We start from the raw sequence: 66,949 nt of genomic DNA on the forward strand, positions 1-66,949 counted from the left end.
GCAAAGAAAGGGTTCTTGCCTGTGTTACAAGGTGTGAAGTTGAGTCAGACTCAATGCCTGACCACTTCAAAAGATAGAGAGAAAATGAAAGTCATTCCCTATGCTTCAGCCATCGGTTCTATCATGTATGCAATGCTGTGTACCAGACCTGATGTGTGCCTTGCTATTAGTTTAGCAGGGAGGTACCAAAGTAATCTAGGAGTGGATCACTAGACAGCGGTCAAGAACATCCTGAAATACCTGGAAAGGACTAAGGATATGTTTCTCGTTTATGGAGGTGCCAAAGAGCTCGGCGTAAATGGTTACGTCGATGCAAGCTTTGACACTGATCCGGATGACTCTAAGTCACAAACCGGATACGTATTTTCATTAAATGGAGGAGCTGTCGGTTGGTGCAGTTCCAAGCAGAGCGTCGTGGCGGGATCTACATGTGAAGTGGAGTACATGGCTGCTTCGGAAGCAGCAAATGAAGGAGTCTGGATGAAGGAGTTCATATCCGATCTAGGTGTCATACCAAGTGCGTCGGGTCCAATGAAAATCTTTTGTGACAACACTAGTGCAATTGACTTGGCAAAGGAATCCAGATTTCACAAGAGAACCAAGCACATCAAGAGATGCTTCAATTCCATCCGCGGTCAAGTCAAGGAGGGTGACATAGAGATTTGCAAAATACATACGGATCTGAATGTTGCAGACCAGTTGACTAAGCCTCTCTCACGAGCAAAACATGATCAACACCAAGACTCCATGGGTGTTAGAATCATTACAATGTAATCTAGATTATTGACTCTAGTGCAAGTGGGAGACTGAAGGAAATATGCCCTAGAGGCAATAATAAAGTTGTTATTTATATTTCCTTATATCATGATAAATGTTTATTATTCATGCTAGAATTGTATTAACCGGAAACTTAGTACATGTGTGAATACATAGACAAACAGAATGTCACTAGTATGCCTCTACTTGACTAGCTCGTTGAATCAATGATGGTTATGTTTCCTAACCATTGACATGAGTTGTCATTCAATTAACGGGATCACATTTATGAGAATGATGTGATTGACTTGACCCATCCGTTAGCTTAGCACGATGATCGTTTAGTTTGTTGCTATTGCTTTCTCTGTAACTTATACATGTTCCTATGCTATGAGATCATGCAACTCCCGAATACCAGAAGAACACTTAGTGTGCTATCAAACGTCACAACGTAACTGGGTGACTATAAAGATGCTCTACAGGTGTCTCCGATGGTGTTTGTTGAGTTGGCATAGATCGAGATTAGGATTTTTCACTCCGAGTATCGGAGAGGTATCTCTGGGCCCTCTCGGTAATGCACATCACTATAAGCCTTGCAAGCAATGTGACTAATGAGTTAGTTACGGGATGATGCATTATAGAACGAGTAAAGAGACTTGCCGATAACGAGATTGGACTAGGTATTGAGATATCGACGATCGAATCTCGGGCAAGTAACATACCGATGACAGAGGGAACAACGTATATCGTTATGCGGTTTGACCGATAAAGATCTTCGTAGAATATGTGGGAGCCAATATGAACATCCAGGTTCCGCTATTGTTTATTGACCGAAGACGTGTCTCGGTCATGTCTACATATTTCTCGAACCCATAGGGTCTACACGCTTAACGTTCGGTGATGATCGGTATTATGAATTTATGTGTTTTGATGTACCAAAGATAGTTCGGAGTCCCGGATATGATCACGGACATGACAAGGAGTCTCAAAATGATCGAGACATAAAGATTGATATATTGGATGACTATATTCGGACACCGGATGAGTTCCGGGGGTCACCGGATAATTATCGGAGTGCCGGGGGTTATCGGAACCCCCGGGGGAACTAATGGGCCACATGGGCCTTATTGGAGAGAGAGGACCGGCCAAGGCAGGGTCGCGCACCCCCTCCCCTCTAGTCCGAATTGGACTAGGGAAGGGGGCAGCGCCCTTCTTTTCCTTCTCTTCTCTCCCTCTCCTTCCTTCCGCCTTCCTCCTCCTAGTAGGACTAGGAAAGGGGAGTCCTACTCCTACTAGGAGGAGGACTCCTCCTCTCTTGGCACGCCCCAAGGGCCGGCTGGCCTCCCCCTTGCTCCTTTATATACAGGGGCACCCGAGAACACACAAGTTGATCATTGATCCCTTGGTCGTGTGCGGTGCCCCCCTCCACCATAATCCACCTCGGTCATATCATCGTAGTGCTTAGGCGAAGCCCTGCGATGGTAGCATCATCATCACCGTCATCACGCTGTCGTGCTGACGAAGCTCTCCCTCGACACTCAGCTAGATCAAGAGTTCGTGGGACGTCACCGAGCCGAACGTGTGCAGATCGCGGAGGTGTCGTACTTTCGGTACTAGGATCGGTCAGATCATGAAGATGTACGACTACATCAACCGTGTTGTCATAACGCTTCCGCTTATGGTCTACGAGGGTACGTGGACAACACTCTTCCCCTCTCGTTGCTATGCATCACCATGATAGATCTTGCGTGTGCGTAGGATTTTTTTTGAAATTACTGCGTTCCCCAACAAAACTTTGTATTTACCCACCTTTAGGATAATTGTAAATGGCATTTGGTTATTCATGTATACCACCAGTAGGACTCATGGGATTTATGGATTGTCAATAGCCCTCATCTGATTGCTTGATGTTCTTGTATCGCTTTCTTTTCAGTCTCCATTTCATTCGAGCGAGCGATGAGGGAAATAACTGGTTGTGGTGAAAGTCAGTTTAGTGCGTCAAGGATTGGAGGTTCTGGGATTTGCCAGAGGTGATGCAGGATGTTTAGTTACTTTGGCTCATGATATAGTACTGGAAGATGAGTACAAGCATAAGCTTATTCAAAATCTACAGTTCCTGACTGCACGAGACATATACTCCCTCTGTTCCTAAATATAAGTTTTTTTAGAGATTCCACTATAGAGACTAGATTCGGATGTATATAGACGCCTTTTAGAGTATATATGTTTGTTCATTTTGCTCCGTATGCAGTCTATTGTGAAATCCACAGAAGCGCCCAGTCATTGTCCGTTTTGAGGGTCTATTTGTCCGTGCATGCAATCATACTCCTCATTTTCTCCCTTATATATCCGATGACTTGCATGTGCTTGGTGGAGACGAAGAGAGAGAAAGAAAAGAAAGAAAAGGTAGTCTAGGGTGGGCCACATCCTACGTGGTGGGTCGACCGTGCGCGTCTATGAGCCTCGTATCCTCCCCATATTTGGTGTGAATATGAGAGCTTGCAGATAGCCTAGACTGGGTATGATATAAGGGGTCAAGTTGGGTTACTTTTTTCCTTCTCTCTCTTGTTCGGTCAGCGATCGGGCGTGTCCGTAGATTTGAGGGGACCGGCTATATGTCCTCTAAGATTATTGTGTTTGATAATATGGTGTGTGTTAGCCAACTATCGAAAAAAAGATGTGAGTTAGCTTAGACGACATTGTTCTCGATAATAGTAGCTCAGTGAGTAGTACCTTATCTTTTTTCTTTCAAAAGCCCGTGGCAACGCACGGGCGTTCTACTAGTAAACATAATTACGAACATGGAGATAAATAATAACATTTATAATTGCCCCTAAGGCATATTTCCTACTTACCCTGCCCTTTTGAGGCCATGGGCCTCGTCTTGCATTGATTTTTTCGCCAAAAATTCTGATGATTTCAATAAAAAATTCAGGGCATCCCGACTCTATGATTTTTTCACATAAAACTCCCAAAACAATAGAAAACATGAACTGACCTTTGACACTGGATTAATAGGTTAGTCCAAATAGAAATAATATAAATTCTTGCCAAAAATATGTAAAATTGGTATGATAATAGCTTGAAACAATAAAAAGCTAAAGATACGTCGGAGACGTATCACCGGAGCAGGCAGATGCGGCATACAGGACGCACTAGTGGAGCTCGAGGTCGTCATAGCGAAGGAGGCAGTGGAGCAGGTCATCCTCGAGTTCATCTAGTCTGAGACGGAATTGAAGTGTGAGCAGCTCTTCACGAACGAGGAGGACGTGTGGGAGTTTCGCCCGGCCACCAATGACCATGAGGCCGGCTGCTTCAGCAAGGACGTCATCAACATATCCGATGACGAGTAGATAGTTTCCTTGTTTTTAGCTATGTACATAGATGAATTTCACATTGCATACAGTAGTATGGATATGAGGATGAAGAAATGAGAACAATATTTGCAATGTCCATGAAATGAGGGGTGTCTATCACTGTCCCCGCACGTAAAGGGTCCGATTTTGTGAAGTCTAGTTTTTCTAAGGAAATACCATCATGGCTAGTTTTATTTCATCTCAAATAAAGATACATCATCCATCATAAGACTATGGATAAAAGAGGGAGGTTCGTCCGTCCACACACACAGAGGATCAACCCTAGCCCTTCTAGCTAGCTCATGAGCCACGCGATTCGACTGCACACGCAATGCTCAGTAACAACATGCCCAAGATTATTACAAGTATCAAAACAATCATTGAGGATAGGGGCTGCTACCGAGTTCACCGCTCCTTGATGAATCTCCTTAACCAATTCTGCACAAGCAAAGTGAACCAACATATCATTTTTTTGAAACTAGGCAAAAGATTTGCCATTTTCATTAATTAAGAAGAGAGTATTGTTACAGAAATGTCGTCAAACGGCAAAAGCCTAAACGGATTACTCTCGCGGCATTACATTGCTCAAGTTCTTAGCACCGGCAATAGCCCAAATAGACATTTCTTCTTTGATGATCCGTGTGACGATCGCAACCGGCGCCGCCTTGATTCTGAAGACGCGTGCATTCCGTTCCTTCCAAAGTTCCCACCGCACAAGAAGTAGTAGAGAAGATAAGGCCTTAACCGGTTGGGTGTTGTTCGAGAGTAGCTCATCCCACCAAGATTTAACTGTACCAAATTGGTGCCAAGTAACCGTGGGAATAGCAAGCCCGAGCCAGGAGAACACCTCATCCCAAACCCGGAGAGAGAACTTGCACTTGAAAAGGAGGTGGGCTGTTGATTCTTGCACTTGATTGCAAAGCAGGCACCGGTCACAGTTTGGCCATCCTCGGCGTTGCAGCCTATCCGCGGTCCAAATTCTATTTTGATTGACTAACCAGGCAAAGAATTTGCATTTAGGAGGAGCCCAAGCCTTCCAAACCGAGACCTGAAAGCTAGGGTGGGTGAGTCCAGCGAACTGCACCAAATATGCAGACTTAGTGGTGTAGTTGCCATCATTGGCGAGCTTCCACAAAATGCTATCTTTGATGCCCGGTTGGATGACAACACCCGCAAGCTTTTCCCATAGGGCCGAGAATTGATGAAGATGCTCAAGCGTGAGGCCGCTTTGGGTGTCAATTTGAGCTATCCAATGATGATCCCTCAAGGCCTGGGTAATCATTCCGCCTTTCTTGTGAGAAATCTCAAAGATCTTTGGTGCAATGTCCTTGGGTCTTATACCCTCTAGACAAGACGACTCCCAGAAAATCGCTTTATTCCCATCACCAATCATCACCTTGGTCGCAGCCACAAAAAGATCACGGTCCGCAGTTGTGCATGACGTCTCCTGACCGCACCACGCCCTTGAGGGTTCATCCCAGTCTAGCCAAAGCCACCGAAGTCGGAGGGCAATGGCAAACTTGCCGAGATTTAGAATGCCAAGACCTCCATATTCCTTTGGTTTACAAACTTGCTCCCAATTAACCTTGCATTTGCCACCAGTAACCTTGTCCGTACCGGCCCAAAGGTAGGCACGTCACAGCTTGTCAATTGCCTTTAGGACCTCCACTGTAAGGTCCGGCGGAGTGATGTGATAGATGGCCACCGCCATGAGAACTGCTTTGACCAAAGTCATGCAACCCGAGATAGCAACATGCTTGCCTTTCCAAGGCACCAATTTGCCAGCCATGTTGTCCTCTAGCAGTTGTAAGTGAATCCTCTTAAGTCTCTTGATCGCGAGAGGGAGACCAAGGTAGCGGATAGGCAAGGAGGAACGACAGGCCGGGAAGGATTGAAGAATACCATCGAGGTCCACATTGGCACATCTGATGGGCGCAACAATACTCTTGGCGCAGTTAGTGGACAAGCCCGTGGACTCACCAAATGAAGCTAGCATGGTGGACAAGAATTGGACATCCTCCTTCTAAGGGGCACAGAAAACAGCAGCATCATCGGCATACAGGGAGGCACGAATCCCCGCGTGCCTCCCAGGTAGGGGGTGAAGCTTCCCATGTGTGGTGGTTTTTTGAGGATATGGTGAAGCGGGTCGATCGCGAGGATGAAGAGCAAAGGGGAAAGCAGGTCACCCTGTCTGAGGCCACAACCATGCTTGATGGGGTCGCCAGCAATTCCGTTTAGTAAGACTCTTGAGGATGCCGAGGAGAGGAGGGCCGAAACCCAGTCTCGGAAGCGAGTAGGGAAACCATGATGGCTCAACATCTCCAGCAAGTAGTCCCACCTAAAAGAGTCGAATGCCTTCCTAATGTCAAACTTGAATAGAAGCATGGGTTTTTTTGTGCGGTGAAATCTTCTTGCCGAATTCCGCACATACATAAAGTTGTCATTTATACCTATTTTTTTATGAAAGCACTCTGGGTGATGGAGACGATGTCGTTCATGTGGGGAGCAAGCCTAGTGGAAAGAATCTTTGCAATGAGCTTGGCCACCGCATGGATATGGCTGATTGGTCGGAAGTCAGAAATCTACTCCGCTCCATCCTTCTTGGGAACGAGAGAAATATTCATCGAGTTGAGCCAGTGAAAATTTCTAGCTTGAAGATTGGAGAAGCTATTGATCACGATCAAGATGTCATCTTTAATGATCTCCCAACAACTTTTGAAGAATTTTCCTGTAAAACCATCCGGCCCCAGTGCTTTGTCACTAGGGAGAGCAAAGATTGCAGCCTTCACTTCCTCTTCTGTAATTGCATCTCCAAGCATGGATAGATCATGGTCAGCATGGGGAATGGCTGCCCAGTTGATGGTCTTTGGGCGCGAGGCACCCCTCTTCATGATCTCATAGAAATGCGAGTGGACAATATTCTTCTTGTGGTCATGATCTGTCACCCAGCCATTGCCCTGTTTGAGTCGGTGAATTAGATTTTTTCCGTCTCCGACCATTAATCCTAAGGTGGAAATACCGGGTATTCGCATACCAACATATCATGAATGCCCAAAGAATCTGCAAGTTGTAACCCCTTCTTCATCGCCAAAGCTTCTGCTGTATATGCATCTATTGTTGGCCTCAAGTAGCAGATCTCCGCTGTCATGAGATCTCCAGCATCATCTCTCAGAATTACGCCGGTGGAAGCCATATTCCCTTCGTATTCAAACGATGCATCAACATTCAATTTGACTGTACCCAATGGTGGTCTAGCCCACATCACTTCCTTTCCGGATGACCTACAGTAGCTGCCCGGTGAAAGTCCAATGCAAGAGCTTGTATTGATAAGGCAGAAAGATCAGGCTTCATGATCTTCTCTCCTTTTTCACATTGTCATCTTTCCCACCATAAAAATCAGCTAGCCATCGCTATCAAACATGGTACAGGGATTTGAGCAAGATATAATGGATCATCACTCCTACTACAAATCAATTCCTCTAGTACCGCAGAGCCAGACATATCAAAGTTGAGAGATTTTTCCACTTTCTCTCTAGTAAACATAGGTTCTCCAAAACTTTCTGTGCTGGACCACTGTCGGGGGTTGGGTGCGACATATGCCAAAGGATGGCTTATCATGGTGGGGGCGAGTAGAACGTCGTCGGTGCCTGGAAACGGGATAAGGTGAAGACATGCACGCCGGCGAATCTTACCCAGCTTCAGGGCTCTCCGGGGAGATAATACCCCTACTGCTGCTCTACGGGGTCTCCGCATGATCACTATGGCAAAGTATTTACACGGTTGCTCCTTGAGCTGTTTCCTGGAGGTAGGAGAAGGCAAGGCTAGCTCTCTCCTTCCTATATGATCTGGTCTAGTGCTAATGGATTCCAACCCTTTGCATGGATGCCCTGGGGGGTTTATATAGGCCTACCCCCTAGGGGTACAATGGTAATCCGGCTGGGCGCGGGCCCAGCCGTCAGTCTCTCTGGCCGCCGTCTTATCCGCCGACTCCTGGGGCCCGCCGACTGGTGGGCCCCGCCGACTGGCTTGGTGTCGAGCCGACAGGCCACGTCCGCCATGGGCGGGTCTTGCCGGCTGCAGATTACTGTAGCCGTGCCTCTAATGACGCAGGCTCGGTCATGAGGTCGTGGCGACAGCCCCGCCGTCTGGCGGGCGATCACTATGGCCACTACTTGTCGTGTCTGGTTAATGGCGCGTGGGGCCCGTGGGAGGGGCCGGCCGACTTCTGGTGGCCGACTCCCATCCGGGCCGACTGGTGGTGCTTTCGCCATCTTTCGTACACCCGCCGACTGGTGGGACCCATCATCCCTGGGTCGTACCAGCAGGCCGTCGTGGGCACAGGGCTTCGCCCCCTGGGGCTGATGTCAGGGCCGGCATGGCAACAGTGTCACGCCGCGCGGAGATCTCCACGGGTACGGCGTACTGTAGCCACGCCTGCCCTTGGAAAAGGGGTGGGAGTGGACCTTACTATGGCCACTCCCCGTCACGTCCCTCTTTATGAGGGCATGGGGGTTGTTGGCGTCGCGGGCCGACTCCCCAAGGTCGGCTTCTCTGGAAGTCACCAGTCAGGAGTCGGCTCATCCTGAAGTCGTTCCTAGGACTCGGCCGTGAGTGGGCAGCCGGCCGCCTCGCCGCCGACTCTCAGAAGGCGGCACTTCATCCTTGGGTCTCGAGGGGCGCAGTCTGCCCCAATGTCTTGAAAGGTTCTGGGACTGGGTTAGCCTACCCGTGGCCCATTACTCCGACAGTAGTCCCCGAAGCTGGTGAGGCTCCGAGGGCGACATGTCGTGGAGCCTCAATAGTTTCTTCTCTCTGGCGGTCGGATCTGGGCTTCGATAGCCGTCTTCTGTCAAGCCGACTAGATGGAGTCGGACTTGCTCAAGGCCGACTTGCCCCTAAAAAAGTTTGAACGTTGCGGCGGAGTTCAGGCAGCGTGCCTGATAAGCTTCCGGGTTGCCGCCCGTGGTTGACCCGTCGTGAGGCACCACGTGGCAGAGCTAGTTTGATCACCCACGCACGCGACAGGACAGGCCTATAGGCGGGGCCCTCCACTACCGCGCCTCGGCATGCGAACGGATCTGTTGCGGCAGCGCGACGGTTGGGGTTCCCGTGCGGTTATGGCGTGTGGTAACTTCATGTGGTAAATTATGGGGGTCGTGGGGTCCCGGGCGCAGTTAATCCCACGTCCGCCCCCTCGACTTCTCAGCCCACGAGCCTACAAGTAGGCGGGGGGAGGGGGCGGCGAAGCACGCGCGCCCATTCTCCCCACTTCCTTTCGCTCCTTCCTGCTTCTTCTTCTTCTTGCCGCTGCTGCTCCGAACCACGCCGTGCCCACAGCGATGAGCTCCTCCTCCGCCGTCGCGCCTCCTGCTGTTCGCTCCGGAGTGTGGGATGGCCCGAGGTTGACGACGACGACATCGAGATCCTCCGCCAGACACGGCGGCTGCCTGGCAGGGACTTAGTGCGGGTCCGCCTCGCGCCGGAGGGAGAGATATCACCGGCGCCGGAGGAGGGCGAGCGAGTCATATTCTGCTTGCACCTCATGCACGGCCTGGGACTGCCGGTGAGCGGCTTCTTCTGCTCCTTCTTGGAGTTCCACGGGCTCCAGCCGCACCACCTTACTCCGAACACGGTGGTGCTGCTGGCGGCCTTCGCCACCCTGTGCGAAGGCTTCCTCGGCATTCTCCCCACCATCGAGCTCTGGGTGAGTTCTTCCAATCCAAGCTCGGCACACACATCGCCGGCGTGCCGGCCCAGTGCGGTGCATTCATCGCGATGCGGAGATCAGTGGCCGACAATCCGTTTCCCACCATAGCACTGATTAAGTCGGTGAAGATGTGGCAGCGGTCATATTTTTATGTGAAGAACGTCGCCCCAGAAGGTGACTGGGTCAACCTGCTGGCTTACGATGCCGGCACACCGGCTGGAAGGCTCCCCAGCTGGTCACACCGAGCCAGGACACTGTCTCCCGCTGGTGCCGCCGCCGTCGCGCGACTCTGAGTGCTGACGCAGTCGGAGGGCCTGACCGGGCCGACTTGCTGGCCGCCTTCGTGGCGCGCCGAGTCCTCCCACTCCAAGGCCGATCTCACCTGATCTGCCAGATGAGCGGTCATCGGGACCCGAGTCGGATGAGCTCCAAGGACATGCCTCACGCGGAGGTGGCGAACACGGTGAACTACATCGTGAACTGTGGTCTCTCGGTGGACTGGCGGTTCGGCAAGGAGCCGTATTCGCGCGCCAACCCCCCACCTATTGTAAGTCGTCTTCCTTCTTCTTCTATTTCTTTTGCTGCCGAGTCCGACTTGTCAAGTCTGACCGTTTTTGTTTTGAATCAGAACCCTCTTGTCCCTCCCTCAGCCGGCACCCCGGGGCCGGCTGGTCAGTTTGTCCCCGATCGGGCGGAGAGCGACGTCGACGATCCTGACTTGGGGGCGGCAGCCATGGAAGCCGACGCCGAGGGAGGAGGAGGAGAAGCAGGCGGCTCCAGGCCTTCGGCCACTTTCGCCGACTGGCCTGACAACGAGGCCGAGGGAGAAGTCGCCCCGCGTCGCCAGCCAAAAGCCGGCCAGCCAAGCACGAGTTCCTCCGCCGGCTTGGACGCTCAAGGCGGTGCGAAGAAGCACCGGGCCGGACCGAGTGCGCTTGGTGGTCGGTCAAAGAAGTTCAAGAGAGCGGCCGCCGCGACCAAGCGGGAAGAGGCGGCCGCGAAAGCCAACCGCTTCCGCAAGGAAGTGAAGAAGCCGCCGCTGGTCTCTGCGTAAGCGCCTCCATCCCTTATCATTATTTTCTCTTTGTTGATCTTGTCTGAGTTTTTCATATGCTTTTCTCACCTCAGAGCTCCCCTCACTCTTGAGAGTGTTGCCGCCGCCTCCGTTATGGGGTCGGTGGAGACGTCTGCCACCACTCGGCGGATTGACCCCGCCGCCGACCTTCGGGAGGCGACGGAGCGGAACGCGCGGGAGAAACGCGAGGAGGACGAGGCCGCCCGCTGGGAGAAAGCGGAGGCCGAGAAGGCGGAGGCCTCCGCCCTGAAGAAGCTGGAGGCGGCCGAGGCCGCCGCTGCGGCAAAGCAGCCGGCTAAGGAAGTCGCACCCCGGCGGTCGGTGGTGTTCGTCACCCCTTTGAACTCCGCGCCGCCACCCCCGGAGTTCACGGGGCAGTCAGGGGAAGCCGGCGGCGAGTTCCCGATCGTGGAGAGAGGCGGCGGCGACACCCCCATGTCGGACGTGGTCGCGCCGCCACAGCCGCCCCCGCCGCCGTCTAGAAGTGCGCAAGGCAAACAGCTGGCGGATCCGCCCCTGCCATCGACTGAAGACGAGGCCGTGGCAAGGCTACTCCTTCAAGTCGGCTCGCCAACGCACCGCCGTCTTGAGAAGGCGACTTCGGCGCCACGCCCCTTGGAGACCGACACCGCCAGCTCGACGATTCCAGACGCTGAAGCCACGAGCGCCGCGCCCATTGGGTGGGTACGAGGAGGCGGCACGGGCCCACTGAACCAGGCGCTTCTGGATGTCTAGACGAAGCTGCGAGCTGAGAGCGATGCCATCCAGAACTGCACCAAGGCGCACCTAGCGTCGCGGGCAGCCATCCGGGTATGCTTTCTCCTTTGTCCCTGTTTTCTTGTTTCTCTCTGTGGGGGCGCGCCAGCGCACCCACTGGGTGTAGTCCCCGAGTTTTGGGCCGGCTGCTGAGCAGGCGGCCCGAAACTCCAATTGGTAAGTTCCGGGTACTAACCTTTGTTCTGAAATACTTGTTGCAGGACTATCACAACCTCCGTGTCACCGCCTTCAACCACAATGTTGAAGAGTTGGGCAAGCGGACTGCCGACTTGTCGGAGAGCCTGAGTGAGTCCTTTTTCTTCTTTGCGGGGGCGCGCTGGCGCACCCGCGGGCTGTAGTCCCCGAGATTCGGGCCGACTGCTGAGCAGTCGGGCCGGATCTCCCCGTCGACCTTCTTCGTTGATGACTTAACGCCTTCTTTCTTCTTTCTCTTCAGGGGCCAACACCGCTCTTCAACAGCAGCTGAGCGAAGCCAACTCCGCGTTGCGCGCCAAGGGGGAGGGGTGCAGCAAGCTCGCCGCAGAGCGCGATCTGCTGGCCGCACAATTGGCAGAGCAGAAGGAGCTGCTTACGAAGATGCGGAAGGAGGTGGAAGCCGCCCTTCTGGCCGAGTTCGCGAGCGAGCGCTCCTCCTGGACCGACAAGGAGGCAATGCTAGTCTCCGGCTTCCACGAGATCGAGGACCTCGTCGACGGTGAGCTTCTTTGCTTTCCTTCTTCGAGCCGCCGACTATATGTCGAGCCGACTCCTGGTTTTTTTTGACTTGTTCTTCATTTTTTCCGTCTTGGCAGACTTCTTCCCCGGCCACTCGCAGGCCGCCATTCAAGCTATCGAGGCCGACCGCGAGGAACGGAGGGCGGGTGGCGCAGAGATTGCCGCTGATGCCCCTTGGACTCTTGATGAGCACATTCTGAGCATTGGGGCTCGCCTGCGGCCGGCCCACCAGATGTTGCGCCGGCTTCAACGTGTCGGCGCCCAAGCGATCGCCGCCCTGTGGCCAGACATGCAGGCTCCGCGCACCCCCAGTCGGACTGCCGACTGGCTGGAGGTCGCGGCTGGCCGTCTTGAGGCCTGGAAGGGTTCCTCGGCCCGGGCCGGAGCGCGCCGAGCCTTGGAATTCGTCAAGGCGTGGTATCCGGGGCTGGACCTGGACCGGCTGGCCACACTCCGGTCAGAGGCCCAGCCGGAGCTGGCAGCCGCGGAAGATGCCCTTGTCAAGCGTGTGGCGGCGATCGCCGAGTACACCGACACCAGCATATTTGTCCCCGAGCGGGCTGAAGACGGCGAGGAGGTGCCGCCGGAGTGGTTTGGGCTGAACCCCGACTACGGCGAGGACTCAGCAGAGGTGATTGGCTCCAGCGCCGAGGAGGAAGACGAGGCGGAGGACGGAAGCGAGACGGAGGCACCGGAAGACAGAGCGGACGGCCAGCCTCAGCTCGACCGTGCCTCCAGCAACGAGCCGTGCCCGCCCGAGCCGACTGCTGCCGGAGGTGATCAAGCCGAGACCGCCCAGCCGGCCGCCCCAACATCCGACACCGCCGTCTCCTCCGATCCTCCAAACCCGTCTGCCGCCCCTTAGGCTGCCACCTCGTCTTTGTTTTATTTGTTCTAATAGTTTTTGAAGAACTCGTTAATCCGCACAATTCCACCCGCGGGGTGTATTTTGAAATTCTGCTCGAAGATTCGGCCAAGGGCCTTTGTTATGTAAATATTCATCCGACTTCTATCTTTCTTGCTCGTTGTTCTTTTGGCTTTTTCCTTTGCTGTATTCCCTCAGTTGCCGTCTTTGTCAGTCAGACAGCCGCTCCGCGGACTGCTGCTGGATCAAATTCTTGGTCACTTTGGGAAGGCAAGTACTTAGCCGTTTTTAGGGTTGTTTAACAAGTCGGATAGAAGGCGCCAAGCCGACTATTCAAGAGTCGATTTGCGAAAAAAGGCTGGAAGCCAGCCTTAAGCTATGTTTGTGCTTTGAGTCCTTAGCCATTTTTCATGTGGACGCCAATTCGTCCTTACTCCTGCCCACCAGACAGTCGCTCTGCGAGCTGCGGCTTCTGGCAGGAGACAGTTTAGATGCCACACACTACTTGTCCAGCTGCAGGAAGCATTTCATAGCACAAGTCGGCAAGTCCCCGGGCCGACTAGTCGAACCCGGTGCCAAACGGCATAACAAAGAGTAATATACTCGACGGCATATTTCTTATCATATAGATAAAAGAGGGCAGTCCCCGAGCTCTTCTCGGGGGGGCCGAAGTCTTGGTACTTTTAATACAAAAGGTAGCGTGATACATACTGTGTTTAACTGTAAAATTTTCGGAGGAGATTTGCATTCCATGGCCGCTCTGTCTCTTTGCCGGAGTCGCCCCTCTTGCGTGCTCGGGGCTTCTGAGCGTCGATCAGGTAGTAGGAGTCGTTGCCCAGCACTTTGCTGATGATGAAGGGGCCTTCCCAAGGTGCCGACAGCCTGTGCTGGCTGGCTGTTCGCTGGATTAATCGGAGCACGAGGTCGCCCTCCTGGAAAGATCTCGGCCTGACCTTCCTATTGTAGTATCTGCGCAGGCTCTGCTGGTAGATGCTGGACCAGCTGAGTGCCAACAGCCGGCCCTCTTCCAGCAGGTCGACGCCGTCTTGTCGTGCTTCTTCTGCTTCTTCCTCGGTGTACATGGTGACTCGTGGGGAATCGAACTCTATGTCCGTTGGGATGACGGCTTCAGCACCGTAGACAAGGAAGAAAGGCGTGAAGTCGGTTGACTTGTTTGGAGTCGTGCGCAGACTCCAGAGGACGGCTGGCAACTCGTCGAGCCAGCAGCCAGCCGAGCGCTCCAGAGGCTCGATCAGTCGGGGCTTGATGCCGGACAGGATGAGGCCGTTTGCTTGCTCCACCTGGCCGTTTGACTGTGGATGGGAGACGGATGCTAGGTCCAGTCGGATGCCCTGTGTCGCACAGAAACGGGCCAAGGCACCTTTGGCAAAATTCATGTCGTTGTCGGTGATGATGTTGTGTGGTATGCCGTACCGAATTGTGATGTCGGAGATGAAAGTCACGGCAGTCGGACCGTTCAGTTTCTTGATTGGCTTCGCTTCTATCCACTTGGTGAACTTGTCCACCGCGACAAGTAAGTGAGTTAAGCCACCTCGTGCCGTCTTGAATGGTCCCACCATGTCTAGACCCCAAACCGCGAAAGGCCAGGCAATGGGGATGGTCTTGAGTGCAGAAGCCGGCTGATGCGGCTTGGAGCGGAACTTCTGGCACCCTTTGCATTTTTGGACCAATTCCTTGGCCTCTTCTAAGGTCGTTGGCCAAAATAAACCGTGTCGGAAAGCTTTGGCGACGAGTGCTCTTGAAGCCGCATGGTGGCCGCACTCACCTTGATGGATGTCTTTGAGAATTGCTTGGCCTTGCTCTGGCTCTACGCAGCGCTGGTAGACACCAGTGACGCTGCGCCTGACCAGCTCTCTATTGACTATGGTGTAGGATGCCGCTCGGCATTGTACTTGCCAAGCTAAGGTCTCATCAGTCGGCAGCTCTTTGCTCACCAGAAATTTGAGGATGGGCTGGGCCCATGAGGGTGCTGCTATTTCTTCGACTGCCAAAACTGCGACTTGGACGAGGGCAGCTGGGCTGGAGTCAACAACCGCTTGCTGGATTAATGAAGTCCCCAGGCCGACTGGCGCAGCTCTTGGGCCGAGTTCTGGAGTCTTCGGGTCGGCCGCCGCAGTCCCCGGGCCGGGTTCTGCAGTCCCTGGGCCGGCCTCGACTGTGGCGGTTTTGGAGCCATCTGCCAAAATCCCCGTACCGTCCGTCGGGGCTCTGGAGTCGGATCCGACTTCTTCGGGAGGAGCCAGCATGAAGATGGAGTCTGATTCTGGTGAAGGCTTGACAGACGGCTTGAGGAGGCGTTGAAGGGCGACGTTGGATGGTATTGCTTGGCAGGTAGAGCCGATTCGTGCCAAGGCGTCTACTTGGTCGTTGTCGTTTCTTGGCACATGGAGGAACTCGCACCCCTCAAAATACCCACTGAATTGCTGCACGAGGAAATGGTAACTCGCCATGTTTGCATCTTTGGCGTCCCAGTCGCCAGACGACTGCTGGACCACTAAGTCCGAGTCGCCATAACACAGGATCCGGCGAATGCCAAGTTCTTTGGCAAGCCGGAGCCCGTGAATGAGCGCCTCGTACTCGGCGACGTTGTTGGAGGCGGCAAAATGGATTTGCAGTGCGTATTTGAGCTTGTCGACTTTAGGAGAAGTGAGGACAACGCCGGCTCCCAAGCCGGTGCGTATCTTGGAGCCGTCGAAATGCATCCGCCAATGGGTGGAGTCGGGCGCTGGAGGTAGGTACTGGGTCTCGGCCCAGTCGACGAGAAAGTCGGCCAGTGCTTGTGACTTGATGGCGGTGCGGGGCTGGTAGTGGATGGTGTAGGGAGCCAGTTCTATGGCCCATTTGGCCACTCGGCCAGAAGCATCTCGGCTTCCGATGATCTCGGCAAGTGGGTCCATGCAGACCACAGTGATTGGATGCTCTTGAAAGTAAGGCTTCAATTTCTTGGCGGCAAAGTGCACGCCGTAGCACATCTTCTGGTAGTGGGGGTAGTTCTGCTTGGAGGCCGACAGTACTTCGCTCAGGTAATATACCGGTCTCTGGACAGGTAGTGCCTTGCCTTCCTCCTTGCGTTCCACTACAATGACTGTGCTGACTACCCGGCTGGTGGCGGCGATGTACAGGAGCATAGGTTCCTTAGGAGTCGAAGCCGCCAGAACGGGTGGAGTAGTCAGCATCTTCTTCAACTGGAGAAAAGCTTCGTTCGCCTTGTGGTTCCACTCGAAAAAAGTGGTCTTCTTCATGAGCTGGTATAAGGGGAGAGCTTTCTCGCCGAGCCGACTGATGAATCGGCTGATGGACGCCAAGCAGCCGGTGAACTTTTGCACGTCCAGCAGTCGGCTGGGTACCTCCATCCTCTCAATGGCCTTGATCTTTACAGGGTTGCACTCTATGTCGCGTTCAGAGACCAGGAAGCTAAGGAGTTGGCCGGCTGGTACTCCGAAGACGCACTTCTCAGGGTTGAGCTTGATCTGGAATCGGCGCAGGTTCTCAAAGGTCTCCTTGAGGTCTTCCAGCAGCGTTCCACGCTTTTCCGTCTTCACCACCACATCGTCCACGTAGACGTGGGCGTTTCTGCCGAGTTGCTTGAGGAGGCACTTCTGCATGCAACGCTGAAAGGTGGCGCCGGCATTCCTCAAGCCAAACGTCATGGTGAGGTAGCAGAAGGCTCCAAACGGCGTGATGAAGGCGGTCTTCAGTCTGTCAGCCGGGTTCAGCTTAATCTGGTGATATCCTGAATATGCATCCAAAAAGCTCAACAGCTCGCATCCGGCTGTGGAGTCTATCACCTGATCAATTCTTGGTAAAGCAAACGGGTCCTTGGGACAGGCCTTGTTGAGGCTTGTGTAGTCAATACACATTCGCCACTGCTTGTTCTTCTTCAGTACCAGGACCGGGTTGGCTAGCCACTCTGGAAAGAATACTTCCATAATGAAGCCGGCTGCTAGGAGTCGGGCTATCTCTTCTCCGACAACTCTTCTCTTTTCTTCTGATAGGCGGCGCAAGGGCTGCCTGACCGGCTTTGCATCAGATCGAACATATAACTTGTGCTCGGCGAATTTCGTCGGTACACCTGGCATGTCTTTGGGGGACCATGCGAAGATGTCCCAATTCTCATGGAGGAAATCAACGAGCTCGCCTTCCTATTTGCTGTCGAGGTTTGCGCCTACGACAGCGTACCTCTCTGGGTGCTCTGGATCCAAGGGTATCTTCTTTGTCTCTTTGGTCGGCTTGAACGAACCCTCAGCCTCCGACTCCTTTGGGTTAGGCGACACCTCTAGCTGCTTGCCGGCCATCGCCACAACCCGGTCAAGGAGCCGCTTCTCAGTCGCGATCACTAGGGACTCGGCCAGCCGACTACTCTCAGCCGCGCAGGTAGACGACTTCTGGTAGTCGCCGGCTACGGTCAGAATCCCCCTGGAACTGGGCATCTTCATTTTGAGGTAGGCGTAGTGGGGGACCGCCATGAACTTAGCCAGGGCGGGTCGGCCAAGTAATGCATGGTATGGGCTCTCGAGGTCCACCACCTCAAACCAAACTGACTCTCGACGGAAGTGATCTTTGTCTCCAAAGAGGACGTCCCTCAGGATCTTGCCGATTGGTGAGCAGGAAAGCCCAGGAACAATGCCGTGGAACACAGTCCGACTGTTCTGAAGCTGTCTTTGCTTGATTCCTAATTTCTCCATGGTGTCCTTGTACAGGATGTTGATGATGTTGCCTCCATCTATTAGAACTCGCGAGAAACGAGCAGCTCGTCTATCCGTGGCAAAGGTGGCATCCAAGACCAAGGCATAAGAGCCCGGACTCGGCATCACCTCTGGGTGATCAGCCCTGCTCCAGATGATAGGCTTCTCGGACCAGTGCATGAACTCTGGCGTCTCTGATGCTACTGCATTCACCTCTTGTCGCTGCAGTCGCCTGCTGCGTCGATCATCAGCCACGCTGGTAAATATCACGTAGGCTCCGTGCTCTTCGGGGTACTCATCTTGTATTGCGCCGACTGGCCTGACAGCCGGCTGCTGGGGCGGAGGAAGAGGTTGCTGCCCAGCAGGAGGGGGAGGTAGGAGGCTGTCTCCTTTGGCGATCCTGGTGAGCCAGTGGCACTTCCGGGTGGTGTGATTCGACGGCTTCACGTCGCTATAAAACTTGCAAGGACCATCCAGAGTCTGCTCGTATGAGAAAGCCGGCAACCAGCTGGGCTTGCCACCTTTCTGTCGCTTGGGTGGAGGCTGCCCATCCGGCTGCTGGTCTTCAACTATCGCGACCTGCCGACTGCTGGAAGCCGGCTGCGGGGCCTTGCGCTTGTGGTCGTTCTACTGTTGCCGCCGACTGGCGTCTCCTGCCAGAGTTCTTCGAGCCTGAGGGGCCACTTTGCCAGTTGCGCTAACTTGAATATCCGCCTTCATGGAGGAGTCGGCCGTGGCATACTTGTCTGCTATGATCAGCAGCTCGTCGAGGGTTTTTGGCTCGTCGCAGAGGAGCTTGTGCTTGAGGAGGGTGCCTTCTCTGCACCCGGCGGTGAAGTACTCGATAGCCTGCACCTCGTGCACGCCCTCGCAGGAGTTCCAAAGCTCGGCCCAACGCGTGAGGTAGTCGCGAGTCGACTCGTTGGGGCCTTGCATGCACAAGGAAAGCTGACGAGGCTTGGGAGGACGCTTGTACGTGCTTGTGAAGTTGCGAACGAATGCTTCGGTGAAGTCGACCCAGCTATTGATGCTGCGGGGCTTCAGGCTGTTCAGCCATGTCTGGGCCGTGCCCTGGAGCATGAGCGGAACGTATTTTACGGCGACACGCTTGTTGCCGTTCGCTATGTTGACAGCCATGGAGTAGTCAACCAGCCAGTCCTCCGGCTTCACGGAGCCGGTGTACTTGGGCGTGTCTCTTGGGAGCGTGAACCCTTTGGGAAAGGGCTCGTCTCAAATGCGGGGCCCGAAACAAGGCGGACCCAACTCGTCTTCTTCTTCCAGCGCCAGGGATCGGTGAAGTCGGTCGATCCGGTGGCGGGCGTCGTTTTCTCCGACTCCCTCTCGGCGGCCAAGGCGGTCGCCGAGAGTCGGATGGTCAGCAGGCGGCGGGGAGACTCACCTTTCCTTGCGAGGAGGAGGAGGCGGACAGTCGTCCCGTCGTTCCACTGCTCTCGGGCGGCCGTCTTGGTCGCGCTCTATGATAATGTGAGTCCGACTGTGGCTGACAGCCGGATCCTTGTCTTTCCTTCCTCAGGCGCCGCCAGTCGGCGTCCGAGACATCGCGCCTTGATCTCGGTGAAGGTCGTCGTTTTGCCGTTGCGGCGCCTCCGTGCGGCAGCCGGCCTCGTTCTGCGTGGCAGCTGCGTCGAGGAGCCGCTGGACTCGCTCCATCATCAGGCAGCGCTCTTCGCCCTCAAAGTTGTCCAGCTCGTCCGCCGCCGCCTAGGCGGCTCGAATGTTCTCCGCAGACGTGGCGTACATAGGGCGACTTGCCCCGAACAGGTTGGTGATGGCCACGCCGCGCTGCTGGACCGCGCCAAGGCGGCTGGGCCCAGCTGGGGCTGGCGAGCCACCCACAGCGCGATCCATCTCACGCTGGTAGGCTTCTGACAAGCGTCTCATGCTAGCCAGCTTCTTCACGCCTTCGACGAGCTGAAGGCGGCGCGCCTCCAACGTCTCCGCGTCAGCGTCTTCCGGAATATGCGCAGTCAGGTCTTGTAGTGCCGCGCCAAGTGGGTCATGCGCTCCTCCGCCGGGAGGCTCGTCATGACCGATGACGAGCACCTCGGTGACGGTGCTTCCGTCGCTCTCCGTGCGAGGGAGAGGCTCGTCGTAGACCACCACATTGGTGGGGAACGCGTCGAGCGACGCGGTGTCGGAGTCGACCAGCATCGGGTCGGTGGAGCCTACAGACTCCAAGTCCACGGCAGGCTCGCCGGCGACGTGGAGTTGGTCGAGGAGGCCCGCGAGGAGGCTCTCGGGGCCGCCCGTGCCTGCGTTGGATGCAGGTTCGTCAGAGAGGCAAACCTCGCCGACAAGATCGGCGAGGCAGCTGGCCGCACAGGCGATCTCAACACCGTGCAGCGCGTCAGCGCAAACTCCGTCTGGCGTGTCGGGCTGGCTGCGCTCGCCAGGGAAAAAAGGGTTCCCGTCCAAAGTAGGTCTCCGGACGACGGTGCACCAGGCCCCACGGTGGGCGCCAAATGTCGGGGGTTGGGTGCGACATATGCCAAAGGATGGCTTATCATGGTGGGGGCGAGTAGAACGTCACCGGTGCCTGGAAACGGGATAAGGCGAAGACATGCACACCGGCGAATCTAACCCAGCTTCAGGGCTCTCCGGGGAGATAATACCCCTACTGCTGCTCTACGGGGTCTCCGCATGATCACTATGGCAAAGTGTTTACACGGTTGCTCCTTGAGCTGTTTCCTGGAGGTAGGAGAAGGCAAGGCTAGCTCTCTCCTTCCTATATGATCTGGTCTAGTGCTAATGGATTCCAACCCTTTGCATGGATGCCCTGGGGGGTTTATATAGGCCTACCCCCCAGGGGTACAATGGTAATCTGGCTGGGCGCGGGCCCAGCCGTCAGTCTCTCTGGCCGCCGTCTTATCCGCCAACTGGTGGGCCCCGCCGACTGGCTTGGTGTCGAGCCGACAGGCCGCGTCTGCCGCGGGCGGGTCTTGCCGGCTGCAGATTACTGTAGCCGTGCCTCTAATGACGCGGGCTCGGTCATGAGGTCGTGATGACAGCCCCGCCGTCTGGCGGGCGATCACTGTGGCCACTACTTGTCATGTCTGATTAATGGCGTGTGGGGCCCGTGGGAGGGGCCGGCCGATTTCTGGTGGCCGACTCCCATCCGGGCCGACTGGTGGTGCTTTCGCCGTCTTTCGTACGCCCGCGGACTGGTGGGACCCATCATCCCTGGGTCGTACCAGCAGGCCGTCGTGGGCACAGGGCTCCGCCCCCTGGGGCTGATGTCAGGGCCGGCATGGCAACAGTGTCGCGCCGCGCGGAGATCTCCGCGGGTACGGCGTACTGTAGCCACGCCTGCCCTTGGAAAAGGGGTGGGAGTGGACCTTACTGTGGCCACTCCCCGTCCCGTCCCTCTTTATGAGGGCATGGGGGTTGTTGGCGTCGCGGGCCGACTCCCTAAGGCTGGCTTCTCTGGAAGTCGCCAGTCAGGAGTCGGCTCATCCTGAAGTCGTTCCTAGGACTCGGCCGCGAGTGGGCAGCCGGCCGCCTCGCCGCCGACTCTCAGAAGGCGGCACTTCGTCCTGGGGTCTCGAGGGGCGTAGTCTGCCCCAATGTCTTAAAAGGTTCTGGGACTGGGTTAGCCTACCCGTGGCCCATTACTCCGACAACCACATTCAAACATAGCATGACGGATATCTTCAGCACGTTCCTGACACACAGGGCATACAGTATTACTCCCTCCGTTCCTAAATATAAGTCTTTTTAGAAATTCCACTACGGACTATATACGGATGTATATAGACATGTTTTAGAGTGTAGATTCACTCATTTTATTTTGTATGTAGTTCGTAATAAATTTTTTAAAAAGACTTATATTTAGGAACGGAGGGAGTAGTTTTTCTATGCCGGTTAGCAAGAATAGATTTACACGGAATAACTCCCATGTAACATCCGCCACACATGAACCTTAATTTTGCCTGGGACTTTCAATTTCCATAGTAGCTTCCAGATTGGGTTGACAGCCGAGCCACCCTGGATGTTGCTTCCTTCAAACTTGCTTCCATACCGACCATTCCACTCTAGTTATAGATGCTCTTACGCTCATCTATGCCACAACCGAGGTTTGGCGCAAAAGATTGCAGTGGCAAAAAGATTTATTTCTTTTGTGTTTATGTTTCCTACCCGCAAAAAAAAATGTTTTTTTTACAGGGAAAGAAAAAGGAAAATATTGTTGGCTCGAAAATTCTTTGATTTCAGTGCTTCGGCTTTATTCTGCTCACCTTCTATAAACTTCTTTTCGCTCCTTCAAATCCAGGCAAAGAATACAGCATATTCTATTGCAAGGCATGTGCAGTGGTACTGTAATGTAGTAAGTTACTACAGGAAAGAAAAGGCTAGTGGCCACATCTTTTCCTAATTTAATTTTGATAATCAACATTTTTAGATGCATTAATCAATACTCCCTCTGTAAAGAAATATAAGAGCGTTTAGACTGTGTTCGGGACAAAGGAATTTTACAGGATTCGTCTAGGTTTCCTTTCCAATGGATATCTTTCCTTCAGAGGTGTTCGGTACACAGGAATAGCCACACTGATTCCTCAGGAAATGTTTCCCATCCTCCATTTTTCACGGGAACTAGAACATGCGCTCGAAGCTCATTTTTCGCGTAGGCCCGAGGCAAACAGGTGCAGCTCTGTGACTGCAGGATTTGATGTGCTTGACTGTAAAAGCGGGGTGCACCTGGTTTAGGAGAACAACGCAAGGAGACAAAGCAAAAAGGTAGTGGTGCATGTGGTCTGTGTTCATGTGTGACAATGATTCATCAAGAGACATGCACGGCCGGTCCTCCATTTTTCAGCATGGTGCATAAAAGCATTTTTAGATCCAATTTAGGATCTCTTGACATTGACATGAGTATGACATGTAGACCTCGGTTTTGTGAACAAACTAAACTGAACAAAAAACACTACGAAGAAAACACTCCACACTCCTTCAATTATTATTATAAGATAATGAAGCAGTGGTGTAATAGTAGCATGCCCTAGGCCTTCTCCATTTGTTGCACCAGAATGCAAAATGACGATGGAACGGACGTAACATCATGTTCCACGTTTGAGGTTTTCTCCAGATTTTGTGGACCCAACTACTAACAGATCTGATGCAATTCCACTAATGATAATAGATGCAAAAAATTCCCTACAAAAAGAACCAACCAATCGGCCAGTCTCTTTCACAGCTGTTGAAGTCTTGTTGGTGCCATAGATCAGAGGAAGATATTCTTTCGGATATTTCAAGTGACAAAACTTCACTGCCATCAATCTCCGTCACGTATCCTACATTGTTCAGTGGTGAAATCGCACCACAATGCATGTGATGTTGTCTGAGCTGTGCCGGGAGTGGGCCATTTCCGTCAGCTTCACCGCCGCTGCCTCAGGCCCGTCAGTTGCTCTCATAAGTGAAATAACATCCTTGTTTGTAAAAAGACACGAGATACTGATTAGCAGTGGACCAAATGAGATGCACAAATGATATGAAAGACCATGTTCACCACATTGAATGTGCCAACATGCAGCTACATCACTAAACCCATTATGGGCCGACCATGTGTTTGGGTTTATGCATCGGTAAAAAAAACTAACAAGGTTCTACTAAACCTTTCCAGATGCAAAGTTTAGTATTATTAGCGAACACAAGTCATGCCGCCATATGCCGTGCTAAATAGGTACCTCATTTTGCACAACATCCCAAAGACCATCTGTAGCGAGAACCAGGTATTCCAGGTCACTGTTGACCTGCGTTTCCTGCATTTTACAGTAGAACAGTACAAAAGATTCAGCAAGTAACACTTAAAATACTTTTCCAACAGCAAGACCTTCAGTGAAGTTGCGTTAACACTAGAATACTAAAAAAATCCTGCATTCAGAAGTTCCAGAATCTAAATAAACTTCAGAACACACCATTTCCATTTTCCAGTGAAGTTGTGTTAACTGCTTGAGGTCCTTTGTCCCTTTTCATAAATTAACCTTCTGAAATGAGCTGTATAATATGACAAACATTGTTGTGACTTTACTGTTACCAGATATACACATAATATTCTGACAATGTTGGTTATCGTTATTCAATCTGCCTATCTACATGTTGACATTCCTCTCCAGAGTCCAGGCAAACAACTACTCCCTCCGTTCCTAAATACTACCTCCGTAAACTAATATAAAAGCGTTTAGAATACTAAAGTAGTAATCTAAACACTCTTATATTAGTTTACAGAGGGAGTATTTGTCTTTTTAGAGATTTTAAATGGACTACCACATACGGATGTATATAGACATATTTTAGAGTGTAGATTCACTCATTTCGCTCCGTATGTAGTTACTTGGTTGAAATATCTAGAAAGACAAATATTTAGGAACGGAGGGAGTACATCAATAGCAAAATCCTGAAGGCTTGCCAAGGAGCCGCATATGATAGTTACACCCAAAAAAGGATTTTAAACATGCCCTGTTATGTAATCGTAGCAATATTATCTATTACTATTAGAACAGGGCTTAACCTCCCATCTTCGTTTCCCTGAAAAAAAATCACATCTCCATTTCATACAACACCTCTTTCACTTCCCACTCAAAATACCAGGAAAAGAATCCTCTCTCAGAGACAAATTAATGTAGTCTTCCTCCCGCCTCACAAACTCCTAAAATTAAGGAGGAAATGTGAAAAATTCTACAAAAGAATGCTGCCTATAAGATAAAACCACAACATCATATCTTGCATCACTGAAATGAGTTCTTGCTGCAGACAGCAATAGACGTGAACGTGAGTGTCTCTCACTAGGACGTGAAAATATCCATCCATAAGAATATCAGATAAACATGTGAAGGATGATAAAAATATTGGCATACATGATTTCTTTTGGTTTCGCAAGTAGCCTAGATTATTCTACTTCCAGTTGGAAGACCCATATAGATACCCAAGTTAAAGTTACAGCTTTCAGGACTGGAGTCAAGGTTGCAACAAGAATCTACTACCATCATCCAATAAATCTCTCCTACTTAAAAAAACGTAACATTCTGTCGTCCACCTCATCTTTGGTCCAACCTTACTTACGTCCTCCCCTCCCCCTTTCCGTTTTGATTTTCCCCCTCCTATCTCTGTTTCTTTCAATCGGTTTTCCCTAAAAACCACCTTAACTGCCCCACCTTTTATTAACTTCCCAAATAAAATTCGGATTTCTTAGGTAAGCCAATAAGTGCTACCAATACGTATTTACCAAATAAAATCATATTTCCTTACACAATCACATTAATACGGGCAGGTGAATTGCAGGCTAACATACTATAATATTTATACCTGTTGTGACGCACGGGCAATTATCTATCTACAGGACAATTATAAAATTCCAACTGTTTGATCCAGCAAGCAATGGTCCAGATCACAGGTGATTAAAGGTGCCACCATCCCCATATTTTCTAACATGATCAATCAGTAAACGACATAATTTTATTAGACAGACTGAAATTGCAGTTTATGAAGGACTGCGGAAAATCCATTTGAATTCAGGTCAATGGTCTGTGAAGTGGGCATTCGTCCTTTCTTCTCAGGTTGATGGTCCATAAAGTGGGAATTCATTATTCCTCAATTGCATGGAAATGGATATTTGAGTCTACAAAAACAAAAACAGCACGAGGAAACCCCCGGTTCCTTCCTCAATAATACTGAAGTCCCAGGGACTGGGAATTAACACAGAACTAAATTAGATACCTGAATGTCAGGCTCTGCTATCACATAATTCTTCAATCCACGGTTGCCAAATGCACGGGACATTGCCAGAATTCCATCAACCCTCCAAGTAAAACCTGCAGAAGAGCTCGTACGAAAACAGAAAAACAAACCAAAATGATAACAGTATTTCTAAAGAACCTTCAACTAATAGAAAAATAGGAGACATGTGGTGTTAGACATGTACACAATTACTCGTGTAATTTCCCCATTTTAAAAACTTTGGATTTGAATAAGGAAAAAATGTAGGTTGACTTATAGTTCCCCATTGATGCCTCAAGAAAATAATTAAGGTAATACCTCGATTCTGGCTAGCTTCTACATCCAATTAAGTTGAAGCTAGCTAATACCAGAAGAGTACTGTAAGAACGAAGTCTTACCATCATAACTAACGCCACCTCCAGCATTCTCAATTCTCGTTCGCTCATCCTTTAAGTTAGGTTTATGGTCATCTGAGAGTGGGATAGCTACAAAACAGTGACAACCATGTCTTTTTATATTATTCACGGGTAAGACGGAACCAGAGAACAATTAGTGCTCAAAATTTGTAGAGCAATATAGCAACATAACAATGTATGCATGTATGGAAGAATTAAAAAAAGCTGAGGTGAACAGTCAATAACTGAATTTAGTATTTAGTGGGCCAGAGTATTCATTCCTTAACACACTAAAATAAATAACTGAAAAGCACTCATTTCATAACTGGGACTCAGAAGACACATGTCAAATCCCTAGCAAATACTCCCTCCACGAAAAGAATTATGGATCGGAGGGAGTATCATTTAAGCAAGTTTAATTGTACTATTAACTACATTACAAGGATATGCTAGCCACTGGATGGCAGAGAGTTTCAGTGTAGAGTAAGCATTGGCAGTTGTTGGTTGTATTGGATATCAGAAAGAAGGATCTTCACTAACAAAAATACGATAAGAAAAATATTACCTTTGCCACCTTTTAAAGCGATAGCACGTGAATCGCCAACATTTGCTACATAAAGTTGTTCACCAACCAAAACAGCAGCCAAAGCTGTCGAACCATCCTCCCTATAAGGAGTGGTTACCGATTCTAAGAAATCAGCATCACTTTTCAGGAAGGTCGTCTCTGTTTTAAAGTAGTCAACAGTGATAAGATAAGTATGATGTGGCACTGGTAAGGGCCTTACTATGCAAGAAGGTATAGTAAACAGAAGGAAAAACACATTACTTAGAGCAAGCTTTGGGTTTCTCAGGAACTGAGGATGCTCGATAAGGTTGTCAAGCAGATGTTCCTTTAGATATTCAGCAGCAAGTGCTCCTGCATGACCTAGTGTACCAAATATTTTAAAAGCATAAACATGGTAGCCAATGAATCACAGACTAATGAAGGCAAGTTTTAAGATAATACCATCAAATACACCAAACAGGCTAACTGTCTGTCCCTTAATTTTAGCGAACTTTACGTCGTAGCGATCCTCCATAGTAGGTCTCCTCCCCTTAAAACTTGAATATCCACAGCTCAGATTACCATCCTCACTGGCAACAAATTGTTTATATTACATCAATCCAAATAGTATGTCAACCTCTTAATACAACGAAGAATCATGAGCACATGAAGTGAAAGGAATTGCACGTACAAGCTACCTGGAGGTCAATGGCTAGAAGATAAATTTAATCGTAGTGTAATTATTTTTTAGAAGTATTCAAAATGAAATACAGTAGCTCATATTGCTAGGATTGTAGTACAAAAGTAACTCTCTGAGATGTTTCAGAAGCTAATGAAGCACAACTGAATCGCCTCTTCTTTTCAGTCAGCGCTTCAGAATAGATGGTATGGCGACATTCCCTAGCATTTTATCCAATTGGTATCTGTCAATGGCGCTCTCGGCGCGGCGGTGGCACAAACCCAGATTGAACGCCCGCCGGTAAGCATCTAGATATGGCCAGCATCCATGGGTTTCCACGAACACGCCAGTGGCGCACACGGGCATTAAGGCATCACCAGGCGGGGTGTTCATTGGACCTTTAAATTACCTCTCGAAGCCGCCGCTAAGCAAGTCACGCAGCACCGCTCGTCTCGTCGCCAAGCCGCGCCGCGGCTGCAACTGTGGTAGAGCCGACGAGGACGAAGAGGAGGATTCAGGCGTCGTCCTGCCCACAGAGCCTGAGGCCGCGGCCCGGAACCCGCGCCCGCCGGGTGTCGCGCGGTGCGTCACGACGGAGGCGGTCACCCGGCGCCGACCCGCCGCTCCAATGCCGACCAGACCACGCAGGTTAGCGGCAGCGACGCGTGCCATCACTAGCAGGTTTCTAGACCTTCCGGAGGGGGCTAGTGAGCTGGGTCTTTGGTTCTGGATGGGAGAAAAGGGAGAGAAAAAAGGGGCGGTTATTCAAGGGCAAACCTAGACATATGTGCCGTGCTTATAGGGCCGGCCCATGGGCATGGGGGCATGGGTTTTTGGCACAACACGGCACGCGAATATATATGGGCCAGGCTGGCTTTCGGCCTGCCACAGATCACAGGCTTAAGCCGGCACGCCACGACCCTTTTAGCACAGCATGGCCCGGCAAGTGGCTCAAGTCGGCCCTTTTAGCAGTTTTGACTTGTTTCAGGCTTTTTTTGGGGTTGTTTTAGCCTCTCTTTTTTTACGAAATTTTACCTTTTAACTTAAAATTAGGATGCCCTCAAAAAAAACTTAAAATTAGGAAATATGCACGTGCTTTACAACAGGAGAAACAAATTGTCGCATGTCCCTAGTGATTTTATCTATGCTGCCACTTCTCTTCGCATTTGTAATTCAGTAAACTTGTAATGATGGTTGGCATCACCCTGTCTCGTATACACTTGGTGCATGGACCGTCCCCAACATTCATGCTTTACTACAGTGCAACCGCCTGCGCTCAAACATCCCTTGCCCATCATCAACACCATCAGCTTTTTATTATGCAAAGGATTTGTGAAAGGTGAAAGATACATCATGATGCAAGAATTGTATTAGAAAAATATCAATATTTTTAAGTTCTAACTAACTTCACATAGGTTTGTGTGAATCCACCATCTTCATGAATATGAAATGTGATTTTATTCTTCCAAGTATTTGTGTGTGTGTGTGTGTGCAGGTATGGTCGACAGTTGTTTGCGTGAATCTTCTATTGGTTCGATTAACCTTGGTTCTCTAGTGAGGGAAGTACTATCTGCTACTATACTACATCACCCTTCCTCTTCGGGAAAATCCCAACGCCCATCACAAGGAGGAATGATGACTGCAACAAGCAAATAATTAACGTGGTTCTAACAAAATATAACGGAAGGCATCTAGAGCATCGGTCTCGGGCTGTTACAACTCTCCCCCACTTATAAGAGATCTCGCCCCGAGATCTTAGGAATGAGAAGAGGAAGTAGTAAAACTAAGTTGCTTCTTTCACAAACGAGTGAAATCAACGACCGTTGAATGGTTGAGAAGCTAAGAAGGTACACAAAGGAGATTAATGAAGTTCAAATCACTCAGTAGAAAAGAGAAAGGATGAATACCATGAGAACCTTGGAGATTGCAAAGACATATAGGATGCATAAAGTGTTGGAAATATGTCCTAGAGGCAATAATAAAATGGTTATTATTCTATTTCCTTGTTCATGATAATTGTCTATTGTTCATGCTATAACTGTGTTATCTAGAAATCGTAATACATGTGTGAATACATAGACCACAACATGTCCCTAGTGAGCCTCTAGTTGACTAGCTCGTTGATCAATAGATGGTTACGGTTTCCTAACCATGGACATAGGATGTCATTGATAACGGGATCACATCATTAGGATAATGATGTGATGGACAAGACCCAATCCTAAGCATAGCACAAGATCGTGTAGTTCGTCTGCTAAAGCTTTTCTAATGTCAAGTATCCTTTCCTTAGACCATGAGATTGTGCAACTCCCGGATACCGTAAGGGTACTTTGGGTGTGCCAAACGTCACAACGTAACTGGTTGGCTATAAAGGTACACTACGGGTATCTCCGAAAGTATCTGTTGGGTTGGCACGAATCGAAACTGGGATTTGTCACTCCGTATGACGGAGAGGTATCTCTGGGCCCACTCGGTAGGACATCATCATAATGAGCTCAATGTGATCGAGGAGTTGTTCACGGGATGATGTGTTATGGGAACGAGTAAAGAGACTTGTCGTAACGAGATTGAACAAGGTATCGGTATACCGACGATCGAATCTCGGGCAAGTATCGTACCGATAGAAAAAGGGAATGTTATACGGGATTGATTGAATCCTCGACATCGTGGTTCATCCGATGAGATTATCGTGGAGCATGTGGGAGCCAACATGGGTATCCAGATCCCGCTGTTGGTTATTGACCGGAGAGTTGTCTCGGTCATGTCTACGTGTCTCCCGAACCCATAGGGTCTACACACTTAAGATTCGGTGACACTAGAGTTGTAGAGATATTAGTATGCGGTTAACCGAAAGTTGTTCGGAGTCCCGGATGAGATCCCGGACGTCGCGAGGAGTTCCTAAATGGTCCGGAGGTAAAGAATTATATATAGGAAGTCCAATTTCGGCCACCGGGAGAGTTTCGGGGGTCACCGGTATTGTACCAGGACCACCGGAAGGGTCCCGGGGGTCCACCGGGTGGGGCCACCTATCCCGAAGGGCCCCATGGGCTGAAGTGGCGTGGGAACCAGCCCCTGGTGGGCTGGTGCGCCCCACCCAAGGATCCAAGGCGCCTAGGGTTGGAAACCCTAGGGGGGGCGTTGCCCCCCGAGGGGGCATGTGCCCCCTGGTTGGAAACCCTAAGGGGGCCGTTGCCCCCCGAGGGGCCGCCGCCCCCCCTTTAGATGAGATCTCCAAGGGGGCATGCGCCACCCTAACCCCTATATATAGTGGTGGGGAGAGAGGGCAGCCGCACCCTAAGCGCTGGCGCCTCCCTCTCCCTCCCGTGACACCTCTTCCTCCTCCAGTAGCGCTTGGCGAAGCCCTGCTGGAATCCCGCTACTTCCACCACCACGCTGTCGTGCTGCTGGATCTCCATCAACTTCTCCTCCCCCCTTGCTGAATCAAGAAGGAGGAGACGTCTCCGCTCCGTACGTGTGTTGAACGCAGAGGTGTCGTCCGTTCGGCGCTAGGATCATCGGTGATTTGGATCACGACGAGTACGACTCCATCAACCCCGTTCTCTTGAACGCTTCCGCTCGCGATCTACAAGGGTATGTAGATGCACTCCTCTCTCCCTCATTGCTAGATGACTCCATAGATTGATCTTGGTGATGCATAGAAAATTTTAAATATCTGCTACGATCCCCAATAGTGGTATTGGAGCTAGGTCTATGCGTAGTTTCTATGCACGAGTAAAAAACAAGTTGTTGTGGGCATCGATTTTGTCAATTTACTTGCCGTTACTAGTCTTATCTTGATTCGGCGGCATCGTGGTGTTGGGTTTCGTAGTAATTTCAAAAAAAATCCTACGCACACGCAAGATCATGGTGATGCATAGCAACGAGAGGGGGAGAGTGTGATCTACGTACCCTTGTAGATCAACAACGGAAGCGTTAACTTGGTTGATGTAGTCATACGTCTTCACGGCCCGACCGATCAAGCACCGAAACTACGACACCTCCGAGTTCTAGCACACGTTCAGCTCGATGACGATCCCTGGACTCCGATCCAGCAAAGTGTCGGGGAAGAGTTCCGTTAGCACGACGGCGTGGTGATGATCTTGATGTACTACTGTCGCAGGGCTTCGCCTAAGCACCGCTACAATATTATCGAGGACTATGGTGGAAGGGGGCACCGCACACGGCTAAGAATATGATCACGTGGATCAACTTGTGTGTCTAGGGGTGCCCCCTGCCCCCGTATATAAAGGAGCAAGGGGGAGGAGGCCGGCTGGCCCCTATGGCGCGCCAAGGAGGAGTCCTCCTCCTAGTAGGAGTAGGACTCCTACTAGGAGGGGGAAAGAAGTGGGGAGGGAGAAGGAAAGGGGGGCGCCGCCCCCCTCTCCTAGTCCAATTCGGACCAGGGGGGAGGAGGCGCGCGGCCCACCTTTGGCTGCCCCTCTCTCTCTCCACTAAGGCCCATATGGCCCATTACCTCTCCCGGGGGGGTTCCGGTAACCCTCCGGCTCTCCGGTTTTCTCCGAAATCACCCGGAACACTTCCGGTGTCCGAATATAGCCGTCCAATATATCAATCTTTATGTCTCGACCATTTTGAGACTCCTCGTCATGTCCGTGATCACATCCGGGACTCCGAACAACCTTCGGTACATCAAAATGCATAAACTCATAATATAACTGTCATCGTAACCTTAAGCGTGCGGACCCTACGGGTTCGAGAACAATGTAGACATGACCGAGACACGTCTCCGGTCAATAACCAATAGCGGAACCTGGATGCTCATATTGGATCCTACATATTCTACGAAGATCTTTTATCGGTCAGACCGCATAACAACATACGTTGTTCCCTTTGTCATCGGTATGTTACTTGCCCGAGATTCGATCGTCGGTATCCTATACCTAGTTCAATCTCGTTACCGGCAAGTCTCTTTACTCGTTCTGTAATACATCATCCCGCAACTAACTCATTAGTTGCAATGCTTGCAAGGCTTAAGTGATGTGCATTACTGAGAGGGCCCAGAGATACCTCTCCGACAATCGGAGTGACAAATCCTAATCTCGAAATACGCCAACTCAACATGTACCTTTGGAGACACCTGTAGAGCTCCTTTCTAATCACCCATTTACGTTGTGACGTTTGGTATCACACAAAGTGTTCCTCTGGCAAACGGGAGTTGCATAATCTCATAGTCATAGGAACATGTATAAGTCATGAAGAAAGCAATAGCAACATACTAAACGATCGGGTGCTAAGCTAATGGAATGGGTCATGTCAATCAGATCATTCAACTAATGATGTGATCCCGTTAATCGAATAACAACTCTTTGTCCATGGTTAGGAAACATAAGCATCTTTGATTAACGAGCTAGTCAAGTAGAGGCATACTAGTGACACTCTGTTTGTCTATGTATTCATACATGTATTATGTTTCCGGTTAATACAATTCTAGCATGAATAATAAACTTTTATCATGATATAAGGAAATAAATAATAACTTTATTATTGCCTCTAGGGCATATTTCCTTCAGTCTCCCACTTGCACTAGAGTCAATAATCTAGATTACACAGTAATGATTCTAACACCCATGGAGCCTTGGTGCTGATCATGTTTTGCTCGTGGAAGAAGCTTAGTCAACGGGTCTGCAACATTCAGATCCGTATATATCTTGCAAATCTCTATGTCTCCCACCTGGACTAGATCCCGGATGGAATTGAAGCGTCTCTTGATGTGCTTGGTTCTCTTGTGAAATCTGGATTCCTTCGCCAAGGCAATTGCACCAGTATTGTCACAAAAGATTTTCATTGGACCCGATGCACTAGGTATGACACCTAGATCGGATATGAACTCCTTCATCCAGACTCCTTCATTCGCTGCTTCCGAAGCAGCTATGTATTCCGCTTCACACGTAGATCCCGTCACGACGCTCTGTTTAGAACTGCACCAACTGACAGCTTCACCGTTTAATGTAAACACGTATCCGGTTTGCGATTTAGAATCGTCCAGATCAGTGTCAAAGCTTGCATCAACGTAACCGTTTACGATGAGCTCTTTGTCACCTCCATATACGAGAAACATATCCTTAGTCCTTTTCAGGTACTTCAGGATGTTCTTGACCGCTGTCCAGTGATCCACTCCTGGATTACTTTGGTACCTCCCTGCTAGACTTATAGCAAGGCACACATCAGGTCTGGTACACAGCATTGCATACATGATAGAGCCTATGGCTGAAGCATAGGGAACATCTTTCATTTTCTCTCTATCTTCTGTAGTGGTCGGGCATTGAGTCTGACTCAACTTCACACCTTGTAATACAGGCAAGAACCCTTTCTTTGCTTGATCCATTTTGAACTTCTTCAAAATCTTGTCAAGGTATGTGCTTTGTGAAAGTCCAATTAAACGTCTTGATCTATCTCTATAGATCTTTATGCCTAATATGTAAGCAGTTTCACCGAGGTCTTTCATTGAAAAACGCTTATTCAAGTATCCCTTTATGCTAAATTCTATATCATTTCCAATCAGTAATATGTCATCCACATATAATATCAGAAATGCTACAGAGCTCCCACTCACTTTCTTGTAAATACAGGCTTCTCCAAAAGTCCGTATAAAACCAAATGCTTTGATCACACTATCAAAGCGTTTATTCCAACTCCGATAGGCTTGCACCAGTCCATAAATGGATCGCTGGAGCTTGCACACTTTGTTAGCTCCCTTTGGATCGACAAAACCTTCCGGTTGCATCATATACAACTCTTCTTCCAGAAATCCATTCAGGAATGCAGTTTGACATCCATCTGCCAAATTTCATAATCATAAAATGCGGCAATTGCTAACATGATTCGGACAGACTTAAGCATCGCTACGGGTGAGAAGGTCTCATCGTAGTCAACCCCTTGAACTTGCCGAAACCCTTTTGCGACAAGTCGAGCTTTGTAGACAGTAATATTACCGTCGGCGTCAGTATTCTTCTTGAAGATCCATTTATTCTCAATTGCTTGCCGATCATTGGGCAAGTCAACCAAAGTCCATACTTTGTTCTCATACATGGATCCCATCTCAGATTTCATGGCTTCAAGCCATTTTGCGGAATCTGGGCTCACCATCGCTTCTTCATAGTTCATAGGTTCATCATGATCTAGTAGCATGACTTCCAGAATTGGATTACCGTACCACTCTGGCGCGGATCTCACTCTGGTTGATCTACGAGGTTCAGTAGTATCTTGTTCTGAAGTTTCATGATCATTATCATCAGCTTCCTCACTAATTGGTGTAGGTGTCACAGAAACAGTCTTCTGTGATGCACTACTTTCCAATAAGGGAGCAGGTACAGTTACCTCATCAAGTTCTACTTTCCTCCCACTCACTTCTTTCGAGAGAAACTCCTTCTCCAGAAAGTTTCCGAACTTAGCAACAAAAGTCTTGCCTTCGGATCTGTGATAGAAGGTGTATCCAATAGTCTCCTTTGGATATCCTATGAAGACACATTTCTCCGATTTGGGTTCGAGCTTATCAGGCTGAAGCTTTTTCGCATAAGCATCGCAACCCCAAACTTTCAGAAATGACAACTTTGGTTTCTTGCCAAACCATAGTTCATAAGGCATCGTCTCAACGGATTTTGATGGTGCCCTATTAACGTGAATGCGGCCGTCTCCAAAGCATAACCCCAAAACGATAGCGGTAAATCAGTAAGAGACATCATAGATCGCACCATATCTAGTAAAGTACGATTATGACGTTCGGACACACCATTATGCTGTGGTGTTCCGGGTGGCATGAGTTGCGAAACTATTCCGCATTGTTTCAAATGTACACCAAACTCGTAACTCAAATATTCTCCTCCACGATCAGATCGTAGAAACTTTATTTTCTTGTTACGATGATTTTCAACTTCACTCTGAAATTCTTTGAACTTTTCAAACGTTTCAGACTTATGTTTCATTAAGTAGATATACCCATATCTGCTTAAGTCATCTGTGAAGGTGAGAAAATAACGATATCCGCCACGAGCCTCAATATTCATCGGACCACATACATCTGTATGTATGATTTCCAACAAATCTGTTGCTCTCTCCATAGTACCGGAGAACGGCGTTTTAGTCATCTTGCCCATGAGGCACGGTTCGCAAGTACCAAGTGATTCATAATCAAGTGGTTCCAAAAGTCCATCAGTATGGAGTTTCTTCATGCGCTTTACACCGATATGACCTAAACGGCAGTGCCACAAATAAGTTGCACTATCATTATCAACTATGCATCTTTTGGCTTCAACATTATGAATATGTGTGTTACTACTATCGAGATTCAATAAGAATAGACCACTCTTCAAGGGTGCATGACCATAAAAGATATTACTCATATAAATAGAACAACCATTATTCTTTGATTTAAATGAATAACCGTCTCGGATCAAACAAGATCCAGATATAATGTTCATGCTTAACGCTGGCACCAAATAACAATTATTTAGGTCTAATATTAATCCCGAAGGTAGATGTAGAGGTAGCGTGCCGACCGCGATCACATCGATTTTAGAACCGTTTCCCACGCGCATCGTCACCTCGTCCTTAGCCAATCTTCGCTTAATCCGTAGTCCCTGTTTCGAGTTGCAAATATTTGCAACAGAACCAGTATCAAATACCCAGGTGCTACTGCGAGCATTAGTAAGGTACACATCAATAACATGTATATCACATATACCTTTGTTCACCTTGCCATCCTTCTTATCCGCCAAATACTTGGGGCAGTTCCGCTTCCAGTGACCAGTCTGCTTGCAGTAGAAGCACTCAGTTTCAGGCTTAGGTCCAGACTTGGGTTTCTTCTCTTGAGCAGCAACTTGCTTGCTGTTCTTCTTGAAGTTCCCCTTCTTCTTCCCTTTGCCCTTTTTCTTGAAACTAGTGGTCTTGTTGACCATCAACACTTGATGCTCCTTTTTGATTTCTACCTCCGCAGCTTTCAGCATTGCGAAGAGCTCGGGAATAGTCTTATTCATCCCTTGCATATTATAGTTCATCACGAAGCTCTTGTAACTTGGTGGCAGTGATTGGAGAATTCTGTCAGTGACGCAATCATCTGGAAGATTAACTCCCATTTGAATCAAGTGATTATTATACCCAGACATTTTGAGTATATGCTCACTGACAGAACTGTTCTCCTCCATCTTGCAGCTATAGAACTTATTGGAGACTTCATATCTCTCAATCCGGGCATTTTCTTGAAATACTAACTTCAACTCCTGGAACATCTCATATGCTCCATGACGTTCAAAACGTCGTTGAAGTCCCGGTTCTAAGCCGTAAAGCATGGCACACTGAACTATCGAGTAGTCATCAGCTTTGCTCTGCCAGACGTTCACAACATCTGGTGTTGCTCCAGCAGCAGGCCTGGCACCCAGCGGTGCTTCCAGGACATAATTCTTATGTGCAGCAATGAGGATAATCCTCAAGTTACGGACCCAGTCCGTGTAATTGCTACCATCATCTTTCAACTTTGCTTTCTCAAGGAACGCATTAAAATTCAATGGAACAACAGCACGGGCCATTTATCTACAATCATGCATAAAACAAGCAAGATACTATCAGGTACTAAGTTCATGATAAATTTAGGTTCAATTAATCATATTACTTAAAGAACTCCCACTTAGATAGACATCCCTCTAATCCTCTAAGTGATTACGTGATCCAAATCAACTAAACCATGTCCGATCATCACGTGAGATGGAATAGTTTCATTGGTGAACATCACTATGTTGATCATATCTACTATATGATTCATGCTCGACCTTTCGGTCTCCGTGTTCCGAGGCCATATCTGTATATGCTTGGCTCGTCAAGTATAACCTGAGTATTCCGCGTGTGCAACTGTTTTGCACCCGTTGTATTTGAACGTAGAGCCTATCACACCCGATCATCACGTGGTGTCTCAGCACGAAGAACTTTCGCAACGGTGCATACTCAGGGAGAACACTTCTTGATAATTAGTGAGAGATCATCTTATAATGCTACCGTCAATCAAAGCAAGATAAGATGCATAAAAGATAAACATCACATGCAATCAATATAAGTGATATGATATGGCCATCATCATCTTGTGCTTGTGATCTCCATCTCCGAAGCACCGTCATGATCACCATCGTCACCGGCGCGACACCTTGATCTCCATCGTAGCATCGTTGTCGTATCGCCAATCTTATGCTTCCACGACTATCGCTACCGCTTAGTGATAAAGTAAAGCATTACAGCGCGATTGCATTGCATACAATAAAGCGACAACCATATGGCTCCTGCCAGTTGCCGATAACTCGGTTACAAAACATGATCATCTCATACAATAAAATTTAGCATCATGTCTTGACCATATCACATCACAACATGCCCTGCAAAAACAAGTTAGACGTCCTCTACTTTGTTGTTGCATGTTTTACGTGGCTGCTATGGGCTTAAGCAAGAACCAATCTTACCTACGCATCAAAATCACAACGATAGTTTGTCAAGTTGGTGCTGTTTTAACCTTCACAAGGACCGGGCGTAGCCACACTTGGTTCAACTAAAGTTGGAGAAACTGTCACCCGCAAGCCACCTATGTGCAAAGCACGTCGGGAGAACCGGTCTCGCGTAAGCGTACACGTAATGTCGGTCCGGGCCGCTTCGTCCAACAATACCGCCGAACCAAAGTATGACATGCTGGTAAGCAGTATGACTTATATCGCCCACAACTCACTTCTGTTCTACTCGTGCATATAACATCAACATATAAAACCTAGGCTCGGATGCCACTGTTGGGGAACGTAGTAATTTCAAAAAATTTCCTACGCACACGCAAGATCATGGTGATGCATAGCAATGAGAGGGGGAGAGTGTGATCTACGTACCCTTGTAGATCGACAACGGAAGTGTTAACTTGGTTGATGTAGTCGTACGTCTTCATGGCCCGACCGATCAAGCACCGAAACTACGGCACCTCCGAGTTCTAGCACACGTTCAGCTCGATGACGATCCCCGGACTCCGATCCAACAAAGTGTTGGGGAAGAGTTCCGTCAGCACGACGGCGTGGTGACGATCTTGATGTACTACTGTCGCAGGGCTTCGCCTAAGCACCGCTACAATATTATCGAGGACTATGGTGGAAGGGGGCACCGCACACGGCTAAGAATATGATCACGTGGATCAACTTGTGTGTCTAGGGGTGCCCCCTGCCCCCGTATATAAAGGAGCAAGGGGGAGGAGGCCGGCCGGCCCCTATGGCGCGCCAAGGAGGAGTCCTCCTCCTAGTAGGAGTAGGACTCCTACTAGGAGGGGGAAAGAAGTGTGGAGGGAGAAGGAAAGGGCGGCGCCTCCCCCCTCTCCTAGTCCAATTCGGATCAGGGGGGGAGGAGGCGCGCGTCCCACCTTTGGCTGCCCCTCTCTCTCTCCACTAAGGCCCATATGGCCCATTACCTCTCCCGGGGGGTTCCGATAACCCTCCGGCTCTCCGGTTTTCTCTGAAATCACCCGGAACACTTCTGGTGTCCGAATATAGCCGTCCAATATATCAATCTTTATGTCTCGACCATTTCGAGACTCCTCGTCATGTCCGTGATCACATCTGGGACTCTGAACAACCTTCGGTACATCAAAATGCATAAACTCATAATATAACTGTCATCGTAACCTTAAGCGTGCGGACCCTACGGGTTCGAGAACAATGTAGACATGACCGAGACACGTCTTCGGTCAATAACCAAGAGCAGAACCTGGATGCTCATATTGGCTCCTACATATTCTACGAAGATCTTTTATCGGTCAGACCGCATAACAACATACGTTGTTCCCTTTGTCATCGGTATGTTACTTGCCCGAGATTCGATCGTCGGTATCCTATACCTAGTTCAATCTCGTTACCGGCAAGTCTCTTTACTCGTTCTGTAATACATCATCCCGCAACTAACTCATTAGTTGCAATGCTTGCAAGGCTTAAGTGATGTGCATTACCGAGAGGGCCCAGAGATACCTCTCCGACAATCAGAGTGACAAATCCTAATCTCGAAATACGCCAACCCAACATGTACCTTTGGAGACACCTGTAGAGCTCCTTTATAATCACCCAGTTACGTTGTGACGTTTGGTAGCACACAAAGTGTTCCTCGGCAAACAGGAGTTGCATAATCTCATAGTCATAGGAACATGTATAAGTCATGAAGAAAGCAATAGCAACATACTAAACGATCGGGTGCTAAGCTACTGGAATGGGTCATGTCAATCAGATCATTCAACTAATGATGTGATCCCGTTAATCAAATAACAACTCTTTGTCCATGGTTAGGAAACATAACCATCTTTGATTAACGAGCTAGTCAAGTAGAGGCATACTAGTGACACTCTGTTTGTCTATGTATTCACACATGTATTATGTTTCCAGTTAATACAATTCTAGCATGAATAATAAACTTTTATCATGATATAAGGAAATAAATAATAACTTTATTATTGCCTCTAGGGCATATTTCCTTCACGTGGGATGAAGCGGCCCGGACTGACCTTACACGTACACTTACGTGAGACAGGTTCCACTGACTGACATGCACTAGTTGCATAAGGTGGCTAGCAGGTGTCTATCTCTACTACTTTAGTCGAATCGGATTCGATGAAAGGGGTCCTTTTGAAGGGTAAATAGAAATTGGCGTATCACGTTGTGGTTTTGGCGTAGGTAAGAAACGTTCTTGCTAGAAACCTATAGCAGCCACGTAAAAATTTGCAACAACAATTAGAGGACGTCTAACTTGTTCTTGTAGCATATGTCGTGTGATGTGATATGTCCAAAAGGATGTGATGAATGATATATGTGATGTATGAGATTGATCATGTTCTTGTAATAGGAATCACGACTTGCATGTCGATGAGTATGACAACCGGCAGGAGCCATAGGAGTTGTCTTAATTTATTGTATGACCTGCGTGTCAATGAAAACGCCATGTAATTACTTTACTTTATTGCTAACCGTTAGCTATAGTAGTAGAAGTAATAGTTGGCGAGACAACTTCATGAAGACACGATGATGGAGATCATGATGATGGAGATCATGGTGTCATGCCGGTGACGATGATGATCATGGCGCCCCGAAGATGGAGATCAAAAGGAGCAAAATGATATTGGTCATATCATGTCACTATTTGATTGCGTGTGATGTTTATCATGTTTTTACTGCTTAGAACGACGGTAGCATAAATAAGATGATCCCTCATTAAAATATCAAGAATTGTGTTCCCCCTAACTGTGCACTGTTGCTAAGGTCCGTTGTTCCGAAGCACCACGTGATGATCGGGTGTGATAGGTTCTAACGTTCGCATACAACGGGTGTAAGCCAGATTTACACATGCAATACACTTAGGTTGACTTGATGAGCCTAGCATGTACAGACATGGCCTCGGAACACGGAAGACCGAAAGGTCGAACATGAGTCGTATAGAAGATACGATCAACATGGAGATGTTCACCGATGATGACTAGTCCGTTTCACATGATGATCGGACACGGCCTAGTTGACTCGGATCATGTATCACTTAGATGACTAGAGGGATGTCAATCTGAGTGGGAGTTCATTAAATAATTTGATTAGATGAACTTAATTATCATGAACATAGTATAAAACTTTGCAATATGTCTTGTAGATCAAATGGCCCACGCTAATGTTGCCCTCAACTTCAACGTGTTCCTAGAGAAAACCAAGCTGAAAGACGATGGCAGCAACTACACGGACTGGGTCCGTAACCTGAGGATTATCCTCATAGCTGCCAAGAAAGCATATGTCCTTGATGCACCTCTAGGTGAAGCACCTGTTTTCCCAGCAACTCAAGACGTTATGAATGCCTGGCAGTCACGTAGTGATGATTACTCCCTGGTTCAGTGCGGCATGCTTTACAGCTTAGAACCGGGGTTCCAAAAGCGTTTTGAGCAGCACGAAGCATATGAGATGTTCCAAGAGCTGAAAATGGTTTTCCAAGCTCATGCCCGGGTCGAGAGATATGAAGTCTCTGACAAGTTCTACAGTTGTAAGATGGAGGAGAATAGTTCTGTCAGCGAGCACATACTCAAAATGTCTGGGTTGCACAACCGCTTATCTCAGTTGGGAGTCAATCTCCCGGATGATGCGGTCATTGACAGAATCCTTCAGTTGCTCCCACCTAGCTACAAGAGCTTTGTGATGAACTTCAATATGCATGGGATGGAAAAGACCATTCCTGAGGTATATTCAATGCTGAAATCAGTGGAGGTGGAGATCAAAAAGGAACATCAAGTGTTGATGGTGAATAAAACCACTAAGTTCAAGAAAGGCAAGGGTAAGAAGAACTTCAAGAAGGACGGCAAGGGAGTTGCCGTGCCTGGTAAGACAGTTGTCGGGAAGAAGCCAAAGCATGGACCCAAGCCTGAGACTGAGTGCTTTTATTGCAAGGGAAACGGTCACTGGAAGCGGAACTGCCCCAAGTACTTAGCGGATAAGAAGGCCGACAATACCAAAGGTATATGTGATATACATGTTATTGATGTGTACCTAACCAGCGCTCATAGTAGCTCCTGTGTATTTGATACCGGTGCAGTTGCTCATATTTGTAACTCAAAACAGGAATTGCGGAATAAGCGGAGACTGGCGAAGGATGAGGTGACGATGCGCATCGGGAATGGTTCCAAGGTCGGTGTGATCGCCGTCGGCACGCTACCTCTACATTTACCTACGGGGTTAGTTTTAAACCTCAATAATTGTTATTTAGTATCAGCTTTGAGCATGAACATTGTATCTGGATCTCATTTAATGCGAGATGGCTACTCATTTAAATCTGAGAATAATGGTTGTTCTATTTATATGAGAGACATGTTTTATGGTCATGCCCCACTGGTTAATGGTTTATTCTTATTTAATATCGAGCGTGATGTTACACATATTCATAGTGTGAATGCCAAAAGATGTAAGGTTGATAATGATAGTCCCACATACTTGTGGCACTGCCGCCTTGTTCACATTGGTGTCAAACGCATGAAGAAACTCCATGCAGATGGACTTTTGGAGTCTCTTGATTATGAATCATTAGACACGTGCAAACCATGCCTCATGGGCAAAATGACCAAGACTCCATTCTCCGGAACAATGGAGCGAGCAACCAACTTATTGGAAATCATACATACTGATGTGTGCGGTCCAATGAGTGTTGAGGCTCGTGGTGGTTACCGTTATGTCCTTGCCCTCACTGATGACTTAAGTAGATATGGGTATGTGATACGTCCATTTTGCATCATGCTTTTATATCTATATTTATTGCATTATGGACTGTTATTTCACTTTATGTCACAATACTTATGGCTATTCTCTCTTATTTTACAAGGTATACATAAGGAGGGAGAATGCCGGCAGCTGGAATTCTGGGCTAGAAAACGAGCAATATTAGAGACCTATTCTGCGCAACTCTATAAGTCCTGAAACTCCATGGAAAATCTTAAAATAAATAAAGAAAAATCCTCGCCAAAGATGAAGGCCAGGGGCCCCACACCCTGCTCACGAGGGTGGGGTGCGCACCCCCCTAGGGCGGCCCCCCCTACCTCGTGGGCCCCCTGGTGGCTCTCCGACGTCCATCTTCTCCTGTATGAAGTCTTTCGATGAGAAAAAAATCAGAAGGAACTTTTCGGGATGAGACTCCGCCGCCACGAGGCGGAACCTTGGCGGATCCAATCTAGAGCTCCGACAGAGCTGTTCTGCCGGGGATACTTCCCTCCGGGAGGGGGAAATCATCACCATCATCATCACCAACGCTCCTCTCATCGGGAGAGGGCAATCTCCATCAACATCTTCACCAGCACCATCTCATCTCCAAACCCTAGTTCATCTCTTGTATCCAATTCTTGTCTCGAAGTCCGGGATTGGTGCTAGTAGGTTGCTAGTAGTGTTGATTACTTCTTGTAGTTGATGTTAGTTGGTTTATTTGGTGGAAGATCATATGTTCAGATCCTATATGCATATTATTACCCCTCTGATTATGAACATGAATATGCTTTGTGAGTAATTACGTTTGTTCCTGAGGACAAGGGAGAAGTCTTGCTATTAGTAGTCATGTGAATTTGGTAATCGTTTGATATTTTAATAAGATGTATGTTGTCTAGGCTGTAGTGGTGTTATGTGAACGTCGACTACATAACACTTCACCATTATTTGGGCCTAGAGGAAGGCATTGGGAAGTAATAAGTAGATGATGGGTTGCTAGAGTGACAGAATCTTAAACCCTAGTTTATGCGTTGCTTCGTAAGGGGCTGATTTGGATCCACATGTTTCATGCTATGGTTAGGTTTACCTTAATACTTTTATTGTAGTTGCGGATGCTTGCAATAGAGGTTAATCATAAGTGGGATTCTTGTTCAAGTAAGAACAGCACCCAAGCACCGATCCACCCACATATCAAATTATCAAAGTATCGAACGCGAATCATATGAACGTGATGAAAACTAGCTTGACGATATTCCCGTGTGTCCTCGGGAGCGCTTTTCCTATTATAAGAGTTTGTTCCGGCTTGTCCTTTGCTACAAAAGGATTGGTCCACCTTGCCGCACTTTATTTACTTTTGTTACTTGTTGCTCGTTACAATCTATCTTATCACAAAACTGTCTATTACCACTTGTTTCAGTACTTGCAGAGAATACCTTGCTGAAAACCGCTTATCATTTCCTTTTGCTCCTCGTTGGGTTCGACACTCTTACTTATCGAAAGGACTACGATAGATCCCCTATACTTGTGGGTCATTAAGACTCTTTTCTAGCGCCGTTGCCGGGGAGTGTAGCGCCTTTGGTAGGTGGAATTTGGTAAGGAAAAATTTATATAGTGTGCTGAAATTTACTGTCACTTGTTACTATGGAAAGTAATTCTCTGAGGGGCTTGTTCGGGGTATCTTCACCCCGTCTAGTAGAGCAAAGAGTTGCTCCTCAACCTACTGAACCTATTGAAAATGAAACTCCTTTTGAATTTCCTTCGGGTATGATGGAAAAACTGCTAGCTAACCCTTTTACAGGAGATGGAACAAAGCATCCTGATGAGTACTTAATATATGTGGATGAAGTTTGTGGACTATTTAAGCTTGCAGGTATACCCGATGATGTTGCTAAGAAGAAGGTCTTCCCTTTATCTTTGAAGGGAGATGCATTGATATGGTATAGGCTATGTGATGATATGAGATCATGGGACTATAAAAGATTGAAGTTGGAATTTCATCAAAAGTATTACCCTATGCATCTTGTTCATCGTGATCACAATTATATATATAATTTCTGGCCTCGCGAAGGAGAAAACATCGCTCAAGCTTGGGGGAGGCTTAAATCAATGTTATATTCATGCCCCAATCATGAGCTCTCAAGAGAAATGATCATTCAAAAAATTTATGCTCGGCTTTCTGAAAACAATCGCACCATGCTCGATACTTCTTGTGCTGGCTCTTTTATGATGAAGACTATTGAATTAAGATGGAATTTATTGGATAGAATTAAACGCAACTCTGAAGATTGGGACCTCGACGAAGGTAAGGAGTCAGGTATGACACCTAAGTTTGATTGTGTTAAATCTTTTATGGACACGATATTTTCCGTAAGTTTAGCACTAAATATGGACTTGACTCTGAGATAGTAGCTTCTTTCTGTGAATCTTTTGCTACTTATGTTGATCTCCCTAAGGATAAGTGGTTTAAATATCATCCTCCCATAGAAGTAAAAGTAGCTGCACCTATTAAAGTTGAAGAAAAGACTGTCACTTATAATGATCCTATTGTTCCTACTTCTTATATTGAGAAACCACCTTTCCCTATTAGAAGAAAGGATCATGCTAAAGCTTCAACTGTTGTTCGTAAAAGCAATATTAGAACTTATACACCTCCTGAGCAAGTTAAAGTGGAACCTAATATTGCTATTGTTAAAGATCTCTTGTCTGATAATATTGATGGGCATGTTATTCAGTTCGAAGGTGAAACTGCTAGAATTGCTAAACCTTGTGATAAAGATAAACATAGACCTATGGTAGGCGTGCCTGTTATTTCTGTTAAAATAGGAGATCATTGTTATCATGGCTTATGTGATATGGGTGCTAGTGCTAGTGTAATGCCTATTGACTTATACGAAGAAATTAAGAATGAAATTGCACCTGCTGAGTTAGAAGGTATTGATGTCACAATTAAACTTGCCAATAGAGATACTATTTCACCAATTGGAATTGTTAGAGATGTTGAAGTCTTGTGTGGGAAAACTAAATATCCTGCTAATTTTCTTGTTCTTGGTTCCCCACAAGATAGCTTTTGTCCCATTATATTTGGTAGACCCTTCTTAAATACTGTCAATGCTACCATAGATTGCACAAAGAATGTTGTTACTATTGGCTTGGATGATATGGTTCATGAGTTTAATTTCTCTAAATTTAGCAAACAACATCGTGAGGAAGAATTACCTAGTAAGGATGAAATTATTGGTCTTGCTTCTATTGCCGTACCTCCTGGTGATCCTTTAGAACACTATTTGCTAGACCATGAAAATGATATGTTCATGAATGAAAGAAGGGAAATAGATGAAGTATTCTTTAAACAGGAACCTATTCCGCAACATAATTTTCCTGTTGAAATTTTAGGGGATCCTCCTCCACCCAAGGGTGATCCCGTGTTTGAGCTTAAACCTTTGCCTGATAATCTTAAATATGCTTATCTTGATGAAAAGAAGATATATCCTGTTATTATTAGTGCTAACCTTTCAGAGCATGAAGAAGAAAGATTATTGAAAACTCTAAAGAAGCACCGTGCTGCTATTGGATATACTCTTGATGATCTTAAGGGCATTAATCCCACTCTATGTCAACATAAAATAAATTTGGAAGCAGATGCCAAACCAGTTCGTGATCCTCAATGACGTCTGAATCCTAAAATGAAAGAAGTGGTAAGAAAAGAAATACTAAAGCTTCTGGAGGCAGGTATAATCTATCCCGTTGCTGATAGTGAGTGGGTAAGTCCTGTCCATTGTGTCCCTAAGAAGGGAGGTATTACTATTGTTCCTAATGATAAAGATGAATTGATTCCACAAAGAATTATCACAGGTTATAGGATGGTAATTGATTTCCGCAAATTAAATAAAGCTACTAAGAAAGATCATTACCCCTTACCTTTTATTGATCAAATGCTAGAAAGATTATGCAAACATACACACTATTGCTTTCTAGATGGTTATTTTGGTTTCTCTCAAATACCTGTGTCGGCTAGAGATCAATCAAAGACTACTTTTACATGCCCTTTTGGTACTTTTGCTTATAGACGTATGCCTTTTGGTTTATGTAATGCACCTGCTACCTTTCAAAGATGCATGATGGCTATATTCTCTGACTTTTGTGAAAAGATTTGTGAGGTTTTCATGGACGATTTTTCCGTCTATGGTTCCTGTTTTGATGATTGCTTGAGCAATCTTGATCGAGTTTTGCAGAGATGTGAAGAAACTAATCTTGTCTTGAATTGGGAAAAGTGCCACTTTATGGTTAATGAAGGTATTATCTTGGGGCACAAAGTTTCTGAAAGATGTATTGAAGTTGATAAAGCCAAGGTTGATGCTATTAAAAAGATGCCATGTCCCAAGGACATCAAAGGTATAAGAAGTTTCCTTGGTCACGCCGAATTTTACAGGAGGTTCATTAAGGACTTCTCAAAAATTTCTCGGCCTCTGACTAATTTATTGCAAAAAAGATATACCATTTGTCTTTGATGATGATTGTGTAGAAGCATTTGAAATACTTAAGAAAGCATTAGTCTCTGCACCTGTTGTTTAGCCACCTGATTGGAAATTACCCTTTGAAATTATGTGTGATGCTAGTGATTATGCTGTAGGTGCTGTTTTAGGGCAAAGAGTTGATAAGAAATTAAATGTTATTCATTATGCTAGTAAGACTCTAGACAATGCTCAAAGAAATTATGCTACTACTGAAAAAGAGCTTTTAGCAGTTGTATTTGCTTGTGATAAGTTCAGATCTTATATTGTTGATTCTAAAGTAACTATTCAAATTAATCATGCTGCTATTAAATACCTTATGGAAAAGAAAGATGCTAAACCTAGACTTATTAGATGGGTTCTCTTGCTACAAGAATTTGATTTGCATATTGTTGATAGAAAGGGAGCTGAGAACCCCGTTACAGACAACTTATCCAGGTTAGAAAATATTCTTGATGACCCACTACCTATTAATGATAGCTTTCCTGATGAACAATTAAATGTTATAAGTACTTCTCGTAGTACTCCATGGTATGCTGATTATGCTAATTATATTGTTGCTAAGTTTATACCACCTAGCTTCACATACCAGCAAAAGAAAAAGTTTTTCTATGACTTGAGACATTACTTTTGGGATGACCCACATCTTTATAAAGAAGGAGTAGATGGTGTTATTAGACGTTGTGTACCTGAGCATGAACAGGAACAGATCCTATGCAAGTGTCATTCCGAGTCTTATGGAGGACACCACGCTGGAGATAGAACTGCACATAAGGTATTGCAATCTGGTTTTTATTGGCCTACTCTCTTCAAGGATGCCCATAAGTTTGTCTTGTCTTGTGATGAATGTCAAAGAATTGGTAATATTAGTAGACGTCAAGAAATGCCTATGAATTATTCTCTTGTTATTGAACCGTTTGATGTTTGGGGCTTTGATTATATGGGACCTTTTCCTGGCTCTAATGGATACACACATATTCTAGTTGATGTTGATTACGTTACTAAGTGGGTAGAAGCTATTCCAACTAGTAGTGCTGATCATAACACTTCTATTAAAATGCTTAAAGAAGTTATTTTCCTGTGGTTTGGAGTCCCTAGATATTTAATGACTGATGGTGGTTCACACTTTATTCATGGCGCTTTCCGTAAAATGCTTGCTAAATATGATGTTAATCATAGAATTGCATCTCCTTATCACCCACAATCTAGTGGTCAAGTAGAGTTGAGCAATAGAGAGCTCAAATTAATTTTGCAAAAGACTGTTAATAGGTCTAGAAAGAATTGGTCCAAGAAACTTGATGATGCATTATGGGCTTATAGAACTGCATACAAAAATCCTATGGGTATGTCTCCGTATAAAATGGTTTATGGAAAAGCATGTCACTTACCTCTCGAACTAGAACATAAGGCATATTGGGCTATTAAAGAGCTCAACTATGATTTTAAACTTGCCGATGAGAAGAGGTTATTTGATATTAGCTCACTTGATGAATGGAGAACCCAAGCTTATGAAAATGCCAAGTTGTTTAAAGAAAAAGTTAAAAGATGGCATGACAAAAGGATACAAAAGCGTGAGTTTAATGTAGGTGATTATGTATTGCTATACAACTCTCGTTTAAGATTTTTTGCAGGCAAACTTCTCTCTAATGGGAGGGCCCCTATGTTATCGAAGAGGTCTATCGTTCTGGCGCCATAAAGATCAAGAACTTTGAAGGCACAAATTCGAATGTGGTAAATGGTCAAAGAATTAAACATTATATCTCAGGTAATCCCATAAATGTTGAAACCAATATTATTGAAACCGTAAACCCGGAGGAATACATAAGGGACACTTTCCGGAGCGTTTCAGACTCCGAAAAGGAATAGGTATGTGGTACGGTAAGTAAACCGACTCCAAAACAATTTTTAAGGCAATATTTCTCCGTTTTGGAATATTTAGAAAAATAGAAAAATAAGTAGCAGTATGATACGTCTCCAACGTATCTATAATTTTTGATTGCTCCATGCTACTTTATCTACTGTTTTGGACTATATTGGGCTTTATTTTCCACTTTTATATTATTTTTGGGACTAACCTATTAACCGGAGGCCCAGCCCAGAATTGCTGTTTTTTGCCTATTTCAGTATTTCGAGGAAACAGAATATCAAATGGAGTCCAAACGGAACGAAACGGAATGAAACATGGAGTCCAAATGGAGTCTCACGAGATTTCTATTGAGTTTTGTGTTGTGAAGTTTTCAAGTTTTGAGTGAATTCTTTTGATGGATTATGGAACAAGGAGTGGCAAGAGCCTAAGCTTGGGGATGCCCATGGCACCCCCAAGATAATCCAAGGACACCAAAAAGGCAAAGCTTGGGGATGCCCCGAAAGGCATCCCCTCTTTCGTCCACTTCCATCGGTAATTTACTTGGAGCTATATTTTTATTCACCACATGATATGTGTTTTGCTTGGAGCGTCTTGCATTATTTGTGTCTTTGCTTGTTAGTCTACCACAATCATCCTTGCTGTACACACCTTTTGAGAGAGCTATGCATGAATTGAAATTTGTTAGAATACTCTATGTGCTTCACTTATATCTTTTGAGCTTGATAGTTTACTCTATGTGCTTCACTTATATCTTTTTGAGCGTGATAATTTTTGCTCTAGTGCTTCACTTAGATCTTTTAGAGCACGGTGGTGGTTTGTTTTAAAGAAACTTGATCTCTCATGCTTCACTTAGATTATTTTGAGAGTCGTTAATAGGATGGTAATTTTCTTAGTGTTAATATACTTGGTATTCAAGATATGTGAAACTTTCTTTTTAGTGGGTTGAATACTAAGATAAGTTTGATGCTTGATAATTGTTTTGAGATATGGAGGTGATAATATCATAGTCGTGCTAGTTGAGTAGTTGTGAATTTGAGAAATACTTGTGTTGAAGTTAGCAAGTCCCGTAGCATGCACGTATGGTTAAAGTTGTGTAACAAATTTGAAGCATGAAGTGTACCTGGCTTGTGCATCCTTATGAGTGGCGATCGGGGACGAGCGATGGTCTTTTCCTACCAATCTATCCCCCTAGGAGCATGCACGTAGTACTTGATTTTTGATGACTTCTAAATTTTTGCAATAAGTATATGAATTCTTTTGACTAATGTTGAGTCCATGGATTATACGCACTTTTACCTTTCCGCCATTTGCTAGCCTCTTCGGTACCGTGCATTGCCCTTTCTCACATTGAGAGTTGGTGCAAACTTCACCGGTGCATCCAAACCCCGTGATATGATACGCTCTTTCACACATAAACCTCTCTATATCTTCCTCAAAACAGCCACCATACCTACCTATCATGGCATTTCCATAGCCATTCCGAGATATATTGCCATGCAACTTCCATCATCATCATCATCATCATCCATCATCATCATCATCATCATCATCATCATGACATGCTTTACTTTTGTCATATTGCCATTGCATGATCTTGTAGTTGACATCGTATTTGTGGCAAAGCCACCATGCATTATTTTTCATACATGTCACTCTTGATTCATTGCACCATCCCGGTACACCGCCGGAGGCATTCATATAGAGTCATATCTTGTTCTAGTATCGAGTTGTAATCGATAGAAGTGTGATGATCATCATTATTAGAGCATTGCCCAATCAAAAAAAAGAGAAAGGCCAAAAAGAAAAAAAGAAAGGCCCAAAAAAAGAGAGAAAATAAAAAGGGCAATGCTACTATATCTTTTTCCACACTTGTGCTTCAAAGTAGCACCTTGTTCTTCATGTAGTGAGTCTCATATATTGTGCTTCAAAGTAGCACCATGATTTTCATATAGTGAGTCTCATAAGTTGTCTTGTTCATACTAGTGGGAATTTTTCATTATAGAACTTGGCTTGTATATTCCAACGATGGGCTTCCTCAAAATGCCCTAGGTCTTCATGAGCAAGCAAGTTGGATGCACACCCACTAGTTTTCTTTTGTTGAGCATTCTTAGCTCTAGTGCATCCGTTGCATGGCAATCCATACCCCTTGCATTAACATCAATTGATGGGCATCTCCATAGCTCATTGATTAGCCTCGTTGATGTGAGACTTTCTCCTTTTTTGTCTTCTCCACACAATCCCCATCATCATATTCTATACCACCCATAGTGCTATGTCCATGGCTCGCGCTCATGTATTGCGTGAAGGTTGAAAAAGTTTGAGATTATTTGAGTATGAAACAATTGCTTGGCTTGTCATCGGGGGTATAGAAGTTGGGAACATCTTTGTGTGACGAAAATGAAGCATAGCCTAACTATATGATTTTGTAGGGATGAACTTCCTTTGGCCATGTTATTTTGAGATGACATAATTGTTTGATTAGTATGCTTGATGTATTATCATTTTTATGTCAATATGAACTTTTGTCTTGAACCTTTTGGATCTGAATATTCATACCATGATTAAGAAGATTTACATTGAAATTATGCCAAAGTATCACTCCGCATCAAAAATTCTCTTTTTATCATTTACCTACTCGAGGACAAGCAGGAATTAAGCTTGGGGATGCCTGATACGTCTCCAACGTATCTATAATTTTTGATTGCTCCATGCTACTTTATCTACTGTTTTGTACTATATTGGGCTTTATTTTCCACTTTTATATTATTTTTGGGACTAACCTATTAACCGGAGGCCCAGCCCAGAATTGCTATTTTTTGCCTATTTCAGTATTTCGAGGAAACAGAATATCAAACGAAGTCCAAACGGAATGAAACCTTCGGGAACGTGATCTTCTCACCGAACGTGATCCAGGAGACTTGGACCCTACTCCAAGAAGTTTCCGGGGAGGTCACGAGGGTGGAGGGCGCCCCCCTGGGCGCGCCCCCTGCCTCGTGGGCCCCTCGGAGCTCCACCGACGTGCTCCTTCCTCCTATATATACCTACGTACCCCCATTCGACCAGAGGGGGAGCCAAAAACCTAATTCCACCGCCGCAACTTCCTGTATCCACGAGATCCCATCTTGGGGCCTGTTCCGGAGCTCCGCCGGAGAGGGCATCCATCACGGAGGGCTTCTACATCAACACCATAGCCCTTCCGATGAAGTGTGAGTAGTTTACTTCAGACCTTCGGGTCCATAGCTAGTAGCTAGATGGCTTATTCTCTCTTTTTGGATCTCAATACAATGTTCTCCCCCTCTTTCGTGGAGATCTATTCGATGTAATCTTCTTTTTGCGGTGTGTTTGTTGAGACCGATGAATTGTGGGTTTATGATCCAACTTATCTATGAATAATATTTGAATCTTCTCTGAATTCTTTTATGTATGATTGAGTTATCTTTGCAAGTCTCTTCGAATTATCCGTTTGGTTTGGCCAACTAGATTGGTAGTTCTTGCAATGGGAGAAGTGCTTAGCTTTGGGTTCAATCTTGCAGTGTCCTTACTCAGTGACAGAAAGAGTTGCAAGGCACGTATTGTATTGTTGCCATCGAGGATAACAAGATGGGGTATTTATCATATTGCATGAATTTATTCCTCTACATCATGTCATCTTGCTTAAGGCGTTACTCTGTTTTTAACTTAATACTCTAGATGCATGCTAGATAGCGGTCGATGAGTGGAGTAATAGTAGTAGATGCAGGCAGGAGTCGGTCTACTTGTCACGGACGTGATGCCTATATACATGATCATACCTAGATAACCTCATAACTATGCTAAATTCTATCAATTGCTCAACAGTAATTTGTTCACCCACCGTAGAATATCTATGCTCTTGAGAGAAGCCACTAGTGAAACCTATGCCCCCTAGGTCTATTCTCATCATATCAATCTCCATTACTTTATTTTACTTGTTTTGCTTTTACTTTTTACTTTACATCTTTATACCAAAAATACCAAAAATATTATCTCTATCAGATCTCACTCTCGTAAGTGACCGTGAAGGGATTGACAACCCCTATGCGTTGGTTGCGAGTTGCTACCGTTTTGTGCAGGTACGAGGGACTTGCGCGTGACCTCCTACTGGATTGATACCTTGGTTCTCAAAAACTGAGGGAAATACTTACGCTACTGTGCTGCATCACCCCCTCCTCTTCGGGGAAAACCAACGCTAGCTCGAGACGTAGCAAGAAGGATTTCTGGCACCATTGCCAGGGAGGCCTACGCCAAGTCAAGTCAAGATTTACTCTCCCGTCAACGAGCTATTTCTGGCGCCGTTGCCGGGGAGGCCTACGCCAAGTCAAGTCAAGATTTACTCTCCCGTCAACGAGCCATTTCTGGCGCCATTGCCGGGGAGGCCTACGCCAAGTCAAGTCAAGATTTACTCTCCCCGTCAACGAGCCATTTCTGGCGCCGTTGCCGGGGAAGCCTACGCAAAAGTCAACATACCAAGTACCCATCACAATCTCTATCTCTCGCATTACATTATTTGCCATTTGCCTCTCGTTTTCCTCTCCCCCACTTCACCCTTGCCGTTTTATTCGCCCTCTCTTTCCCTTTGCCTTTTGTTTGCTCGTGTGTTAGTTTGCTTGCTTGTTCGTCATGATGGCCTTACCTAATTTTGGTGATCTTCACCTTAAAAGGCTAGAAGATATCGAAAACAATGTCAGGAAGTTTATGGTCTTGCAATTTGAGCATAATAATTTCTTTAGAAACGAGCTTAATGAACAAAAGAGTTTTATGAGTTATATGAATAAAGAGCTCGATGATATGTCCAAAGAATTTGATGGTGTAAGAGCCCAAATTGCTCATCTTGAAAAAATGACCGCTGAAATTTCAGATATGCAAGCCACCTTAGTCAATAAGATGGCCGCTAAACCGAATAACTATGAAAATCAAGATGAAGATCTGAAAGTTATTGATGTGTCCCCTATTAAATCGTTGTTTTGCAATGTGAATCTTGATGAATCTGATTATGATCTTCCCTTACCTAGAAGGCGTTCTAAGAATTCTGAGTTTTTAGATCCTGATGATGAAATTGATAAAAAAGGGATTGAAAGAAATAAAAATCTAGATATTGCTAAACCCACTATTTTGGATCTCAAGGAATTTAACTATGAAAATTGCTCTTTAATTGATTGTATTTCCTTGTTGCAATCCGTGTTAAATTCTCCTCATGCTTATAGTCGAAATAAGGCCTTTACCGAACACATTGTTGACGCCTTAATGCAATCTTATGAAGAAAAGCTTGAGTTGAAAGTTTTTATCCTTAGAAAACTCCATGATGAGTGGGAACCTACAATTAAGATTAAAATTAAAAATTACGAGTTTTATGCTTTGTGTGATTTGGGTGCTAGTGTCTCTACTATCCCCAAAGCTTTGTGTGATTTGCTAGATTTCCGTGACTTTGATGATTGCTCTCTAAACTTGCATCTTGTGGATTCCACTATTAAAAAGCCTATGGGAAGAATTAATGATGTTCTTATTGTTGCAAATAGGAATTGTGTGCCCGTAGATTTTATCGTTCTTGATATAGATTGCAAGCCTTCATGTCCTATTATTCTTGGTAGACCTTTCCTTAGAACGATTGGTGCAATCATTGATATGAAGGAAGGGAATATTAAATTCCAATTTCCCTTAAAGAAGGGCATGGAACACTTTCCTAGAAAGAAAATAAAATTACCATATGAATCTATCATGAGAGCCACTTATGGATTGCCTACTAAAGATGGCAATACCTAGATCTATCCTTGCTTTTATGCCTAGCTAGGGGCGTTAAACGATAGCACTTGTTGGGAGGCAACCCAATTTTATTTTGTGTTTTTTGTTTTTGGTTCTGTTTAGGAATAAATAATCCATCTAGATTCTGTTTAGATGTGGTTTTATCTTTTAATTAGTGTTTGTGCCAAGTTAAACCTATTAGATCTTCTTGGAAGATAGTTATTTGATCTTGCTGTAATTTCCAGAATCTTTGCGCTCAGTGCCCGAATTGTCAAAAATCACCAGAACGTGATAAAATAGTGATTCCAATTGCTACTGATCAATAAACAAATTTCCAAGGTCTTCTAATTTTGGTAGAATTTTTTGGGTTCCAGAAGTTTGCGTTAGTAACAGATTACTACAGACTGTTCTGTTTTTGACAGATTCTGTTTTGCGTGTGTTGTTTGCTTATTTTGATGAATCTATGGCTAGTAAAATAGTTTATAAACCATAGAGAAGTTGGAATACATTAGGTTTAACACCAATACAAATAAAGAACAAGTTCACTACAGTACCTTAAAGTAGTCTTTTGTTTTCTTTCTCTAACGGAGCTCACGAGATTTCTATTGAGTTTTGTGTTGTGAAGTTTTCAAGTTTTGAGTGAATTCTTTTGATGGATTATGCAACAAGGAGTGGAAAGAGCCTAAGCTTGGGGATGCCCATGGCACCCCCAAGATAATCCAAGGACACCAAAAAGGCAAAGCTTGGGGATGCCCCGGAAGGCATCCCCTCTTTCGTCCACTTCCATCGGTAATTTACTTGGAGCTATATTTTTATTCACCACATGATATGTGTTTTGCTTGGAGCGTCTTGCATTATTTGTGTCTTTGCTTGTTAGTCTACCACAATCATCCTTTCTGTACACACCTTTTGAGAGAGCTATGCATGAATTGAAATTTGTTAGAATACTCTATGTGCTTCACTTATATCTTTTGAGCTTGATAGTTTACTCTATGTGCTTCACTTATATCTTTTTGAGCGTGATAATTTTTGCTCTAGTGCTTCACTTAGATCTTTTAGAGCACGGTGGTGGTTTGTTTTAAAGAAACTTGATCTCTCATGCTTCACTTAGATTATTTTGAGAGTCGTTAATAGGATGGTAATTTGCTTAATGTTAATATACTTGGTATTCAAGATATGTGAAACTTTCTTTTTAGTGGGTTGAATACTAAGATAAGTTTGATGCTTGATAATTGTTTTGAGATATGGAGGTGATAATATCATAGTCGTGCTAGTTGAGTAGTTGTGAATTTGAGAAATACTTGTGTTGAAGTTAGCAAGTCCCGTAGCATGCACGTATGGTTAAAGTTGTGTAACAAATTTGAAACATGAAGTGTACCTGGCTTGTGCATCCTTATGAGTGGCGGTCGGGGACGAGCGATGGTCTTTTCCTACCAATCTATCCCCCTAGGAGCATGCGTGTAGTACTTGATTTTTGATGACTTCTAAATTTTTGCAATAAGTATATGAGTTCTTTTGACTAATGTTGAGTCCATGGATTATACACACTTTTACCTTTCCGCCATTTGCTAGCCTCTTCGGTACCGTGCATTGCCCTTTCTCACATTGAGAGTTGGTGCAAACTTCGCCGGTGCATCCAAACCCCGTGATATGATACGCTCTTTCACACATAAACCTCCCTATATCTTCCTCAAAATAGCCACCATACCTACCTATCATGGCATTTCCATAGCCATTCCGAGATATATTGCCATGCAACTTCCATCATCATCATCATCATCATCATCATCATCATCATCATCATCATCATCATGACATGCTTTACTTTTGTCATATTTCCATTGCATGATCTTGTAGTTGACATCGTATTTGTGGCAAAGCCACCATGCATTATTTTTCATACATGTCACTCTTGATTCATTGCACCATCCCGGTACACCACCGGAGGCATTCATATAGAGTCATATCTTGTTCTAGTATCGAGTTGTAATCGATAGAAGTGTGATGATCATCATTATTAGAGCATTGCCCAATCAAAAAAAAGAGAAAGGCCAAAAAGAAAGGAAAAAAAGAAAGGCCCAAAAAAAGAGAGAAAATAAAAAGGGCAATGCTACTATCTCTTTTTCCACACTTGTGCTTCAAAGTAGCACCTTGTTCTTCATGTAGTGAGTCTCATATATTGTGCTTCAAAGTAGCACCATGATTTTCATATAGTGAGTCTCATAAGTTGTCTTGTTCATACTAGTGGGAATTTTTCATTATAGAACTTGGCTTGTATATTCCAACGATGGGCTTCCTCAAAATGCCCTAGGTCTTCATGAGCAAGCAAGTTGGATGCACACCCACTAGTTTTCTTTTGTTGAGCATTCTTAGCTCTAGTGCATCCGTTGCATGGCAATCCATACCCCTTGCATTAACATCAATTGATGGGCATCTCCATAGCTCATTGATTAGCCTCGTTGATGTGAGACTTTCTCCTTTTTTGTCTTCTCCACACAATCCCCATCATCATATTCTATACCACCCATAGTGCTATGTCCATGGCTCGCGCTCATGTATTGCGTGAAGGTTGAAAAAGTTTGAGATTATTTGAGTATGAAACAATTGCTTGGCTTGTCATCGGGGGTATAGAAGTTGGGAACATCTTTGTGTGACGAAAATGAAGCATAGCCTAACTATATGATTTTGTAGGGATGAACTTCCTTTGGCCATGTTATTTTGAGATGACATAATTGTTTGATTAGTATGCTTGATGTATTATCATTTTTATGTCAATATGAACTTTTGTCTTGAACCTTTTGGATCTGAATATTCATACCATGATTAAGAAGATTTACATTGAAATTATGCCAAAGTATCACTCCGCATCAAAAATTCTCTTTTTATCATTTACCTACTCGAGGACAAGCAGGAATTAAGCTTGGGGATGCCTGATACGTTTCCAACGTATCTATAATTTTTGATTGCTCCATGCTACTTTATCTACTGTTTTGTACTATATTGGGCTTTATTTTCCACTTTTATATTATTTTTGGGACTAACCTATTAACCGGAGGCCCAGCCCAGAATTGCTATTTTTTGCCTATTTCAGTATTTCGAGGAAACAGAATATCAAACGAAGTCCAAACGGAATGAAACCTTCGGGAACGTGATCTTCTCACCGAACGTGATCCAGGAGACTTGGACCCTACTCCAAGAAGTTTCCGGGGAGGTCACGAGGGTGGAGGGCGCCCCCCTGGGCGCGCCCCCTGCCTCGTGGGCCCCTCGGAGCTCCACCGACGTGCTCCTTCCTCCTATATATACCTACGTACCCCCATTAGACCAGAGGGGGAGCCAAAAACCTAATTCCACCGCCGCAACTTCCTGTATCCACGAGATCCCATCTTGGGGCCTGTTCCGGAGCTCCGCCGGAGAGGGCATCCATCACGGAGGGCTTCTACATCAACACCATAGCCCTTCCGATGAAGTGTGAGTAGTTTACTTCAGACCTTCGGGTCCATAGCTAGTAGCTAGATGGCTTATTCTCTCTTTTTGGATCTCAATACAATGTTCTCCCCCTCTCTCGTGGAGATCTATTCGATGTAATCTTCTTTTTGCGGTGTGTTTGTTGAGACCGATGAATTGTGGGTTTATGATCCAACTTATCTATGAATAATATTTGAATCTTCTCTGAATTCTTTTATGTATGATTGGTTATCTTTGCAAGTCTCTTGGAATTATCCGTTTGGTTTGGCCAACTAGATTGGTAGTTCTTGCAATGGGAGAAGTTCTTAGCTTTGGGTTCAATCTTGCGGTGTCCTTACTCAGTGACAGAAAGAGTTGCAAGGCACGTATTGTATTGTTGCCATCGAGGATAACAAGATGGGGTATTTATCATATTGCATGAATTTATTCCTCTACATCATGTCATCTTGCTTAAGGCGTTACTCTGTTTTTAACTTAATACTCTAGATGCATGCTGGATAGCGGTCGATGAGTGGAGTAATAGTAGTAGATGCAGGCAGGAGTCGGTCTACTTGTCACGGACGTGATGCCTATATACATGATCATACCTAGATAACCTCATAACTATGCTAAATTCTATCAATTGCTCAACAGTAATTTGTTCACCCACCGTAGAATATCTATGCTCTTGAGAGAAGCCACTAGTGAAACCTATGCCCCCTAGGTCTATTCTCATCATATCAATCTCCATTACTTTATTTTACTTGTTTTGCTTTTACTTTTTACTTTACATCTTTATACCAAAAATACCAAAAATATTATCTCTATCAGATCTCACTCTCGTAAGTGACCGTGAAGGGATTGACAACCCCTATGCGTTGGTTGCGAGTTGCTACCGTTTTGTGCAGGTACGAGGGACTTGCGCGTGACCTCCTACTGGATTGATACCTTGGTTCTCAAAAACTGAGGGAAATACTTACGCTACTGTGCTGCATCACCCCCTCCTCTTCGGACAAAACCAACGCTAGCTCGAGACGTAGCACAGTACGGGAAGGACACGAGGGCCCCACGAGGGTGGTGGGCGCGCCCCCTACCTCGTGAGCACCTCGTGTGCCTTCCGGACTCTGTTTTCTTACACGTTACATATTTTGGTCGGTAAAAATTCATTATATATTCTCCCGAAGGTTTTGACTCCCGTATCACGCAAATCTCCTCTGTTTTTGTTTTCGAGCTGTTGCTGCTGCAGATTAGAGCAAGATGTCTTCTCAAGAGTCAATCGGGGAGAGCCGGGTATCTAATCCGGCACCAGAACCAAGGGCAAACAGCGATGCTGACCACTTTGGGCCAGCAACGGAGGAAGAGATGGAGGCTGACTTGATGAGAGTAGATGCCATGGAGGATCAAGAAGTCACCTCTCGCCTCCGAGCTGGGTTCACGATGGGGGAACTACAGAGCTCAGCTATTCCAAGCTCGGTTATCCCTTCGAATGTTAGATTTCTTTCTTATGAAAATATGAAGAGGAGTGTCACTTGTTCTCCCGCAGCTATGCAGCACCCTTGGGTGCAAGGAGCTTTAGCTGTCACAGGAAAGCTTCGTAAGGAAATAATGGACCTCAAACAGTAAGTCAATAAGCTCGAGGAGGAGAACCGCATCCTGAGGGGAATCATCGCCAAGAATATTACACCTACAACAAAGGAGATATAATCACATGGGTATGGGCACTCCCCTTGGCAACTGCCAAGCTTGGGGGAGGTGCCCCGGTATCGTATCACCATCACAACTCCTATCTTTATCGTTTTTCTTAGTTCGATCCTATTAGTAGTATCTTGATCTAGTAGAATAAAGTTTATGGTATGATCTAGTTTTGAGTTTTGCTTTACGATCTCTCTTTGTAATCGAGTCCGTGAGCTATATATAATAAATATTAGTGTTGAGTTAAGGGCTTCATTATTTTGCCATGATCTTGGGTGAATAAAAGAAAAGAGAAAAAGAATAAAAAGAAACAAAAAGAGTTCATATCGATCTTATTGAGAGTAATGACTTCACATAGAAAGAGTATGATGATTAAAAGTTGTTGGGAGTTGGCAGACATAGCTTTGGTCATTGTTGCAATTAATATGAAGTAATAAGGAAAGAGAGGTTTTCACATATAGATATATTATCATTGACATCTTTTATGATTGGGAGCACTCATTAAAATATGACATGCTAAAGAGTTGATGTTGGACAAGGAAGACAACGTAATGAGTTATGTCTTTCTTATATCTGAGATAAAGTATGTTGACATGGACCTTCTAACTTGTTGAGCTTGCCTTTCCCCCTCATACTAGCCAAATTCTCAGCACCAAGTAGAAATACTACTTGTGCTTCCAAATACCCTTAAACCAGCTTTGCCATGAGAGTCCACCATATCTACCTATGGATTGAGTAAGATCCTTCAAGTAAGTTGTCATCGGTGCAAAGCAATAAAAATTGCTCTAAATTTGTATGATTGATTGGTGTGGGAGAAATAAGCTTTATACAATCTTGTGATGTGGAAGTAATAAAAGCGACGGACTGCATAATAAAGGTTCATATCACAAGGGGCAATATAAAGTGACGTTCTTTCGCATTGAGATTTTGTGCATCCAACCATAAAAGCGCATGGCAACCTCTGCTTCCCTCTGCGAAGGGCCTATCCTTTACTATTATCTTCTACCTATTGCAAGAGTCCTGGTGATCTTCACCTTTTATTTTTCATTTTATCCTTTGGCAAGCTCAGCATGTTGGAAAGAACATGATATATATATATATATCTAATTGGATGTAGGGGAGCATGAACCATTATTGTTGACATTACCCTTGAGGTAAAAGGTTGTGGGGCAAAACTATAAGCCTCTATCTTTCTCTGTGTCCGATTAAAACTCCGTAACCACAAGTATTGCGTGAGTGTTAGCAATTATGGAGGACTAAATGATAGTTGAGTATGTGGACTTGCTTTTTAGCTCTGACATAGACTCTTTCCGATGTTATGATAAATTGCAATTGCTTCAATGACTGAGATTATAGTTTGTCGGAGCCCAATAAGGTTTATGATTTATACTTTTGCATTGTGAATAGATCATCACTTGAACATAAGTAATCATATGACAAAACCTATATATGTTGCTGTTATGAGAATAATCATGATGCCTTCATGTCCGTATTTTATTTTTATCGACGCCTCTACCTCTAAACATGAGGACATATTTATTGTTATCGGCTTTTCGCTTGAGGACAAGCGAGGTCTAAGCTTGGAGGAGTTGATACGTCCATTTTGCATCATGCTTTTATATTGATATTTATTGCATTATGACTGTTATTTCACTTTATGTCACAATACTTATGGCTATTCTCTCTTATTTTACAAGGTTTACATAAGGAGGGAGAATGCCAGCAGCTGGAATTCTGGGCTGGAAAAGGAGCAAATATTAGAGACCTATTCTGCGCAACTCCAAAAGTCCTGAAACTCCACGAAACATCTTAAAATAAATAAAGAAAAATCCTCGCCAAAGATGAAGGCCAAGGGGCCCACACCCTGCTCACGAGGGTGGGGGGCGCCCCCCCTAGGGCGCGCTCCCCTACCTCGTGGGCCCCCTGGTGGCTCTCCGACGTCCATCTTCTCCTATATGAGGTCTTTCGATGAGAAAAAAATCAGAAGGAACTTTTCGGGACGAGACTCCGCCGCCACGAGGCGGAACCTTGGTGGATCCAATCTAGAGCTCCGGCAGAGCTGTTCTGCCGGGGATACTTCCCTCCGGGAGGGGGAAATCATCACCATCGTCATCACCAACGCTCCTCTCATCGGGAGAGGGTAATCTCCATCAACATCTTCACCAGCACCATCTCATCTCCAAACCCTAGTTCATCATTGTATCCAATTCTTGTCTCAAAGTCCGGGATTGGTGCTAGTAGGTTGCTAGTAGTGTTGATTACTTCTTGTAGTTGATGCTAGTTGGTTTATTTGGTGGAAGATCGTATGATCAGATCCTATATGCATATTATTACCCCTCTGATTATGAACATGAATATGCTTTGTGAGTAATTATGTTTGTTCCCGAGGACAAGGGAGAAGTCTTGCTATTAGTAGTCATGTGAATTTGGTATTCGTTTGATATTTTGATAAGACGTATGTTGTCTAGGCTGTAGTGGTGTTATGTGAACGTCGACTACATAACACTTCACCATTATTTGGGCCTAGAGGAAGGCATTGGGAAGTAATAAGTAGATGATGGGTTGCTAGAGTGACAGAAGCTTAAACCCTAGTTTATGCGTTGCTTCGTAAGGGGCTGATTTGGATCCACATGTTTCATGCTATGGTTAGGTTTACCTTAATACTTTTGTTGTAGTTGCGGATGCTTGCAATAGAGGTTAATCATAAGTGGGATGCTTGTTCAAGTAAGAACATCACCCAAGCACCGGTCCACCCACATATCAAATTATCAAAGTATCGAACGCGAGTCATATGAACATGATGAAAACTAGCTTGACGATATTCCCATGTGTCCTCGGGAGCGCTTTTCCTATTATAAGAGTTTGTTCCGGCTTGTCCTTTTCTTCAAAAGGATTGGGCCACCTTGCTGCACTTTATTTACTTTTGTTACTTGTTGCTCGTTACAATCTATCTTATCACAAAACTGTCTGTTACCACTTGTTTCAGTACTTGCAGAGAATACCTTGCTGAAAACCGCTTATCATTTCCTTCTGCTCCTCGTTGGGTTCGACACTCTTACTTATTGAAAGGACTATGATAGATCCCCTATATTTGTGGGTCATCAGTATGTCTACTTGATGAAACACAAGTTTGAGACCTTTGAAAAGTTCAAGGAATTTCAGAGTGAGGTTGAGAATCAACGTGACAGGAAAATAAAGTTCTTACGATCTTCGTGGAGGGGAATATTTGAGTCACGAATTTGGCACGCACTTAAGGAAATGTGAAATTGTTTCACAACTCACGCCAGGAACACCTCAGCGTAATGGTGTGTCCGAACATCGTAATCACACTCTATTGGATATGGTGCGATCTATGATGTCTCTTACCGATTTACCGCTATCATTTTGGGGTTATGCTATAGAGACTGCCGCATTCACTTTAAATAGGGCTCCGTCGAAATCCGTTGAGACGACACCGTATGAATTGTGGTTTGGGAAGAAACCTAAGCTGTCGTTTCTGAAAGTTTGGGGATGCGATGCTTATGTCAAGAAACTTCAACCTGAAAAGCTCGAACCCAAATCGGAAAAATGCGTCTTCATAGGATACCCTAAGGAAACTATTGGGTATACCTTCTACCTTAGATCCGAAGGCAAGATCTTTGTTGCCAAGAATGGATCCTTTCTAGAGAAAGAGTTTCTCTCGAAAGAAGTAAGTGGGAGGAAAGTAGAACTTGATGAAGTATTGCCTCTTAAACCGGAGAGTAGCGCAGCTCAAGAAAATGTTTCTGTGGTGCCTGCACCGACTAGAGAGGAAGTTAATGATGATGATCATGAAACTTCAGATCAAGTTGCTACCGAACTTCGTAGGTCCACAAGGACACGTTCTGCACCAGAGTGGTACAAGAACCCTGTCCTAGAAATCATGTTGTTAGACAATGGTGAACATTCGAACTATGAAGAAGCGATGGCGGGCCTGGATTCCAACAAATGGCTTGAAGCCATGAAATCCGAGATAGGATCCATGTATGAAAACGAAGTATGGACTTTGACAGACTTGCCCGATGATCGGCGAGCCATAGAAAATAAATGGATCTTTAAGAAGTAGACACGCGCGAATGGTAATGTAACCATCTATAAGGCTCGGCTTGTCGCTAAGGGTTATTGACAAGTTCAGGGGTTGACTATGATGAGACCTTCTCACCCGTAGTGAAGATGAAGTCTGTCTGAATCATGTTAGCAATTGCCGCATTCTATGATTATGAGATATGGCAAATGGACATCAAAAGGGCATTCCTTAATGGTTTCCTTAAGGAAGAATTGTATATGATGCAGCCAGAAGGTTTTGTCGATCCTAAGAATGCTGACAAGGTATGCAAGCTCAACGCTCGATCTATGGGCTGGTGCAAGCATCTCGGAGTTGGAACATTCGTTTTGATGAGATGATCAAAGCGTTTGGGTTTACGCAGATTTATGGAGAAGCCTGTGTTTACAAGAAAGTGAGTGGGAGCTCTGTAGCATTTCTCATATTATATGTGGATAACATACTATTGATGGGAAATGATATAGAACTCTTGGAAAGCATAAAGGCCTACTTGAATACGTGTTTTTCAATGAAGGACCTTGGAGAAGCTGCTTACATATTAGGCATCAAGATCTATAGAGATAGATCGAGACGCCTCATTGGTCTTTCACAAAGCACGTACCTTGACAAGATATTGAAGAAGTTCAATATGGATCAGTCCAAGAAGGGGTTCTTGCCTGTATTGCAAGGTGTGAGATTGAGCACGGCTCAATGCTCGACCACGACAGAAGATAGAGAAAAGATGAGTGTCATCCCCTATGCCTCGGCCATAGGGTCTATTATGTATGCCATGCTGTGTACCAGACCTGATGTAAACCTTGCCGTAAGTTTGGTGGGAAGGTACCAAAGTAATCTCGGCATGGAACACTGGATAGCGGTCAAGAATATCCTGAAGTACCTGAAAAGGACTAAGGATATGTTTCTCGTTTATGGAGGTGACGAAGAGCTCGTCGTAAAGGGTTATGTTGATGCTAGCTTCGACACAGATCTGGATGACTCCAAGTCACAAACCGGGTACGTGTATATTTTGAATGGTGGGGCAGTCAGCTGGTGCAGTTGCAAGCAAAGTGTCGTGGCAGGATCTACATGTGAAGCAGAGTACATGGCAGCCTCGGAGGCAGCACATGAAGCAATCTGGATGAATGAGTTCATTGCTGACCTAGGAGTTATTCCCAATGCGTCGGGCCCGATGACTCTCTTCTATGACAACACTTGAGCTATTGCCCTTGCTAAGGAGCCCGGGTTTCACAAGAAGACCAGGCATATCAAGCGTCGCTTCAACTTCATTTGTGAAAATGTTCAAGATGGAGACATAGAGATTTGTAAAGTGCATACGGACCTGAATGTCGCAGATCCGTTGACTAAACCTCTTCCACGTGCAAAGCATGATCAACACCAGAACTCTATGGGTGTTCGATTCATCACAATGTAACTAGGTTATTGACTCTAGTGCAAGTGGGAGACTGTTGGAAATATGCCCTAGAGGCAATAATAAAATGGTTATTATTATATTTCCTTGTTCATGATAATTGTCTATTGTTCATGCTATAATTATGTTATCCAGAAATCATAATACATGTGTGAATACATAGACCACAACATGTCCCTAGTGAGCCTCTAGTTGACTAGCTCGTTGATCAATAGATGGTTACGATTTCCTAACCATGGACATAGGATGTCATTGATAATGGGATCACATCATTAGGATAATGATGTGATGGACAAGACCAAATCCTAAGCATAGCACAAGATCGTGTAGTTCGTTTGCTAAAGCTTTTCTAATGTCGAGTATCCTTTCCTTAGACCATGAGATTGTGCAACTCCCGGATACCGTAAGGGTATTTTGGGTGTGCCAAACGTCACAACATAACTGGGTGGCTATAAAGTTACACTATGGGTATCCCCGAAAGTATGTGTTGGGTTGGCACGAATCGAGACTGGGATTTGTCACTCCGTATGACGGAGAGGTATCTCTGGGCCCACTCGGTAGGACATCATCATAATGAGCTCAATGTGATCAAGGAGTTGTTCACGGGATGGTGTGTTACCGGAACGAGTAAATAGACTTGCCGTAACGAGATTGAACAAGGTATCGGTATACCGACGATCGAATCTCGGGCAAGTATCGTACCGATAGACAAAGGGAATTGTATACGGGTTTGATTGAATCCTCGACATCGTGGTTCATACGATGAGATTATCGTGGAGCATGTGGGAGCCAACATGGGTATCCAGATCCTGCTGTTGGTTATTGACCGGAGAGTTGTCTCGGTCATGTCTACGTGTCTCCCGAACCCGTAGGGTCTACACACTTAAGATTCGGTGACGCTAGAGTTGTAGAGATATTAGTATGCGGTTAACTGAAAGTTGTTAGGAGTCCCGGATGAGATCCCGGACGTCACGAGGAGTTCCGGAATGGTACGGAGGTAAAGATTTATATATAGGAAGTCTAGTTTCGGCCACCGGGAGAGTTTCAGGGGTCACCGGTATTGTACCGGGACCACCGGAAGGGTCTCGGGGGTCCACCGGGTGGGGCCACCTATCCCGGAGGGCCCCATGGGCTGAAGTGGCGTGGGAACTAGCCCCTGGTGGGTTGGTGCGCCCCACCCAAGGGCCCAAGGCGCCTATGGTTGGAAACCCTAGGGGGCCGTTGCCCCCCGAGGGGGCATTCGCCCCCTGGTTGGAAACCCTAAGGGGGCTGTTGCCCCCCGAGGGGCCGCCACCCCCCCTCGGATGTGATCTCCAAGGGGGCATGCGCCCCCTAGCACCTATATATAGTGGAGGGGAGGGAGGGCAGCCACACCCTAAGCCCTGGCGCCTCCCTCTCCCTCCCATGACACATCTTCCTCCTCTAGTAGCGCTTGGCGAAGCCCTGCTGGAATCCCGCTGCTTCCACCACCACGCCGTCGTGCTGCTGGATCTCCATCAAGTTCTCCTCCCCCCTTGCTAGATCAAGAAGGAGGAGACGTCTCCTCTCCATATGTGTGTTGAACGCGGAGGTGCCGTCCGTTCGGCGCTAGGATCATCGGTGATTTGGATCACGACGAGTACGACTCCATCAACCCCGTTCTCTTGAACGCTTCCGCTCG

General features: G+C 46.2%; 1 protein-coding gene across 1 annotated transcript; it reads right to left on the reverse strand.

Annotated features, from left to right (window-relative positions):
- Positions 1 to 22,896: 22,896 nt before the first annotated feature.
- On the reverse strand, positions 22,897 to 28,047 carry LOC125524468 (probable protein phosphatase 2C 56). The gene is made up of 8 exons (XM_048689520.1): positions 27,712 to 28,047; positions 27,086 to 27,213; positions 26,906 to 27,004; positions 26,645 to 26,803; positions 26,083 to 26,169; positions 25,685 to 25,779; positions 23,656 to 23,730; positions 22,897 to 23,397 (listed from the first exon to the last, which is right to left on the reverse strand). The coding sequence occupies exons 1-8, from the start codon at positions 27,972 to 27,974 to the stop codon at positions 23,272 to 23,274; spliced, it is 1,032 nt and encodes a 343-aa protein (XP_048545477.1). The 5' UTR covers positions 27,975 to 28,047; the 3' UTR covers positions 22,897 to 23,271.
- Between the last annotated feature and the right edge of the window lie 38,902 nt (positions 28,048 to 66,949).

The sequence above is a fragment of the Triticum urartu genome, chromosome 7 (assembly GCF_003073215.2).
Source record: "Triticum urartu cultivar G1812 chromosome 7, Tu2.1, whole genome shotgun sequence".
In the NCBI taxonomy this organism is placed as follows: domain Eukaryota; kingdom Viridiplantae; phylum Streptophyta; class Magnoliopsida; order Poales; family Poaceae; genus Triticum; species Triticum urartu.

Coding starts and splice junctions, on each gene's coding strand:
- LOC125524468 (XM_048689520.1), bottom strand. CDS start 27,974: ATGGCACGCGTCGCTGCCGCTAACCTGCGTGGTCTGGTCGGCATTGGA. Junction 23,731..25,684: donor TAGCAGAGCCTGACATTCAG/GTATCTAATTTA, acceptor TGTAAAATGCAG/GAAACGCAGGTCAACAGTGA. Junction 23,398..23,655: donor GGGATGTTGTGCAAAATGAG/GTACCTATTTAG, acceptor TTTACAAACAAG/GATGTTATTTCACTTATGAG.